This window comes from Perca fluviatilis, chromosome 1, assembly GCF_010015445.1.
Source record: "Perca fluviatilis chromosome 1, GENO_Pfluv_1.0, whole genome shotgun sequence".
Lineage (NCBI taxonomy): Eukaryota > Metazoa > Chordata > Actinopteri > Perciformes > Percidae > Perca > Perca fluviatilis.
The window spans coordinates 13,297,016-13,357,963 of record NC_053112.1 but is presented as its reverse complement, the minus strand read 5'-3'; the positions used below and the strand labels follow the sequence as shown (position 1 = coordinate 13,357,963).

The following is a 60,948-nucleotide window of genomic DNA, read 5'->3' as shown; positions in this document are numbered from 1 at the left end:
ATCTTTAGAATGGGTCATACAAAACTGGTATACAGACTGCCAGGCACTTTAGAAATAGACACATACATAACCAGATGGAAGAAAATGAATAGTGTCAAGATTTCACAATAAACCATCTTTCCTGCTATGGATATTTTTTTGCAGGTGCAGTGCGCCTCGGGGACGCGCACGACCGCGCGCCTCGGCTTCACACGGTCCCTCCCACTTCCCCAGCTTGTTTAAGTGCTCGCCTCCTTTACTTCAATGAGCGCTATTGTTGAAAAGTCTGTGCGCCCCTGAACTCTCGCGGACCTGGGTCTCTCCAACTCTCTGACAGACGGACGGAGCGGAGCGGAGCGGAGCGAGTGCGCTACAGTGATAGCATAGGCTACACCTTTTGGTTTTCGGGTGGACGCTAAACTCTGCTTCCTCACGAGAAAAAGGGTTTGAATAGTTTTTGGGGCTTTGCACAGAGAGACACGCCGACAAAGTGGATAAAAAGTTTGGGAAGAAGCTGCTCGAGCGCATTCCCGCAGACTCTGGATTACTTTACCAAGGTAAGCTTCAACTGTGATTTCTACACAATGAAATGCAGAAGTGCATGTTTGTGCAGAATGCGAATGACTGAATAAAACAATAGCTCCACGTTTCTCAATTGAGATGAATGCGATTTTATGGCATTTTAAAGAGAACCCCTTCTCGTGTGTGAAGTCTTTTAGATGCGGTGCGCATTATCGATTAACAGCGCATAGTTAATCAGTTATCCTGTAAACTGTGACACTCCCGAGAGGTTCTGATAATTGATCCAGCCTCAGCTTCTTTACTCAAGCCGGGCTTCACATGTGAAAGCTTCCCTCGTGGCCCCTGCATTTGTCAGCGTATCCTCGCATTCCTCTCGCCGGCGCGCGGCTCTCTATCTTGGGTCAGGATCTGGCGGCCAGACGCGCTCAGAGGGAAGCACGGACAGGAGACACTGAGAGGAGTGTTTCCTGCAGAGATATGTGGAAACAGGATTAGCTCTTATCGTTGTCGTCGCTTCAGACCGTGATTGGGTCGAATGTTTCGGATTAGAGGATCTTTATCCGCCCCTCCATGGTTCCTCTCACTTCTAGCTGTTTGTTTTCACCTCAGACGAGGAGACTTTAATCTGGAAGATTGGCTGCTGATCCCCCGGAGACACATAGAGACATTCCCATTGGGACATATAGGCTGAGGCTATAGGTTTTACTTTATAATGTTTGCATGTCTTCTCTGCACGTGCCGTTCCGTGTGCATTTAGTGTTTTTATTCTTCTCCATTTTATTCTATTCTATAGCACTCCCAAAAATGTTGCTAATTGATTCATTGCCAAAGTAAATTTTCTGGCAGAAATGTCAACCCTCTTCTGGTTCAGCCTTCTTAAATGTGAGGATGTGTTGTAAATTGAATGTGTTTTTTTTTTTCAATGTCAAACGTGGATTTTAATGTTATCTGACATTTTATATGAATCGAATGAGAAAACAATCATGAAATGAACCTACAATGAAAATACGTTAGTTGCAGCCCCACTATTCTGTTCTACTCCATTACTGACAGCCTATACATATTTCTCTATTGCAGCAGAACTGGATTAAAATTGGCTGAATGATTAGTCGACAGAATGATTACATTTTGATCATTGATGAACTACTTTAGGTTTTAATCAAGAATAAAATGCCAAACATTTGGCACTTCCAGCACATCACGTGTGAGGAATTGTTGCTTTCCTTTGGTTTATATCACTGCAAGTTTAATAATTCAAGGTTTTTGGATTGTAGGTTGGACAAAACAATGAAATAGGACGTCATTTTGGGAAGTTGATATGGGCATTATCACGTATTATCAAAAAGAAGTTACAGCTCCAGCTGTGATATTTGCCTGTGCCCTTGCAGTCCTTGTTTTTGTCTCAGATAAAAAACTTAAGTGATCTTTATTCATGTCTGAACTGCCAAATAAACCTGCACTTTGTGGTATGCATCGGTAACCCATGGGCAATATGTAAATGACAGTTTGTAATGCATGGAGAATCCAATAAATCTAGACAGTGGTATGTCGACCATGAGCTGCTGTCTTTACCTTATACATTGCAACGTGCTGAGTTTGGGTACAAAAAGAGCTTTCCAAATCAATATTGGTCTGTGAGCACGGAGAGCCTGGAGTATGAGTATGGGAAAAGCAAAGAAAGGTGGAGACTGAAGTACGTACGGGAGAGAGGGATAGCAAAGCAAACATTCCTGACTCGGTGTCTGAGCAATTTAATTAAGATTTTTGTGAGATGCTACGGCGAGCACCTCAAGGTGAAGGCTTAACCCCACTTCCCTCCCGTTTCCAGCTTGGACTAATCCCAAGGGTCAGCTAATAAGTGTTTTCGGGTCATGCCACCATGACAACTAAATAGGAGTGAACCCAAAGGAAAGCTCCACAATCAGGGAGTTAATAACCCCATGAAGGAAGTTAAGAGGTACAAGGTGACGAGAATGGAGTCGTGTGTGTGTGTGTGGGGTTGTTATCAGCCACACCAACTTAAAGCCCCTCCTCTTAGTGGGGTTTAAGTGTGCCCTGTGGTGATGTTACATGCGCGCGCACACACACACACACATGCGCGCACACACACACACACACACACACACTCCCTCCAGGTCAGATTTCGGTCACTGTACCACTGGTCGGGTACATTTTTTATAGGGAAATAAAATCAACAACACAACTGGCTGTTCTTATTATCTGACACTTCAAACTGAAGTTCTGCTTTCTGCTTCCATGTTGCAGTTTTTAAAGTTTTTCCTAGCTTTCAGGGACAAACAAACCATTTTTTTTTTTTTTGCGGTTCTCTACACCCACTGTGTTTGACATGTGCAGATGTGACATTTTTACCAGCGCAGAGAGGCTCGTGTCTAGCCTGCACCCTTCTGCTCTCATGTTCTGGTTTCTGTTCGATCTGTTTTCCATCTTGGGTTTTCTGCTGTTAGCCTAATTCTGCTGATTTCTCTTTTATGTGGAACAGAGTGCCACACACTCACTTAAATCACCGATATTGGACGATTCTGCAAAACCCTTGATTACATTCAATGACACTGCCATGTTTGTAGATGTATTTCCTTCTACAATATCTGTGCATGGCAACTATGGTATGGTTAAAGTGATGGTTCGGAGTAATTCACCCTAGGGTCCTTTGCACCATGACCTCGAGCCAAACACCCCCCCAGAAGCTTTTTTCACCTGGGTCTAACATTGGGAGAGTTAGCTAGAGTAGCGTTATCAGCTGAATAGCTTAGTGCAGGGGCTAATGGACCCACGTTTGTATCTCGTAAATTACCCCACTAATAATGCCCGAAATGATACGATGGATTGGAAAGTTTGTAAGTACACCAGAAGTTTATGTAATAACACTTGCCTGCTGGCTTCTGCTCTCTGCTGTTGTTGCTGCTGTAAGACGAGTGCTTAGGGCCGTCTACAAATTACAACACCGAAAAGAGATGCTACAAAAATATTTATTAATTTAATTTTTTTTTTAAAGTAAGTGCTGTAGTATAACTAGCAGGAGACAAGTAATAATTGAGGTAAGTTTGGAGACATTACCTTATTTAATCATTGAATTAATAAATATTTTTGTTGTAACTCTTTTCGGTGTAGTAATTTGTAGACGGCCCTAAACACTCGTCTAACTGCAGGTAGCAGCAGCAGCAGCAGCAACAGAGAGCTGAAGAGAGCAGGCAAGTGTTCATAAACTTCTGGTGTACTTACAAACTTTCCAATCCATCGTTTTATGAGAGCATAACCTATTTGTACTACTGTAGACGTTTGGTATCATTTCGGGCATTATTAGTGGGGTAACTTACGAGATACAAACGTGGGTCCATTAGCCCCTGCGCTAAGCTATTCAGCTGATAACGCTACTCTAGCTAACTCTCCCAATGTTAGACCCAGGTGAAAAAAGCTTCTGGGAGGGTGTTTGGCTCGAGGTCATGGTGCAAAGGACCCTAGGGTGAAATTACTCCGAACCATCACTTTAAGGTTAGGGAAAGTTCATGGATATAAGGTATGGTTATTAGGGAAGGATTGCACTTTGAGAATGCGTTGTTTAAAGCCACTGTGGAGAATTTTTTTAAATGTCTTACTTGGGCGCCGCCAAGTGGTAGTGTCAAGAATGACACTGTAGTAAACGGCAAAGCTTGCCACTAGCTTCGGCTGAGACAGCACAGAGTCTGCACCAATTTTTACTGGGATTGTTTAATTTCTCTATTAACACAAACTTACTGAAAGAGGCTATAACCAAATAAGACCCAGTACACATAGAAACTTTCAACAAAAAGGAATTTCCCCCATTGCTTTGTGCTTTTTTTTCTTTTTTAATATGCAATTTTTCAACCTCCAGTAAGGCTCAGTTGAAAACATTGGCTTTTTATTGCTGGTGTTCTGTTCTGTGTGTAAGTTTTTAAGCACACATCAAACTGCTCATAAAAACAGGTGGAAGAAATCTTGATCTCTCCCTCCTCTTGCCGTCGTGCAGATGTATAGGTGGGGTGGGCCGAGTCGCTTGTCAGCTCATTTGGGAACGTTTAAGGAAGCAGGGACCACGCAGACGGAGCGGACGTCCAGCATCAAGCCTCTGACTCCTGATAAATCACTCCGCTCAGTTCAGTCATTATGCTGCTCTGGGCTAATTTCCCCCTCATGAACATGCTGGAACTCTGCAGCCATGTTGGAACCATTTACAGTAACAAGCTATTTTGATAATGTATCCTGATGATAGGTTGTTTCCCTGGTTGCTCTATTTTTGCTCAAGCATTTGGCAAATGCATTTTTTCCAAATTATTGTGCACTCTAAACCATCTAACCTTGGAAGTGCCTAGAAGTGCAACTAGTATCACTCTCATTCTTGATTACTCTCTTGATGAGTGAAAAAATGCCTATGACAATCCCATCTTTGATATGTGTGTTTTATCTGACCAACAGTCCAACACCCTCAATTTACACTGAAATAAAATCGAGAGAAGCTGAAAATACTCATGTTTGAGAAGTTGGAAGCAGAGTGTTTGCCAGTTGTTCTTGATAAATTACTTCAATGACTAATGAATTGATTATTACTGAATATTGCCTTAATAAGCCCAGTTTAAGTTTCTGGCATGAACGCTCCTCTCTATACATAAACTTGCTGATCATAGTATTAATAAAATGATGGCAGTTAGGATATTGCTAAACTTGGTTTCTGTTTTCAGCGACATAAAAAGGCTCACGTTACATCTTTACAAGGTTCCTTGACACCCGAGGAATTCTAGACTCAAACCTACAACAGGCTGAGACTTAACATGCTCACCAGAGGGGAACCTCTACTTTCCTAAAACTCTTCCCCCGCCTCCACTCCTCCACCCCTAGGGAGGGTTTAGGGGGTTGCTACTCCTTTAATAACCCGCGAAGCGTGTCTCTAAGTATCTCCCCCCCACCCTCATCCTCACAGTATATTTTATAAACACGGTGGGTCAGTAGGAAAGTAAAGAGCGTGACACATCCAAGCTTCTCGTAACATTCCTCTGTGGTACCAGGAGGCACCAGGACAGAAAGATGCAACCCTAACCCTCAGCTGAGATTGAACGATTAACCTTTTAATAAACTGATATTAGCAGCTCCTCCCTCAGTTCGTAACCCATGAAGGGATACTTTGCCGATTTTTAATCAAGCTCTGTGTAATCTTTGTGTGGGCAGTGTGTTTAGATGAATGGTGTTTGGCTTCCCTCCCTGGCGCCAGTGCACGGAGGATCCGACTTTTAACAGGCAGAAACCTCGGACAGACCCTGGCTCTTGGTGGCCGGCCATCTGACGCGACCGGTTGGGAGAGAGGGAGATCATTCTGCATGAAGAATGCTTTTTGCTTTAAGGCCGACACGTTGAACTTATCTTATCAGACCTCGTTTTTTCATTAGTTAGGAAACAATATCTGCCTTTTCTGTGTCCCAAGATCTTAAAATCCAACGCATTTTATCATTAACAACAGCAAATCATCCAGAGAATTCATAATTATTAACAAAGTATTAAACATGCTTTCCTTTTTTCTTTAGAAGCAGAGATTGCATGTACAGAAAGTTTTTATATTCTGACTTGACACCTAATCTGTCCAAAGTCTTTGAGATAACGCATCCCTCCCCCTCCATAGTCCGAGAGCAGCCAAACCACTACCTGAGGGCGAGGGGAGGTGTCGGTGTGTGTGTGGGGGGTGGTGTGGTAGATTAGGGAAACCCCACCTTCAAGCTCCCTTTTTCTGAGCCCCTCTCTCTTTTTTTCCTGAGGGCATGTATTCTGGCTGTACACACACGCACTCTTTCATCCCCATTCAACAGCCCTCATTTTCCTACACACACAGACACACACACAGACACACAGGCTGGAAGTAGACCGTGGCCTGGGGGCTGCAGGGCCTCACAAAGCACTTCAAAGAGCCGAGGTCTGGATCTATGATGTCCTGAACAACTCGAAGGCACAACAGGTGAAGAGAGAAGCCGTTTGACAGGAGGTATCCGACAGTGATGGTTACTATGGACGCGTGCGCAGAAGTCAACGCTTGTGTGTAGCGTGTCGTATGCGTTAGGACGTGTGAAACCGTATTGCACTGCAGTTGCCTCAGGTGTTAAGCTTAGAGGAATGTGTTTTGTGCTTATGTCTGTCTGCATTCAGCTGCACATGAAGTATCATGTCCCCTTTTATCCTCCTTTTGGTGTTCAGTAAACCTTGCTTTTGTGTCTGTGCACGTGTTCGTCATTTGAACCCCTAAAACTGTTTTTGTAGTGCCGTTAATGCAGATAAATGCTTAAAAAAATATGTTAATTTAGATCTAATTTATATATGGTTCATTTTAAAAGTGTTAAATTATTGCATTTCAACCTGCTTCACATAGGCATCTAGCCATGAAGATTTTATGCAGTTTTATGTAAGATAGACTTTGATGAACTCAAATTCAGAGGATACATTTAAACGTTATTATAGGTTGCAGAGTGTTATATTCATTGCTTCATGAGAGAAGGTGTGTAATTGAACCTGATTAATTGTGCTACAGTACAAATTAGGGTGAATACTGAATCACAGCCTTGAGGCGTGGCATCACACTTGCTCCTCATCTAATTCAACCAGGAACATTGTGATTGACTTGACTTGTTTTGCCTTAAGTCAGACGCATAGTGTTTGCGCACAGGTGAACTGTAATTACACTTCTGTGTTGGTAAGTAATAGCCTCAAGTGCATTTTGGGTGCCTGTATTTCCAGTCTTGCCATACTCGCTTATGTTGTAATACGCAATAGGACCATTTTTTTAATTAACGCTGATGCTGTAAAGATCCGAGACATGCACACTCACCAATCCACATACATCTAAAGATACACGCACACATTCACATATGCATGCACACACGATCACAGAGTCCTCATTGGAGGCCTCGCTGCAGCTGGCAGGGGATTAAGAGTTCAGGAGTCAAAGGGGGGACCAGTCAACAGACGGCGACACAGAACTGACGAAGCAGAAGAAACTCAAGAGAGAGAGAGAGAGAGAAATCAGAGTCAAAGTTACAATCAGAAGAAATATGCCCTACCGAGCGAGTATGTTCTGTGGTTCACCGTGTTTCAAAATGCCCCGAAGCCGACTGTCTGACTATGCTTGGACCACCAAAGAAAGAGAGAGCGATCAAACTAGCACGTTTGGGCTTGTGCAAGATCTCTAACTGTTACTCACTTGTTTATCATGATGATCCAACAGTCAGCTTGGCTCTAAATGTCACAGATCCTGTCAGGCTTGTGCAGTGTCTCCACCAGAAAGGTTGTTTAGCCCGGTGGCAAGAGTCTTTTTCTTTTTTTTTTTTTCCACAAGGGCCCGGCTGGGGCCAGTCACAGACTGATGGCAGCATTAATGCAGAGCCCAATAGTTTATGGATAACAGAATTGTAGACCGCATCGCAAAATTGAGAATTTAAAAAGCTATAAGAGAAATTCCATAGGGCCCTACATTAAGTCAATGCTAAATGGAAATTAAAAAACACACGTCTACATCTAAGTTTCCAACCGAGCTGCCCCACTGTAACTTTAGTTTAAAAAATATTAAATATACATTAATAATTCTCAGTGGCTTAGGCCTGGTGGGGGGAAACTTAGGCCCAGTGGGCCACCAGGCTTGCAAAACAATGGGGGAAACCCTGTTGTGTGGTATTTTGAAAGTAGAAGGTTCTTGAGGTGCGATGCAATAAGGGATTGCCAACATCTTCAAACTAAAAAAAGGAAGGATTGGCTGTTTGTCTGTCCATCGATTTCTTTTTTTTTTCGATAACCGTTAATCCGATCGACCTCACACTTGATGTATTGCTGAAGAGCTCTTGAGATCTACGGGGCATATTTATTAGTAATACATTATGTACACACTATGTAGTGTATTAAGAGGGGACCCCTATTAACTGTTACACCACTGAACGGCATGCTGGGTACAGTTCGCTCTCCTTTGCTCGCTGCAACACATTCAAGAACCGATAAAGGAAGAGAGACCGGAGATGTTACATTGTAGCAAACTAACACATTTCAAGAATCGTCAGTGTAACTTCCGGAAGCAACACTTTTGTTCCTGGAAATAGGCTGGTCCCAAATAGCTAGCTGTTAGCAGGATGACGCATATTCTCATTAAAAATACTTAAAAAATAGCTAGACTCAATGAGAAAAAATCCCTGAGTTAACTTGCACATTATATTGTAACATAAAATGATATTTCTAGAGCCTGGCATTAGTTTCCATTGTGTTAACAATGATGGCAAACTTAAAAAAACAAAAAAAATAACAAAAATAAGATCAAAGGGACAGGCTAAATGATCCATATCATACAAAGTACCCAAATGGAACTACTGTGGAAGTGAGAGGGTTTCTATAAATGAAATAGGCTTGTTTGGTGCTTCACTGAAAAAAGACAACGGCAGGGCAGAGCTATGTATTTATTTGTTTGTGGGTGACATTGCAATGTTTGGTTTGCTGTAAAACAGCTACTAAAATATTAAAATATGCAGAAAGCTGAGAATAATTACACCAAGCCAAGAAGATCCACACAAAACTTCAAACGGTTGTGAATGTTCAGTATGAACACTTTAAAGTTGTTTTGAGTTGCAGAAGCACAGATTCACATATGGTATGTTTGCAGGGTGAAGAACCCTCTTTAGCAGAATCTTTTTAGGTATAAGACAATAAAAAAAGCTTTAAGTGTGGTCATGTTCTTAGCATTAGGGTAAAACTGCAAACAACAGAGAAAGTAATCAGGTTAATCTGGTCATTCAAATGTACCACTCCCTCCGGCTTTCAAACCAACCCTGTTTGACTTCTTGCTGTCTTGGAACATCAATCTAAATTGCTTTGCACTTGACTCGGCACTTTACACATCCTCTACCCACTGAACCCAGCCTAGAAAACTTTGGCTGTGGGCGAGCCTGTGGTATTTTTAATTTGGACATCTTGTTGACAGATGAGAACCCAAAGCCACTTCAAAGAGGGGGCAAGTGAATCAAAAGTTATGCTGCAGCAGCTTTTAATGCACACTGGCGGGAAGAAGGGGCAATAATGGTGTTGCGTGTGCAAGAGTTTAAGTGTATGTATATATCCCCCCCCCAAATAAAACCAGCATGCACAAAAGTTAAGAATATAGCAAGAGCCCAGAAGGTATAAAGTGTGACATTTTGGATAATTTTGTGCCTTCAAACTGAAATTATAGCCTACATAGTTGTTGCTAGTTTGTTCAGTTAGCAAGGAGTTAGCAGCAAGTTAGCGTCTGCTTTTCATGTTCGGGTACCCTCAAATTACTCAGTAAATTCTGTGAGATAAATAGCGTTAAGTTAACACACTTTTTCTACTATGCCGTTTTAATGCCACATTGGATGCTACTGTACATTTGTTGCTACATGTTTAGCACTCTATGTCTACCTTCTGCCAACAAGCAGCTAGCTCCACACATGCTGCTGTGTAAATGCAGGGAAAAATAAACAGCTCATGGACAATATAAATCGGATTCTTGGGTTTAATAAGGCCTAAAGTTTTCTTATTGTGATTTTGGATTGCGAAATGTATGACTCAGGTATTGGCTGCCAAATACAATGTTGGGTTGCCATTGACGATCACATACTTAAACGCATTTTATAGGATAATTATTGTGTTTGTGTGCACCAATTCCTAATTTAAGAGAACATTTCAAGTAATTAGAGGGTCAAACAATTAACAATTTCAGGGTCCACTACCAAAAAGTTGGTCTCTGATACCTGCTGGACTCTATATTAAAGTTTTATAGAGGAGACAGTGTTTATTTCTTTGTGTCTGCTTTGTGTAGTGAACCAGTGCATTACTGAGGACCGCTAGCTAAACCAAGACACTCCATAAACACAGACACACCAACACAAGTCCAAGACAAGCAGTCAGCAGGTCAGTCAGCTGCAGAAACGCCGCTCTGTACCTCTGACGAGGCCAAAACACACCAGACTGTTACCCTCATTGGAACAGATGGGACACATTAAACAAACAGTGGTAGCAAAGATTGATGGAGCAATTTCACAGCCTCATAGCAGAAAATGAACTTAATATATCTGTGTTGGGTTTAATTGGGTTGTTGGTCACTTCAGAGACTTCTGGCCTTCGCTAAACTCCCTGGTCATTAAAATTTGATTGCTGCCATTATTCCAGGGATGGAAAGGGTTGTGTATGTGTGCACATTTGTGGGGTTTAAGAGGTTTTCCTCAAAGTGTGTTGCAATTCGTATAGTTAGCCAATTGATGAAGGTGAAAAATTACCAAATGCATCATTACTTTTTACTTTTTTAACATGGGTTTCCCTCATATTATTGCCTCTGCTTCATTTGAGGGAGTCACAAGTTTAGTCTGCAAGCTGAGGGTAACAACACATCAGGGTCGGCACACAGGACAGCTGAGAAAGCAAATAACAGTGGGCATAAGAGTAAAGACTAAGTTCACTCATGTCCCAACAGTTGAAATGAACAAACAAACTGTATTTTCATAATTGGCAGCTTGAAGAACAGCTGAGCCTATATGTTAACCGGTTCTTTGTTTTAATATCTCTGTGGCTCACTACGCTCTTGCACAATGTGTTTTTAGTAAATGTACGCTCTTACCAAACACTCAAAGAGGTAACACCACTAGTTCAGATGATGTGGAAACCGCATGAACTCAGAGAGGCCCACTGTGAAATCTACTTTTATGCGCTAAAACGGTGATGTAATCCTGATCTGAAAATATTAATAGATGCACAATTAATAGATATTAATAGAAAATTTCTTTGCTGTAAAATAGAATGGAAGTGACAGCATGAACTGAGTTTGCTGAAACATGTTATGAACAATTAGCTCATTTTTTTTTTTAACAGTGCAATAACAAAATGTTTTGTCTCAGGGTGATTTTTGCAAAAGGATTTGAGTTTCTTTTGTGGACTGGCCGTGGTCAAGCTGTGATTCAGCATTTCTGTTTATTCATACCTGTATGTTTATTCACAGCTGTTGTGGTCAAATGTGAGGAAATCGGTTCAGATCTATCTGATTTCCATCGCTAGATTTACACTTGTGATTAACATAGCCGAACTGCACACGCTCAGAAATGTACCCCATGTTTGGTTTTCCTGTATTTTGTTCTGCTCAGCCTCATTATGTTCTTTGACTGGTTAAAACTCACATATCTTCCCATGGAACTGAGCAGGCCAGATATTATCTTTAAAAAATTCTGAAAAGAAGCATGGCATTTCTTTCACTGGCCCATTTCAGCTCCTTTTGAAGCCCATTTAAGTTAAAAAGAAATATCCCAAACAATTGAAACTAAATGTTGCTGTGAGGATTAAAAAACAATTTGGGAACATTCTGGTGGTTATTCCAAGTACTCTGTCTATTTCTATGTATTCTAATGAAATTATAAAACCAAAAATGACTCAATTTTATTTTATACCCTGAATGCCAAATTGTTTATAAAGGCAGGCATTATTTATGCTAATATCAGTGCAAATAAGGGTCACGTGTGTGTGTGTGTGTTACACAAGCCATCTGTCCATTCCCTCGCGCCCCCAATTCCCTCTACACCATCGCTACAAGCCTCAGGGTTTTTCTTTCCCCCCCAAGTCGTGTGTCAGCACCCGTTCTCCAGCGGAGCGTGTCGTTCGCCATTGCTTCACATTTCTCTTCCTAAGTGTCCAGTTACGCTGCGCAGAGTGCAGCGACGCCTGCAGAATACTTGCGCACAAGCAAAATGTCCTGTTTGCAATGAACAAGAAGCATTGCATTTTTCACGTTCACCCAATAGCTAGAAGCTACTGGTCAACAGAGTTTAGGGACGAGTTGTGTAGTAGTTTCTTTTTTTTTTTATTCTTGACTTTTTCATCTGTGAGTCATCTGACTTGTGTGGGCACCTTAAACCAACAGACTGACAGTGTTCTGGCATCTTTTATCCATTCCCTCGAAGCCCTTGATGGAGCATTATCTGGAGCTACACCTTTTTTATTACAGCTTTGATTGTTGATTTGTGATTTAGTTGAATAATTAAGCTATCCACTATATTAGCTGTCTATGTAACTGTTGGGATTTCAACTTTTTTACTTTTACTCTTGTGGAAATTATATGTATGTTTACTAGATTATTTACTGTGCTGTGCTTCCTATAAAAAGCTCATCTTGATCTTTCATTCAAGATACTTTGTTTATTACTGACATGAAGCACAGTATAACTTCTTTGACAGCTACTCTATACTTTTGTGAATCCAGTTCCCAGTTTCCTCGTCTAACTCTTGTTCATGGAATCACGTGGTTTCCTGAGTTGTAATCACCGTCCTTGAATTTGTTGTCCAATTCTGTTCCCACAAGTTTCACAATTTGCTTCCAGTGAAAGCCTCGAAGGCAGTCTGCTGTCTCCAACCTTTTAATTGGAAGTTTGTTTAGCAAGTCACTGCATAGCTGTGCACCTACATACATAATAAGGAGTACATCTAATAGTACAAATTCCAGTTACATCCGACAAAGTCAAATCCAGTTCTACTGTTCTCTCATGAACCCACAATTGAGTTAATTCCTTCGTTCACATAAAACAATACATTATCAAAAATAAATCACAAAATCTGGGGGCAGAAAAAAACCCGTCCCACAAAGTAAACAAACAAAAGGAGCAAGACAGAGTGTCAACGTGACCTCTGACCCTATTTGGCTAAATCACTTGTAGGGAAATTTGAGCTGTTTTTTCTACACCAGCCCAGTTGCAACCTAGCACAGGCTACATTACACCCACTATCACTTCACTCAGGACTTTGAATAAGTTGTCTCTTATTTGAGGTGAATGTTCATAACTTTGCAGTTTGTCACAGCTGATAGTAAGCATGTGCAAGAGAGATAGAGACAGCCTGGTTTCTGTCCTGATTAACTGTCTGCTGAGGAGGTGTGTGTGTGTGTGTGTGTGTGTGTCTGTTGCTTTGTGAATGCTGCGTTTCATTTAACTCGGAAGTCGGATATGGGATTGACGGATTGACGCGTTCCATTAAAACAAGTCGGAATGTTTGCGCTAGCCAGGTTAGCCATTGTTAGCAATAACAGTTGATAACAACGTATTATTACGTATATTATTTAGTGCATTCAAACACCGTAGCAACATGTCGACAGATAGAAGTTGGACAGGAGTTTGTGTGTGTGTATGGCTGGTTTAATGAGACACAAATAAGATAGACGTGCTATTAAACTGTATATTACTGCAACTTTTACTACTGTTGATGCACGGAGCAGCCATGTTGGATTTTGAGGTCGGCTTTGCTCAGGGTACTGTGGGGTTCTCCGACTTTCCGAGTTGGAAATCCAACTCCAGTGGGCGTTCAATTTAAATTTCCAGCCTGGAATTCGGAAATTTCGACTTTCCAGTACAAATGGAATGCACCATTAGGTAAACATAAACATTTACATTTTTGATTTTATTTTGTCAGTGATGGTTTGGGATCGTGAAAGTTGTTTTAACAAATGTAGAAAATACTGTACGAAAAAGTGATTTCCTGGCATTGGCATATTGCTCGAATAGCATAGGATGAACTTACAAACTATAAGTATTTCCATATTTTCCGTCTCTTGCAGACACAAAGGGTTCTCAACAGAGTCGCCCTCCCAGGACCCATTTTACGCGTCTGTAGCTGCTTTCCCACTGTGAAAATAATGGCATGAATGAGGTCTGGTCTTGTAAACTTGACGGCCTGGCGTGGCTCTGAACAGCACCACAAAGAGTTAAAAAAAAATCCGATTTTCTGTTCCTGTGTAAAATGCTGCCTTTGTTTCTGGGTCATGAACCAGCCGAGGTCACTGGCTTTAACCAAGCCAAACAAACACAGTTTGCTCTAATTGATTCCTCTTCCAGCAGAGACAAGAATGTGTGTGTGTGTGTGTGGTGTGTGTGTGTGTGTTTACTTTAAAGGGATCTGTCAGGAGTTTAAGTAAATAGATAAGTGACAAAGTAAACATCAAACACACAGACACACACACACACACACACACACACACACACCATCCTACTTCAGGAATAGATTTCTATACACTTTAACAGTTTGTGCCTCGTATTAATTAATTAAAACCAATTTGACCATTTTTTTTTGTGTGTGTGTGTGTGTGTGTGTGTGTGTTTGTGTGTGTGTGTGTGTGTGTGTGTGTTTGTGTGTGTTTACTGGCAGTTCCTATAGAACTCTCTCTTAGCAGTAAATTGTCCACGCTCCATGACCTAACACTGGGTTAATAAGGTGATCCAGCAGCAGGGGATGGTTGGTGGAGGTCTTTAGGTCTGTGTGTGTGTGTGTGTGTGTGTGTGTGTGTGTGTGTGTGTGTGTGTGTGTGTGTGTGTGTGTGTGTGTGTGTGTGTGTGTGTGTGTGTGTGTGTGTGTGTGTGTGTGTGTGTGTGTGTGTGTGTGTGTTGGTGTGTGTGCATGCATCTGGTTAAGGATTTAAGTGGGTGTAGCCGAGCGTTCATGGTGTAAAGGTGTGTTTGCATGAGACAAATATGATCTTGAGACATGTGAGTGTAAATGACTGCACGACTGACTGCATGACTGAGTGTTGTTGATTTCCCAGTGTGAGTCGGCCATGCCTGTAAATTTCCAGCACAAATTACTTAGTAGGTTTTGGTGAAGACATAGGGTCCCATGATGATACCAAGACATGGATTTTGTAGCTTACGGCTGAGGCTGTGGTGAAGTCTGAAAGAAGTTCTGAGCATTTTTCTTTCTGCACAAATTCCAAGTATTGCTTTGGGATTGGTTGTGTAATGTTTTTTTTTAACAGGCTAAGCATATACCTAAAATAAAAGAGAGATATCATTCAAAGCCAGAATCGGGTCTGATGTTTGTGAAAGTACAGATAAGCTGTAATGGTACAGCATCTGTCTAGACTTGTACAAACTGGAGGCCTCTAGCACCCCTATTCGTCCCCCACAGTCCAGCCTAACCTGTACCCTGCCAGAGGCCAGACTTTGGTAACTGACAGCTGGGCTAACAAGCATAAAGGGGCCCCTATTGGGTAAGAGTCCCGCAGCTGATCATCACTCAGTAAACAGGCCTAGAGTTGGGAAGAGGGATGGATGGATGGATGGATGGATGGATGGATGGATGGATGGATGGAGCGAGGCTGTAGATAAATGAACAATGTGGAACAGTACAATGATGGTAGGATGCATCCTGAAAAAAAGTTGGGTGAAGCTTTCTTACATTTTGTCCATGATTGGCATACTTTCTGTACTCTAATTTCAAGAATATAATAAGTCTAAACTCCACTGTAGAGGTTTTACAATCTACTACTGGCAAAGTAACTGGAGGAATTGTAACTTCCCTTCTGGGAGAATTAAACAAATATATTTAGGAGAGTAGGATATTTTATTTGGGAGTGTTGTCTCTATTGTCCGTGTCCCACTGGCACACCTGTGTGAAGATAAGTGCAGGTGACATGCTTATTTCCAGCTGTTGACAGACAGGCTCTGCAGGAAGCCGAAATGAGCTTGTGGCGCCTCATTGCTGGAATTCATACTTGTATCACCTCAGTGGAAAAACCAGTATCACCAAAGTCATCCTAAATCAGGGTGTGTGCCCAACTGTGCCACAAGTAAATACCAAACAAGGTTGGTTAATTCTAATTGGTGTGTTTCTACTCTCTATTCTCTTCTCTTCGTACTTTCTGCTCGCTATATGCAAGTTAGGTTTGCATTAATGTTAGTCTGTGCGCAATGAAAAGTAGGCGACTGACCATTGTTATGTACAAAAGCATGCATCTATTAAATATTTTGTTGGATAGAAAGAGACCAGTTACCTGAGTGTGTAATGAAAAACAAAAGTACTTGAGTGCACAATAAACTGTATAGTTTAGTGATAGTGTTAACTTCGAAAAAAACAGAAGGCCAGTGGCTTAAAAACCCACTGCTTTAATTGGTGACATTTGAATGAATTGTGTTTTAGCATGTAATGAGCATGTACTTGTATGCTTATTGTGTTGCACCTCTGAGGATGCATGTGTACGCTATAAGCATTCGGATGACGGGATACATCTCACGTTGAACTGCAGAGGCTGCTAGTAGTTTGCAGCGGTAACTGGCAGTAAAAGGAAGCAACATGTCAATATAAGAGAAGGAGAAAACCACAAGTCCAGGGGACTGTTGCACAAAGGTAGAATGATGAAATCCAGGATAACTGAAAAAGCGCAGCTTGACTTCATTTATGGGTCTCTCTGGTCGACCTGGCAGCCATGTTCCTTGTTGTGCAATGTGGCGAAGTAAGCTCGCGTTCTTACTTGGTCGGAAGGGACATCTGACCATCCCCCTAAGCCCTAACACTCGATCAAGACGAGGATTCGGACAGCACTAGCTCTCACGTGAACGCGCACAACGAGGGATAAGACAAAGGGTTAGGGATAAGGGGAGGATTCGGATTCAGCCTTAGTGTGATCCGCTCATCGTGACTTAATCGGTTGCACGTTTGCCGAGCCAGGATGAGAAGGTGAAGCTATGTCAAGCCAGGTGTACATAGTTGGGATAAGTGCACGTTCACGGCTTTCTTAAATAGACAACGGCATCGATCACAGATGCTAAAATGGAGAATACGCATTGTGTATTCTTTACACAGAGTGAGCAGCAGCTTCATATGGAATTATGACAACGTGAAACACATTTGTAAAAAAGAAACACGGCCGCTGTAATAAAACAGTGAGAGAAAGCGAGGCAGACGATCACGGACCGACTGAATGCGTAAGTAGCCTAAAAATTTACATTTACTGACCACTGCTCTGAATTGAAACTGCCATACCATTCAAGAAGTTAGGCTAATTGTTTGCACAAATGAGCAGTTGGGCTATTTGCCTTAAAAGTGAGCAGAAGACTAATGTTACGCAGGAAATATACCATGAAGATCAATTACAACCACTAATCGACAATGCTGTGAAGCGTAGCCTACATATCCCTCTCTCTCTCTGTCTCTCTCTCTCGTATTGGCTAAAATATAAATTACCTAAGGAATATATTTACTCCCACTGCTCGCTTTTCAGGCAAAGTGTAAAACAGTTTTTTTGTGGAAATAATTAACTAACTCCTTAAATGGTTTCATTTAAGAGCAGTAGTTTGTAAATGTATATTTTTAGATATATCATTCAGTCGCTTCTGCAACGTTGTTTCTCACTTTTTTGTTTTAGTTTTTTACAGAGGCAGTTTCCTTCTTTATTTATTGTATGCTTTCCTAGTAGGTCTATATGGACATAGAAAAGAAAGACTGAAGAAATTGGAATCTAGAAACTACAGTATAAAGATAATTTAAGTGATACATTTATTGCACACTTTAAACATGACTGTAACACAGTGTATTCATCAGTTATTTCCCCCCCAGCGAAATAAAATTTTTGGCGTAACTAATAACCTTAATTATGGCTCCGTTTCACTTTGGTGCCAGAGCCCTGGCACTGAAATACCAAATTGCAATGTAGTAATTATCAGTGATATAACTTACACCTGTGTCTCATATGCCAAAATGTGAGCTGTGAGAAAGGTCTGTTAATAGCTCAAATTAAAACATTTCAGCTTTCAGATTGCCCAACTAGTTTCTTTTTTGCAGACTATCTATGTGTATTAACAGGTTAAATAGATACAGATACAGATAGAATACAGACATGTATAAAGAGTCAAAGATCTTGTAGAGTCACCCACAATGTCCATTGGCCTTTCTTATATTAAAAATAAACACACACTACACATGACCCTCAATGACATGAAACTAACCCCTACACTTACTGCGTGTCTGAACAAGGACATTACAGGCATGTTGTTCAGTCGTCTCACATGCATCTGTGGAACAGATACACATCTATTTTAATCAATCTGTATGTCTACACAGGCTGTGTAAAGGCTCTCGCAAGTATAGACATCCCCCCTCTCAAGGCTTTAAATTTAAATTGGTCCTTTTAAAAAGATAGAAGTTGAAGAACACACACACACACACACACACACACACACACACACACACACACACACACACACACACACACACACACACACACTCCTCTAATGTCAGGTACTTGTCACTGCAGTTCTGTTTGGAACAACTTCAGCAGGAAATAAAAATCTGTCTGTTGGCGTTTGCCCACAAACTCCTCAAGCTAAACCCAGATACCGTTGTGTAAACCGGCAGGATCTGGTATTGTACTGGGAGAGGGGTTGATCCCCTTACAGTAACGTTTCCCAAACCCAGAGAAGAGAATTGAGGTCTGACACGCAGTAGCAGCACACCTAAATGCCACTTTGCATTTTTCCATCTTAACAGCAGCAGCAGAGCTGTCATATACCTGAGTCAGACTCCACAACACCCTGGCGTCGCTATGGAAGCCACACAGGCCAAACCATCCACTGATCTGGCAAAGGTGACTGTCAATAATGATGATGGATTATAAGTCAGCGATCCCCCCCTCTTTCCTTTTTTTTTTGGTGCAAACGCACCATTTTGTATGATTATCTCTCTAACAACACTGTAACTACTGTGGGTAACCAGGTTAAGGAGTGCCTAATAACTATACTAACTCATAACTAACTATAATATTTTTTATTCATGCCTGCTGAGTGCACCTTTGCTTAAGTTGTGAGGGTTTTATTTTACTACAGCCTAGCTCTGAGGTCAAGCTGCTGCATCAACATGCATTCACATGTATGTAGCATGCTTCAAGCAGGCACTGGATCCCTACCATGACCCTGACCTGTGACTTCCACATGGAGCCTTTGGAAGCTTTGTACTGTACGTGAAGCTACTTCTGGCTTTGACAAATGGCAAGCTGCAATTTATGCCTTTTTTAACGCAACAAAAACTTGAAGCGAGTGGAGACAGAGAGAGCTCCCAGAGTCTTTAGACAACAAGACACAAAGTAAGGAGGACTGGTGGAGGAAAAAGAAAAATCCAGCAGGTATTGAAAGACGTGACTCAAGTCAGATCAAGATTCGTGAGCTGGTGAAAGCCTAAAGAGGGAGTTTTACAGTAGTTTCAAATAACAGGAGATAGCTGTCACACACTGTGTTATTAATTTGTTCCAGAGGTGTGTGTGTGTGTGTGTGTGTGTGAGTGTGTTTTGCCAAAATGAATGGCAATATTAAGAAAGACGTTCGGCACAGAGAAGATGAGCTTTCCAAAAAGAAGGTAACTAAAGTAAGTGTAGTATGTGTTTGATTGTTCTTTCTTTCACACAGTTACATGTAATTGTGTTCAGTGCGACATATTTATGTTCCGCTACTGTGAGTCAAGAGGTGATTTGGCTTTGTCTGTCTCAAAGTTCACAGTCATGTAGAGGGAAGACCACAACAAGTCCTGAACACATCTCCTTCTGCCTTATTTAATCATTTTAAGTAAGAGAATTCATTCATCCCTCTTCATCCCAATATAGACTTAATCACAGCTGTCACTTCCCAGTCTAGACAACAGTTGTCACCACTCAGGTGTTAACTGCTGCGTAGGAGCTGACTAAGTTGCTGGCGATGTCTCACAGTCTCTGTTTACTTGTAGTTCACATCATAAAACTGTAAAGCCGTTTTCACACTAAACGTCTATTTGGATTACTGATCGAGACGTGAAAGCAAAGACCAACAGAAATGTCTTTGTAGGACTTTTCCTCCTGTAGCATCACATGACCTTTTTTCTTCTATATTTTTCCTCAAGTTTTTACTGACTAGAGCCAAACTGCTCGATGGATACAAAGTGTTAAGCAACAATTTTGTATAGATGTTCATGGTTCCCAGACAATATATCCTAATGACTTTAATGACACCTCTAATTATCCTATTCAGTCACCATGAGGTTGACATTTTTGGTTTTAATTGAAAAAATATATCAACAATTATACTGTAGTATTGCTATGAAATATTGTACAGATATTCATTGTCCTCGGAGGAAAAAAAAAGTCTTCCTCTTAATTTTTCATCTAGTGCCGGTACCAGGTCAACATTTCTGTTCGTCCAATACTCTTGTTTGTGACCAAATACTTACAAAATGTTGGTGTTTGTTTGTGCTTAAGCCGCCTCAGATAGCTGCTAGCATGACTGTAGACTCTTACTGGGCAGATTTGCCTAAGTGCACAGGGGATAAAGATCAAGAGTTGTCAAAGCAACTTAGGCTGTGTCATTTAAATAATTAGTTTCCGTTGGTTAATTTGTTTGCTGCATTGTGTTTTTCACAGTGCTGTTTGGTTTCATAACCGTAAGAACCAACCAAGTGATGGAAAGTTTGTTGGATTTGCCCCAAATGAAAATAAGCGTAGACATCTGTGTGTTCAGGATTAATGTTATGTTGTTAAATCCTTACACATGGTTGTTTGTGTATGTCCATTCATCACTTTGCAACACCCGCACAACACATATATGGCCGATTTTGTTTGCTTACACAACAGTTTTGGGGGCTAAGAGTTTTAGAAAGATTGAAGCCGTTAAACAGATTTTACTGGTACTGTAAGCTTTTTCAGGCATTAGGTAACAGGATATTCCACTTTGGGGAGTTTCGGGGGCGTGGGAGTTGAGAGAAGGTTTTTACCACAAACTCAACTCTGCTTTTTTTTTTTTCTCCATGAAAATGAAGTAATCTCCCCGTAGACCAACTTTCTAACACAATTTATGATACCCTCTCTCCCTCTTTGTACCTTCATTCCTAACTGTACTGTCCCTCCTCCTCCCTCCTTCACCTCTTCCACAATCCCCCAAAATCCTTCCTCGCCGATTTTCCTTAAAGTGGAAATCTTTTATTAGTTGATTTTGGCTTCATCTCTAGTGATTAAAAGGTCAGTGCTGTGGCGATTTCACCCAACATGGTTGATCCTTTTGATTTCCTGTAAGTGGTGCTCTTCATGGTGGGTATTGCTTCTCATGCTAACTCAAGTTTGTTTTTTATTCTAATAAAACTGGAAAAGGAAAACCCATCCCTTCCTGTGCACCGAAGCATGTTTAACACAAGTCTTAGTTGAACTTAGAGCTACAGTGGGGAAAAGTGACACCTGTACAAAATAGCTCCCAGATGTCTGCTCCCTTTTGTTGCTCTTTTATCGCGGCCACTGTGTTTTTGTCACCCGTATTTCCAGTTTCCCTTGGTGACTTCTTTAATCTTCGTAATGCTCCGTACTGACACAGAGTGTAAACAAAGGAAGAATACCGAGCCTCCCCCACCTGGCAAGATTTAACCACAGGAGTTGTGCTGCTTTCCTTTGATATCTCAGTACTCACCCCTGACTGGAATGAAAAGGAAAAACAATACAGTGAAATCAAATGACAAAGGCTATGTTTAGTATGTTTGGGTTTGAGTATTTAAATTAAAAAGAAAATAGTAAATTGCAATATTCTGCGATATATTGCAATTTATTACCTTTTTTCCAACTTCAGATTTTTCCCAATTTCAAATTATGTCCCCAAAAGGAAACTTTGTCAATATCTGTTTTTCTTAGAAATGTGGGAACATAGGGACTAATTTTCATTGAAAAAAAAATTCTTAGAAATGTGGGACCATAGGGCTGTGGGACCTCCATTTTCCATTGCAAATTTAGTACCGCCTCATGCGTGAGGCGCGCATGGCTGGTCGTCATAACGCCGCCGCAGGAAACTGCCGTGACCTAACGTGACACACACACAGAACGTCAAAGATGTGTTGTTTTTGACTCTCGGCATGTGCCTGTCGCCACAGCCAGAAGACAAATTTTGTTTCAAAAGAAAACATCGCTGGCTAAACTATTTCAAAAAAGGCGGTTTTGTTCATGACACCCCCGTCTGTCGCTTGCAATGATGACGCAGCGATTAGTGACGATTCTTTCCAACCAATCAGTAGTCTGCAGGTTTTCACGTCACCTTTTGGTATCGCCTCAGCTCGCCTGCAACCTCGACGGAGGGGATACTAAAAAAAGTACCTGCTGGCTAGTACCAGGGACTTTTTTTCATAATGGAAAAACCAAAAAAGGCGAGTAGAGGCCAGGCGAGCGGGTACCATGTAATGGAAATACGCCAAAAGTTGAAACCCAGAAGTCTGGAAACTGTGACTGATGTTTGTCACAGACATTTTGGGTGGTTCACCTTCATTTTTTTCGTCCAAACAAGTTTGGCTAAATTGGGGCTTTGTTTACAACCTGTCTGGTTGTCTGACTTCTTCTTACTGATGATGACTTCCCAGGTCCCAGCAAGTAATTTATAGAGTAAAATGGTTTTAGAAATCATGCCCAAACCTCAAAAAAAATAAAAAGATCAGAGTTGTAAGCAGATGCATTGCTTAATTCTTCTTTAGTAATAGTTAGTCACGCAGCAGTTGTGCTTGAACAGGATTTTGTAGGACTCCATCCACCTCAGTTTGAGAGAATACACTGTCATATCTGGCTTTTGTCATGCACTTTAAGTTTAGCGGAGGCAGGCTTTGTTTACAGCAGATTTAGATGTATGGAGGCAGTTGTCAGCTACCAGCTATTAAGCCACCAAATGTTCTCTCTCTCTCTCTCTCTCTCTCTCTCTCTCTCTCTCTCTCTCTCTCTCTCTCTCTCTCTCTCTCTCTCTCTCTCCCTGTTAGTTTCTCTCTCTCCACCTTTCTCTTATCATGGGGAGGACAAAGGTTTATGTGAGCCTTTCATTCTGTCTCACAGTGAGCGATGGTTGCAGTGTATTGTGGGTAACAGAATCCAGCTGTGTTGTAGACTTGGTGTGTGTGTCTGTGTCTGCTGGTGTGAACACATGCAGGAGTGTGTGTGTATGTGTGTGTGTTTGTTGCTATGCTGCTCTGCAGGTCTTTGGTGCATGTTGACCTTTTTCGTGTCATTTTGACGCCGATGTTTTGCTTTCATCATGCGGCCTTATCTACGTTCAGACAAATGGCCGATGATATACTGTGTGCCATGAAGTCTTAACCGCAGAATAACTCAGAATAACTGTCACATTTAATCATGGATTTATGAAAGAGCAAAGAGAACTGGTTTTGCAACTCCAGGTTAAGTGAACGCAGGAAGATGTTCCCCATGCTTTGACTGCTGTGGTTAATATGGTACATGGCAGATTCTTGGCTTTGTAATGTGGGCAGCCGTTCACTATCAAACAACAGAAGAGGGCCAAGATGATAAAAAAGAGAGGTACTTATGCATAGATTGAGCTGTCAGCTTTTCATTTTTCACTTCATCTCTTCCTGCATCCTTGTTTCCCTCCCACTCTTTCTGTCATTCCGTTTAAAAGTTGAGCAATGTTCAAAAAGTGCATATCAACCAGCTGTGATTGAAGAACATACATGTTTTCCTGCAAGTTCTTTTAAAATATTGCATTAAGGGAATTTCTGCCCTGCCAATTTGGCATTTGATGCTTGGCTTAAGAGCTCTTTATTTGTTTTTCATTGCTGAACTGAACATGGCAGTCAAAACTCACACAACAAGGATGTCACAAGTACAGCATATAAGCTATACTACTACTTCAACTAATACTAATCATAAATTATTATAATTGTAAGAGTCTTGGTCAAAATCCTGCACTGATAAACTCAAATTAAGCACAAGTGTGTTTACATGTTTATAATATAACAGTATTAAGTAACACCAAATCAGGAATAATACAACTCATTAGAACCTAAAAACTACCATTATTAATACCATACATTTACCATAATGCCCTCAGTGAAAGAATCAACCTTCAAAGAACAAGTCCAGAAATTAAAACCCTAATAATGCTATATGTAATCAGTTAGTTAGTTAGGAACCGAATATGGAAACCAATGTCTTTGGACTCACTATCCATCCATCCATCCATCTTCGTCCGCTTATCCGGTGTCGGGTCGCGGGGGGAGCAGCTCCATCAGGGGACCCCAAACTTCCCTTTCCCGAGCAACATTAACCAGCTCCGACTGGGGGATCCCGAGGCGTTCCCAGGCCAGGTTGGAGATATAATCCCTCCACCTAGTCCTGGGTCTTCCCCCGAGGCCTCCTCCCAGCTGGACGTGCCTGGAACACCTCCCTAGGGAGGCGCACAGGGGGCATCCTCACCAGATGCCCGAACCACCTCAACTGGCTCCTTTCGACTCAAAGGAGCAGTGGCTCTACTCCGAGCTCCTCACGGATGACTGAGCTTCTCACCCTATCTCTAAGGGAGACGCCAGCCACCCTCCTGAGGAAACCCATTTCGGCCGCTTGCACCCTGGATCTCGTTCTTTCGGTCATGACCCAGCCTTCATGACCATAGGTGAGGGTAGGAACGAAACTGACCGGTAGATCGAGCTTTGCCTTCTGGCTCAGCTCTCTTTCGCTACAACGGTGCGAGTAGATGGAATGTCATACCGCACCCGCGCGCTCGATTCTCTCCGACCAATCTCCCGGCTCCATTGTCCCCTCACTGTAACAAAACCCCAAGGTACTTGAACTCCTTCACTTGGGGTAAGGACTCATTCCCTACCTGGAGAAGGCATTCCATCGGTTTCCTGCTGAGAACCATGGCCTCCGATTTAGAGGTGCTGATCCTCATCCCAACCGCTTCACACTTGCGCTGCGAACCGATCCAGTGAGTGCTGAAGGTCGCAGGCCGATGATGCCATCAGGACCACATCATCTGCAAAAGCAGCGATGAGATCCCCAGCCCACCGAACCACGAACCCCTCCCCACCCCGACTACGCCTCGATATCCTGTCCATAAATATTACAAACAGGATTGGTGACAAAGCGCCCCCTGGCGGAGGCCAACCCTCACCTGAAACGAAGCCAGACTTACTGCCGAGAACCCGGGCACAGCTCTCACTTTGGTCGTACAGAGATTGGATGGCCCTGAGTAGAGACCCCCTCACCCCATACCTCCGCAGCACCTCCCACAGTATCTCCCCGGGGACCTCGGCCTAGCCTTCTCCAAATCCACAAAACACATGTAGACCGTTTGAGCATACTCCCAGGCCCCTTCCAGGATCCTTGCGAGTGAAGAGCTGGTCCGTTTTCCTACCGGACCAGGACGGAACTGCAGTTTTCCTCCTCAACCTGAGGTTCGACTATCGGCCGAACCCTCCCTTTCCAGCACCTTGGAGTAGACTTTACCAGGGAGGCTGAGAAGTGTGATACCCCTGTAATTGGCACACACCCTCTGGTCCCCCTTTTTTAAAAGGGGAACCACCACCCCAGTCTGCCACTCCTTTGGCACTGTTCCAGACTTCCACGCAATGTTGAAGAGACGCTGTCAACCAGGACAGCCCCTCCACACCCAGAGCCTTGAGCATTTCTGGACGGATCTCATCAATCCCCGGGGCTTTGCCACTGTGGAGTTGTTTGACTACATCAGTGACTTCCCGGCCCGGGAAATCGGACGACAATCCCGTCATCCTCCAGCTCTGCCTCTAACATAGAGGGCGTATTAGTCGGATTCAGGAGTTCCTCAAAATGCTCCTTCCACCGCCCTATTACCTCCTCAGTTGAGGTCAACAGTGTCCCATCCTTACTGTACACAGCTTGGATGGTTCCCCTCCCCTCCTGAGGTGGCGAACAGTTTTCCAGAAGCACTTTGGTGCCGAACCGAAAGTCCTTCTCCATGTCTTCTCCAAACTTCTCCCACACCCGCTGCTTTGCCTCTTTCACGGCAGAGGCTGCAGCCCTTCGGGCCCCTTCGGTACCCTGCAACTGCCTCCGGAGTCCTCTGGGATAACATATCCCGGAAAGACTCCTTCTTCAGTCGGACGGCTTCCCTGACCACCGTGTCCACCACGGTGTTCGGGTGGTCACCCCTTGAGGCACCTAAGACCCTAAGACCACAGCTCCTCGCCGCGTTCAGCAATGGAAACTTTGAACATTGTCCACTCTGGTTCAATGCCCCCAGCCTCCACAGGGATGCCCGAAAGCCCGACGGCGGTGCGAGTTGAAAGTCCGTTGGACAGGGTCCTCCTCTCAGACGTTCCCAATTTACCCGCACTACACGTTTGGGCTTACCAGGTCTGTCCAGAGTCTTCCCCCACCCCCTGACCCAACTCACCACCAGATGGTGATCGGTTGACAGCTCTGCCCCTCTCTTCACCCGAGTGTCCCAAACATACGGCCTCAGATCAGATGAAACGATTATAAAATCGATCATTGACCTTCGGCCTAGGGTGCTCTGGTACCAGGTACACTTATGAGCATCCCTATGTTCGAACATGGTGTTCGTTATAGACAATCCATGACTAGCACAGAAGTCCAACAACAAACAACCACTCTGGTTTAGATCAGGGAGGCCGTTCCTCCCAATCACGCCTCTCCAGGTGTCTCCATCATTGCCCACGTGTGCGTTGAAGTCCCCCAGCAGAACAATGGATTCCCCCACTGGCGCCCCATGCAGGACTCCACTCAAGGTCTCCAAGAAGGCCGAATACTCCGAACTCCTGTTTGGTGCATATGCACAAACAACAGTCAGAGTTTTACCCCCACAACCCGCGGCGTAGGGAGGCGAACCCTCTCGTCCACCGGGATAAACCCCAACGAGCGGGCGCCAGCCGGGGGCTTGTTAGTATCCCCACACCCGCCCGCGCGCACACCCTGAGCAACTCCGGAGAAGAAAAGAGTCCAACCCCTATCCAGGAGTACAGTTCCAGAACCGAGACTGTGCGTAGAGGTAAGCCCCACCAGATCTAACCGGTAGCGCTCCACCTCCCGCACCAGTTCCGGCTCCTTCCCCCACAGAGAGGTGACGTTCCACGTCCCCAGAGCCAGCATCTGCTGCCCGGGTCTGGTCCGTCGAGGCCCCTGACCTTCACTGCCACCCATGTGGCAGCGCACCCGACCCCAGCGGTTCCTCCCACAGGTGGTGGGCCCATGGGCTGGAGAGATGGAGAGGACTCACTATGTATTAAAAAAAAAAACACAAGACAATTTATGTGGACTCATTAGGAACATAGCATTAAATAAACCTAATTTAAATGCTTCCACAAGCAATTTGAATTGCAGAGTATTGTGAATATAAAACAAAACAATGCTCCAATTAAGGTACATTGCCAATGGTCACAGGTGGAACAGGAGCCCCCAGTCCATCAGCTGATCTTTTGATGACATCAACACATAAAGAGACTATCTTTGGCAAGACATGCTGTCATGGAGGTTTGAATCCTTATAATCTGTGGTTGTAGGTGTTTCTACCTTACCACCCACCTGTGTGTTTTCTGAGTTAGATTTACACAAAGGCTGCAACTGACACATGCTGTTAGGATGGTTTACTACAGTGCATGTCTTAACACAGTCCCTTTGGAACAGCAAGACATATACACTGTTTACTTTGGATTTGACATTGCCCATAAATATGTAGAAGAAGTAGACATACTTTACGAATCCCACATGGGGAGATTTCATTTTTTTTATAGGAGAAAATATCCAGAGCTGAAACCTGTAATGTTCACTTTAATGTTTAAGAATTGTCAAAAGCAAAGCCTTCCCATATGCATGATTAGTTATTTTCTGATGCTAAAAGTCTCCTTTTGCGTCATATAACAAGCTGTTACTAAACACGCTTGGTCGGGACTATTGGCGTCCCTTTTGACGCAGTTATGCTAAGGAAAAGGTCCGTGACATGCGGGAGCCGGACGGTTGAGTTTAGGAAAAGGTTGTGGGTGGGCTTACGCTTCCGTGACACGTGGGAATAACGGGACGGTTAAAGAAGAAAGCGACTAGGAAACACACGGGACACGAACCACGGTCTACTGGGTGAAAGCCCTGTGTTTCACCCATCCAACCTCCTTACGCGGAATTTCGGCCTTACATACTACTCGCTAAAACCTGTGTAGCTGCTGCTCTCCCCGGTACGTTACACAAACACGCTGAAGGGCACTTTTTTCGTCGCTTCAGACGCTGACAGCCACTGTCCAAACATCTGTATTTTACGAGTTTGGAGTGAGAATGGGTTGCGTATTCTATTAATTCCTCTCTTCCTATATCATCAAATCATTCACTACGCCAGTGCTCCAGCAGCAGCATCCTTAAAGGAATGACAAGCAGGTCTTCTAATAACTCCTGTTACTGTTCTATAACGGTATAAGTGACTGCACACAATGAAAGATCCGGATTCCTCAGAGCAGAGCGTGTCCTGAAACTCGTCATGCACTTTAAACAAAAACAGTCAAATGCCTTGTCTTAGCCCTTTGTCATCAGTAGAACATGCTGTTAGATTTCAGACAGCTTCAGTGAGTGAGTGCATGTGAATCAAGGTGTGCATTGTTGTTTGACTGATTCTTAGTTAGAATAATGGCGATGATTGACTGGTTTGGTAACTTCAGCAATGTGATGCCACACATTTTTTACGTCATCTTCACTCATCCCTTCACACAGAAGAAGACAAATACTGTCACACTGGCACGAACAATTGACATTTTGTTTTAACATGACCCTTGTCACAAGGGTCATGTTAAATTTAGTTTCGTCTAAACTGTAGTGGAACTTAAAAAAAAGAAAAGACACAGTATCTGTATCTACACGTCAAATATCCTAATCCCTCTACACTAAAAAATGTCTTTTACTTATTGTTACTTTACTTGGATATTTGAGCTTAAGTGTGCAGAATGATGTATGTGCAGAGTTTTAATAGAAGGCTGTTTTTATATGAAACGGTTTCTTTCTTTTTACATTGAATGAAAGTTCAACACGTTTTGCACGTACAAGCAAGATTTATCTAATTAGTGTAGGACTTGCCCATTTCCACCTAAACAGATGTTCCCACCATTTTTAAGTTTTGGCCCAAACTGAAAATAAATCATACTTGGGATCTGTTTTATAAAACTTAAGAGCCTGTCAAAGATCCGACATCACCCTGTGGTTTACAACAAGACAAGGCAGATTGAGAAAGATTATTTCTACATACTCAAAACCCATTGTATTCCACCTCATTCTTTTGCCTTATTGCCACCCATTTGTTAATGGCAATAGTTACTTTCTATAAAACAAAGAAAAACATTAGAAACATGCTGAGAACTTGAATTTACAGACCAACCAATTAAGCGTGGCATTTTGGCTTATTATTTAGTCTGAGTAACAGGTTGGAGGTTTGATCTTTCACAAGTGTGCCAGCCCTAAAGCCCGACCACAAGATTGGCAGCTTCTGGTTTGTATTAGTCCCAATTTTGGTTCTAAATAACAAACAAAAACTTGTGTTTCAATCTTGTGTTTGCCCCTAAAATATCAATGCTCTTTTTGTCAATTGTCACTTTTTTAACCTTTCTGTTTCCCACCCTCTTCCCCCCACTTCCTTTCCTTTACCTCTCATCACCTTGTGCTTAATAAGGACAGATCTTGAGAGAATATTGCAAATTCCTGTCAACTGACGGGCTTTGACCTCATATGTTATGAGTAGAGGGGGATAAATGGAGGAGACAGAGGGCAGAAAGGGAGCGGAGGCATGGGGCCGGAGGTGCGCCCCTGACTTTAATAAAACATCTTAAGTTTCTCCTCAACTTCCACCTCAGGAGTCCTGGAAGGGGCAGGAGTGCAAGAGTTTACGAACACAGACCAGGTCAGAGGGGAGATAAGAAAAAAGGGTGATGCAGAGATATGTACTGCATCCTACTGCAGCCTAATGCACGTGATTAAAAACATGTCCCTGTTCTGCTGGACTTCTAGTTCATTTCTTACCCAATTTCCAAGTGTTCGAAAATGCTGATGAAATTAAACGAGATTGAAAAAAGTATTTTTAGGCTCCAACTGGTCTGGAGTACAACGTCACAGTATCCAGACTTGATGCCATCGTACTATTGAATCATTAATGCCGACCACACAGCAGTGTTTGCAGTTATCTCTATATAATTTGCGTGGACAAACGGCACATCCCATTCTACCTGAGGCTACATCTAAAATAGAAGTTAACTTTAGTTTATCCAGTCCAAACAGAGATGCTTATGGTAGCCCTGTACAAGTGAAGAGGATATTTGTCCTCCTTGACTCCATTGAAACATAAAACGAATATGTACAATACTTGGACGATATTTTATTTCTTCATATAACGTAGGTGCGAAATACATGGACAGTTTACCTTTGGAGTGAGAAAATAGTCACCAGACAAGGAAAGGAAACACAATGCATTATCTACGTAGAAGTCAGGCTAAGAGTAAGTTGGATTGTTTATCTTCTTGCACAGTGAAGTGAATGAAATAATTTATTACCAAGAGAAGGCCTGAGTAGGAGGAGGCCACTAAATCTGGACTACATAGACAGAACTTAAAGTGCTCATATTATGCTTTTTGGCTTGTAACACACATAACGTGTGTTACAAAGTGACGCACGTTTGTGCTCGCCTAGTTGCTAGCGTGGCACGCCCTCATACTCATTTTCTGACTGGCTAGTAGTCCTTACCTAGCTACTGTGCATGTGCGACTCCCAACAAAGATGGAACAGAAGTGAGATGCCTCACTCTGTAGCTAAAACAGAGAGCTCAACACACAGGGTGAAAAGAGGAGCTGCAGCAATGTGCAGTACAACAAAAATATGGTGTTTTTGGAAAATTAAACCATGTAAACCTATTCTGATATAACCTCTAAATACAATTATGAACCTGAATATTTGCATAATATGAGCACTTTAAAAGAAGATGAAGTTGTAAAAGTAGGAGGAGAGGCAGGGAAAGTTTGGAGGTTTGACCCACTTATCTCGTCGTAGAGCTCTGTTTGGACAGTTCAGTTAATAAGACCATGTGCTCTCTTAACTTTCAGTCAAATTTATGTGCCGGCAATTCAAATTGATATTGTTTCCACACTGACTAGCTGTAAGATGGACATTTAGATTTCCATTGCATGTTTAACCATCACCTACACTAACACATGCACACATTCATTTGTCTGATCTAAATTAGATCAGTTTTTGTTAAGTCTCTCACACACACACACACACACACACACACACACACACACACACACACACACACACACACACACACACACACACACACACACACTTGGCGCTGTTGTTTTTAGTAAAATGATTACACAAATATGTCAAAAGATGTGATTGAGTGTCGGTGTGCAACACACTCACAGCATATTTACCTTGGATATGTTTGTTTGTAGTAGCCGCGTGTTGCTGCGAGTGTCGAGCATCATTACTGCAGACTTGGTTTCATGGGCTAAGGACCATGTCATAAACACAGGGAAGAGGCTGAATGGGTTTCTCACTTACCCCAGAAAGTTCACCCTGGGTGGGCTGTGTTAACCCGTCGCCCCAGCCTTTGGGTCCTGATCCCTGGGGTGTCTGCTCCAAAGATGGTAAACAGCTAATTTGTGTGTGTGTGTGTGTGTGTGTGTGTGTGTGTGTGTGTGTGTGTGTGTGTGTGTGTGTGTGTGTGTGTGTGTGTGTGTGTGTGTGTGTGTGTAAGCTAAGGTTTGTTGATTGGTAAAGTGTGCTTGTATCCATTGTATTGTACTATACTGTTTGTCTGTGTGCCCGCATGCTTGAATGTGAGTGTATGGACGCATTTTTGAAAGGGATAAAGACAAAACTCCTCTGGCATTTATTTATGACCAAATGGTGTTAAGGCTTTAGGAATTAGAAAAATACTTCTTACATAACTTATTTATTCCTCAGTAATGATGTCGTTAACAGCCTCTTTCGTTTACAGTATTTTATGTCTGAATTGTTTTTTACTATAAAGCCTCACTTTTTAATTGTGACCTGCTTAGTAAGCGAAGGGTGATTAACATCTCTCTCTCTCTCTCTCTCTCTCTCTTCTTCAGAGTTTTAGGCTGACGTCACCATGCTGCCCTACTTCCTCCTCTTCTTCCTCTCATCTGGTGTGGTGTTATCCTCCGACTGCCCAGCAGACTGTTCCTGCCAGACCCAGGGCTCGATATTCTGCATTCAACGACGCTCCAGCACTGTGCCTCGTGTCCCCACCACCACCCAACATCTATACATCTTCCAGAACGGCATCAACACTTTGTCTCAAGATGACTTCAAAGGCCTGGGGGAGTTGGAGTTGCTAGATCTGAGCCAGAATGAGCTGGCAGAGATTCCAGACAGTGTGTTTGAGATGCTCTCAAAACTGAAGAACTTAGACCTGTCCACCAACCACATTACCCACATTTCCAAAGGCAGTTTTTCTGGGTTGGTCCAGCTGGAGAGGCTGTATCTCCACGCAAACAACATTCAGAGCATACATTTGGAAGCTTTTGAGAGTTTAGAGATGCTACTGGAACTCAAGCTCCAAGGGAACCAGCTCACCTCGCTGCCATCTCTTCATTTCCCCAGGCTTCTGCTTCTAGACCTCAGCTACAACACCATCCCAACTCTGGGACCCTCAGACCTCCAGACTCCCCACCTGGAAGCCCTTAAAGTGGCCTCTCTGGGGCTTACCTCTGTGGATGAAGATCTCATAGCCTCTCTGGGGAACCTCCATGAGCTTGACATCTCCACAAACCAGTTAACTGAGGTACCCCAGGCCCTAAAGCAGGACTCCCTCAAGGGGCTGATCAAGCTCAGCCTGGCTGCCAACCCATTGGGCGAGCTCAAGGTGGAGGACTTCCAGAAACTAAGTGGACTTCAAGAACTGGATCTCAGTGGTCTTAATATTCAAGTATTTTCACAGAGTTTTTTCCAGAACTTCCCTAGGTTATTGCACCTGACAGCAGCTGAGAACCCATTTAATTGCATGTGTCCATTAGCTTGGTTCCATGTATGGCTAAAAGAGAAGGCTGTGAATCTTGGGAGGCCTGAGGAAACCAGATGTCACTTCCCTTTAGTTAATGCTGGGAAGATGCTTTCAGAACTGGAGCACAAAGATTTTGGGTGTCCACCCACCACAACAGTGCTGATTGGCTCCCCAATTGGAAGTACTCCTGTTACCCTGACGCCCACCACATCTCCAGAAACCATTCATACCAACGCCATTCCTCCTCCTCCTCCACCCAGTGAGACAACCGTCTCCTCAAAAACAGACAGCCCTCTTTCACCAGAACCTCCAGTCTCCCCAAGCTCCACCAGCGGGGAGCTAGGGGAGCACATCTGCCCACCGAACATCTGCCTCAATGGGGGCACTTGTAATTTTGACCCATTAGGTCAACTCAGCTGTATGTGTCTGTCGGGAACCTCTGGCCTCTACTGTGAAAATGTGGATGAGGTTCCTGAGCCACCGAAACCGTCAGCAGCAGAGGTTTTGATAGTTACCCATGAGACGCCCACTGAACTTGATGCTATCAGCTCACGGCAGGTCACATCCACATCTATTCTTCTTGACCTGCACCGTTTCATCGAGACACGGCCACATATCCGTGGCATCAGGTTGACCTACCGTAACCTCTCCGGGCCTGACCGCCGCCCCATTATCCTGAGTGTACCGGCATCCTACCCTGAGTACACTTTGCGTGGTTTGAAACCCAACTGTACCTACTCAGTCTGTGCCACTCCCCTGGGTGAAAGAATCAACGCAAGGGCCAACAGCTCTGTGGAAACAGGGTCGTGTACAGAGGCTCGCACTGAAGGGGTTCAAGTGTCATCCCCAGAGTCCAGGGTGGAGACACAGAGCCCGCTGACATACACGCTCATCCTTGCCCTAGCTGCACTGGCCCTGGTGCTGGGGTTGGCTGTCGTGGCGGGGACAATTATCTGTGTCCGAAAAAGAAGACAGGCAAAGGCAGGAAAGGAGCTGGAGCTGGGCCCAGCAGATTCTGATCCCATGGAACTGGAGGGGATCAAGGCCTGCCTGGAGAATGGGGGAAATGGTACACTACCCCACAAACAGCCTGAGATTGACCGCTGTCACACTCCTCAGCTGCCTTCATCCTTGCAACAAAATGAGGGTTTGGACTATGAAGTATCCTTGATGCAAGGACACTGCCCATCAAATAACAATCTAACATCCTTAAAGCCATCTTATTTCTAAGATGCAATAAAATACTAACACTTTCTTGAGAGAGTGGGCTTGCCCATCAGGACTTGAGAGATCCTGCTATGGCTTACTTAGTGGTTAAAAATCACATTTTCATTCCAATTTCAGATATCAACAATTTGAGAAGTGGCGCTTACTATCCTTTGTTGTCCAAATGATAACACTACGGACTGGATCATCTATTTTAGAGATACTGAATGATGAATTTAAGATTACAGCATATTGGAAATGTGCTAAACCACAGTGGGGCTATGATCAGGATGTGGTTTAAAGTCATCTAGCAGAGTTTGATGGTGGTGAAACCTAACCAAGTGATATAAACTAAGTGCAATCGACTAAAAGGGTCCTAGTAGCAAACTAAATACGGAAGTGCCTTTTTGCATTGACGCAACTGTCACCAGTGGCTCATTTAAAATAAAAATAAAAATCTTTGTTTATATAAAATAAACTATACGAATGAGCTGTAATCCTGCTGCTGGATTTGGGAGATACAGTTTGGAGAAAAGTGCCCCAGTGTTTGGGCTATAGAAATGGAGGAAGTGACCATGGTTTAAATAAAAAACAGCGATGCAGATGTGTGATGCCTGGACCACACGCCCCGGTACAAAATGGGTTTTTCGACCAACCACTCCACGGGGATTATGAATCTAACTTGCACTGAAAAGAAATATTTTTTTTCCTTTCCAGTGTCCCAGTCACAAACTGCCACAAGACTGATGATGGTCACATAAAGGAATGCAATAACACAAAAACTTTGAGAAAATACAAAGCTAGTAATAGGTTGATGACCATAAAAGCTGTCTAAACTTATATTGCTGTTCTCTAATTCTCTAATCTGAAACAAAACTTTTAAGTTTCTTCACATGTGGAGTTGGATTCTTCAGTGTCAACAGATTTACCATAATTCTCTCCACACATCCTGAAGCTTTTGGCTTCGTAGGAGATGAATTTGCTGTGAAAGATAAATGGACTGAATAAAGAGCCATTGAGAATGGACTTTGCCTGCATTGTTCTGTGCCGTGATGGGAAGGCTGTTTTGGCGAACTTATATCATGATATTTTGTTTTGGTCATGTTTTTTGTATTTTAATCATGTTTTTGCTGTTGATGTCCCTTAAGTATTGCTATGGTTGCTAGATGAAACATGAATTGTTCTCCCTTGAAAACGCCTGCTTATGTCATCAGGAATTCTATCCTTTTTTATTTTTAGCTGACATGTAGCTAAAACCTTATAGAGCTACTTGCAGTGTGTGCAAAGTAAATGCTAGCTTAGGTTCTTGAGCTAAAATGACTAAACACAAGCAACAATAATCAAATATCTAATGAAGCTTCAATTTAAAGATTTAATTAAAACGGTCATCTTTACATCAGTCACAGAATGCTTTTGTATGAGGTTCGCCAAAATGCGTCTGAGGAACTCACCAAGTGAATGTAACTATAAAGTGTATTAAGTGTCAGACACTTTATTTTCTCTGCCAGTTCTGCCAATGCTACATAAAGGACAAGCCACAGACTGTTTTTGAAAGCCAAAGCTGTCAAAATTGTGTTCAAAGGCCTATTGCCGCAGAGCCCACTGATTTAAAGCAGCACACGCGTGCAGAGAAAAGAAAAGCAAGTTCAAAGAGCTTGAAGGAAATTTGCTGTGAGTGTCAGTGAGTTTTAGGCACTAGTTTCCTCTTGGCGCTGCTGACTGAACCGTTTCTGAGATATGGTCTAGACCGTGTCCCCCTAAAGCTGTTCTCACACACCCTCTTACTGGCTCTCTGTGCCTCCACTCTAACCATCCAGTGTGATTTGGTCAACAAGGATTATAGGCGTGTGTGTGTGTGTTTGGTGACTGTTTTGCTTGTTTACCACCAACCAGACTGTGAAATGCACAGGCTAAGTGCACCGTTCTGATGTATTTGTTCTGTATTTCCTCTCTGGGCCTGGGAATGGCATAAGCTTTTAGTATTACTTTTTGTATATGTATCTTCCACTTTCATGAGACAGAATCTTAAATGGCAAAGTATAACAGGTCTGTGTGTGTGTGTGTGTGTGTGTGTGTGTGTGTGTGTGTGTGTGTGTGTGTGTGTGTGTGTGTGTGTGTGTGTGTGTGTGTGTGTGTGTGTGTGTGTGTGTGTGTGTGTGTGTGTCTTTTCAGCTTCCACAGTACCTTGTCTGCTTTATAATTGAGTCCATGCACTACACCCCAGCTCTGTCCAAAATCAACATTCTTTGGCTTCTCTGCTATCTTCATTCTGTCAATATTCCAGTATAAACACAGACACAGATGCTCATATATCTGCTCTCCCCCGATATATCAACTGGAAGACTCTTTGTATTGCTTGGGACAGGGAATGTTTGAAATATATTCAACATGTTTGTTACAGAACTTTCCCTTTTTATTTAGGGAAGCTTATCTTTTTTTTTTTTTTTTTTTTTATAGTTTTATGTTTGTCAATTATGTCAGTTATGTGTTTGTGTATGCCAGAAAAGCAATGCTGAGAAAAAGAACAGTATTAAAAAGATGTAATGTTAAATCTGCCCACGATTTTGTGTCTTGGTGTTGGCTTCCCGAATCAAGTCACTTGTATGGTTTTATAATGATGCAGTAACATACACATTCATGTGTGTTCCTCGTCCTTGTGGATTTGAGGAATTTTGGCCCATTTGAGGCTCAGTTCTGGATGTTGTCATAGAGCAAAGTTAAATACAAAAACAGAGAAAGGATTTCCAGTAACAACAGAAGCTGATTACACACAGCCCGTATCTGTCAATACCTTATTACACTCATACATTCCCACTAACCTCAACCACAACATAATTACTTTGTGACGTTATGATGGTTTGTGGATTGAGGTCATTTTCTGTATTTTCTTTAATATTTTCGCTAATAGCCAAGAACAGATGCCAGTGGAAAATATTACAAAATAACACACAATTTCCAAATAACAGACGTTACATGGCTCTGCTGCTTTTTGCTATTGGCTATTTTCTTGTTGACTCAACATTTTGACATCAGTAAACTGCAATGAAAACAGTGCAATAGGATAAAAGTCCACAAAATGCAACTTTTTAGGGTAGAAAATTGTGTTCATTTATCTTCTGGGCATTTGGTAAATCTTTACTACCAAGTGAAGGTTTAGATTATTCATTCAGATATAAACTGAAGCATTGTGTCACTAACACAGACTGTATAAAATATGGACCTAGTCTCCGTGACGTCACCTATAGGTTTCAGAATCCAAAAAGAGGCAAACAAGTGGAGCGTGGATGGAGCTGAGGAGAATAGCGCGGACACGCGCTTCACACCGCGAGCGGGCACACGCACCACTCGGCGGAAAAGGGAGAGAAAGAAAAAAGAGACTGCGCTGCATGCACACAGCTCCTTTATCTTTCGTAAAAAATTTGTCATTTATACATGTTTTAACATAATTTACTCATGACTAACGGAGGCTATAGGCCACTTGGAAGTTGGAACAAAGAAATAGGCTAAGTCCTCCAGAGACCAGCCTCCGTTTCACCTCCTCAGGATCCATTTTCACGCTAATCGAAACGCATCAACCGCTCATTTACCATGCAACCCGAAGCGCAAGCCCGAGTCCGGCCCGAGCCCGTGTAAAATAATAGAAATTAAGACCGAACCCGACCGAACCCGTCGGGTCCCGTCGGGTCCCGTCGGGTTCGGGCAAAGATCTTCAGATCTCTGCAGGGTAAATCCAGACAGATAGCTAGCTTTTAAACGTACACGTTCCACCAAAACAGGTTCCTTCCGAGCCTATTTTGCAGTGGCACCGCAGCTTTTCTCCGGTGCTTACCACCGCCCAAGACAATTGTGATTGGTTTAAAGTAGGGCTGTCAGTTTAACGCATTATTAACGATACTGCAAACTCATTTTAACACCGTCAATTTTTTTATCGCGAGATTAACGTTCTTTCGGATCTAGCTAGACCGGAAGCAAAATTACGAATCCCACTATGGCCACGCCAAGACCCGCCCTACGAAGCAGCTCGATTGGTTGCGGTTAGGCATTTCACCTCGAATGGTTAAGGTTAGGATAGCCGATTGGTCAGGGGATAGGACCTGAACAAATGGGGTTACGTTACCTTGGACGCCTGGCCAACAGTAGTGATTGAAGGGCGGGTATTTCACAGACCGGAAACAAAACAGACACACGCCGCGGCCGCACACACTTGTTTGGGCTTGTGAGCCGCGTAGCTAGTAGGCACGTCACGGCGATTATCTTCGGAGCGAGTAGTGACTCTAGAGTCATAGTGAGAGAACCAAAGAGTCTCCCCTGTTCTTTCTGACCACGGTGGGAAACCTGGAGCAGGAAAAGTTACCCCTCTCCTTGAGTTTATGGAGAAGGACAACCAAGAAATGAGTCGGGGGAAACTGTCTATGGGGAAATGCAACGCTACCAAACTACGCCCACGGCAGTCGCTATGATGACCAGCCACGCTCGCCTCAGGCGTGAGGCAGTACTATCTGCAATGGAAAATGGAGGTAACAGTGTTACATTGTGTGACAGATTATTAGCTCCAAGTGTGAATGTTAGTGTGAAATTGAATACTACGTATATATATGCCAATGTTGTTTTACATGGTTTTACCTTGTTGTTTACCTTCCCAGGGACTACAGGTGGAAATTAGCAATTGTTGCTATAACCTGGCCCAAGACGTATTCTCTTGTTTAACAAGTTTAATGTTTATTTGTGCATTGTCGCTGTTTCAAATAAATCAATTTCCATTCCATTTCCATTTCAATAAAAAAATAATTTGCACAAAGCAAGCCAATCCACTTTTCCATGTTGATAGGAGCATTAAAATGAGAAAATATAATGGGACAAAAAGAAGTCAAGGGACATTTAAAATAGATAAAAATGTGCGATTAATTGCGATAAATCGTGAGTTAACTATGACATTAATGCGATTAATCGCGATTAAATATTTTAGTCGTTTGACAGCACTAGTTTAAAGAAATGCCAATAAACCAGAGCACGTTTTCCTCCCATCCCCAAATGCTATGTGGAGTAGCCAGACTCTCCTCCAGTGCGCTTTGGAGGAGGGTCTCGCAAAGTGAGACTAATGGGAACTGACTTACTTTTGGAGCCAGCCGCAAGTGGCCACTCGCTGAACTGCAGTTTTTGGCACTGCTGCGTTAACTACATCTTTCAACCGTGGAGGTTGCCGCTTGGTCACTTATCAGTATCCATGGAAAACAACGATAGTGACTTCACTGTTCAGGTATGTCGCCTCTTACTAATAGTAATGGAGCTGTTAATTTGCAAATGTTTCGACAACGTGGTATGTTCACATAGGATGAAGTACATGTAAAGCTGTGCTCGAGCATAGTAAAACTGCTTATGAGAGTGGTATGTATTGAGACTATTGTTTCACAAGGTAAAGCACAATGGGAATGAAGGGACAATGGTACGATGGCAGCAGCAATAATACAAAAAAAACAGTGCAGAACAATTTCACTTTGAACGCATGTGTTTCAAATTTTAAGAGTACATTTTGTATACCCAACTGCCAAAATATCAATATTAGTGTAGTATTTTTATATGGTAGACTATTTGAAAACCTTTAAAAAAAGGAAAAGCTTATTCTATGAAGCCTTCTCAGATATATCTAGATTTAAAAAGTGTCTATCTGATTGAAGACAGCTAGTCTTCAATGGGATAGACACAGAATAAATTCATTCAGAGGACGTGAATTAAACTCTATGCTGAGGTCTGAATCAGTCAATTTGCCAATTCAGCATGCCCAGTAAACCAGTAGACAGAAAAAAAAATCTAATTATATATTCACGAAACAGATTATACCCTTTCAGTTTCTAATGAAAAGGAGATTAAAATTAAGAGGATTCTTTTAAAGAGCTGCAGCCACTGTGGCTCAGAGGGCATGTTTTTAGATTATTATTGTGAATTCCTCAGAAAATTACTAGGGGGGTTAACATTTTTGTTTGTTATTTTGTGTGTTTGCTAAAACAAGAACCACTTTTGAAGGGTGTGGCCTCGAATGTCATAACTGTGGCAGTAAAGAAAGAAAGATTTCTTTTTGTAGGATTCAGCAAAACAGTTTGTAGTGTACACAAAAGTCAAATAAAAACTAATACAATGTCTCTATAGTGCAGAGGGATATAAAAGGGAACTGAAATTGAGCCACCTGTGTCTCAGTCGACTCCTTGGATGAGCTTATTGGTGAAAGAAATGAGAGAGAATTTCTTTCCTTTCATTATTTACTGTCACACAAACCTTGAGCAAAACACTGAATCACAACCTGCCTCTCAGGGTTGGTCGTGGCACTCATCCCATCATGAAGAATTTGTATAAATTAGCCTTATCTCTTCTGAAATTTTGTAATACTACAGACAAATTTCAGATTTTAACTTTAGAGCTAGGATGCTTGAAAAAACTGCCCGGACCAAACATTTGACCAATGACACTGGACTTACAAAATATGAGAGCCAAAGTAAGCAGCCAGACTTGATGGATGTCAGCCCCTTTTATTAGGAAAAAAACTTTTCTATCATTGGCATCTGGCAAACAAACTACAATAGGTCTTAATGATGGAAAACTTAGACAACTTTGATTGTGTTAAGGCAAGTTACTAGCTAGCCCTATATTTACTATATATAGTAAATACACAAAATCACAGTAATTTTGTATTACATCCACCCAACATTGACTTTTTTTTTCCCATCTGATGATCAGTTGTCTAATTTCTAGCTCGGGATCAGGGCTAAATAGAAATTGTTCCGAAATAACATTTTCCCTACCCAGCACTGTATTTGATAAAAGCATCAATACGTTTAAGTGCAGTTTAGGCTTGAAACTATAAATTCAACAAGTGCTGTTTCTCTCAAATAGTTTCACTGTGTAGTTTTTGATAATGCAACGTATAGCAGTGTACAGTACACTTCTTCAAATACACAACCCTTATGAAGACCTAGAGTAGCAACACGCCCACAATCCAAGATTTCCATTTAAAACTGCATGTGCCTGGACTTCTGGGTGGTCAAAGGTTGCGTTTACTTTCTTAAATCTGTGATTTTGACTGGATTGAACCAACAAACCGGGTCAATATAGACAGTCTATACATACACAACATACACTGGGACCACAAAGAGTCCCTAAATTAAAACAAACCCCAACTTCACAGCCCATCACCAACATTAGCTCCAAAATGTGCTTCTCGTTTAAAGACCTTCTGTTGTGGACTGCTGCAGGGTGCCGAGAGAAAAGAAAGAGGCCGAGAGAGAAAAAAGAAAGCAGGGGAGTTGGGGGTAGGCTTGATTTATTTGAGCAATCTGGTTGTAATGAAAGCAGTCAGGGCTTGCTGGGGGTGGATAGATGGAGTTTGCAGAGAAAAGAGTGGGGAGGAAAGAGTAAATGGAGTGAAATCCAACTGCAGACAGATTGTTGGACTTGATAATGGTTTAAACGGGCCCTCCAAGCCTCTTAACCCCCCGGCTCAGTGTGTGTGTATGTGTGCATACATACTTCTGTCTAAACACTATACCTAACTTACCATATTACAACCAGGAATTCCATATGCAATCCATTTGTGCTGCACTATATCTTCCTATCAATGCTGACATACCTGTGTAACATATAAAGGCCAATGAGAGACTGAGGGAGAATGTTTACCACAGCTGCTAGCACACTAAAAGCATGGTTTATGTCTTTTGGACATTGATGCATTTTGAAGAGCAAATTCTGGCACATAGAGTTTGAGTGCCTCGGTTAAAAGGGAATCGCATACTTCATAGTGTTTAAAATCATTTATGAATGCACTAAAGCTTTTGGCACTTATTCATAACACAGATCTATGGTCCTTTTTCCGGAATGCATTTCTAATTTTTAAAAGGGATTCTGAACTGAAGTTTTATGTCCCGGAGTCTCATCTTGGATCCAGTCCTCCAAATCACACAACTAAATATGTTGTTTGTCTGTGCGACACATAGAAGCGTTTTATGATCCGACACCCCTATCAACAAAGAATAATTTGTCAGTGCCTTCCAAAACCATTGTATGCTACTGCTATGGTCAAGGCTTGGTTAGGTATAGGGAAACATGGTGATGGTTATAATAAGTGCTTTGTTAATGTTAGGGAAACAGTGAGTACGTTTACACGCAAACCAATATTCCACTATTATTCTGAAGATGACAATATTCCGAATTTGATACAGTTCATGTGAACAGCATATTCCGTTTGGATATTCCGAATAAGGCCTTTTTCTGAATTTAGCATTTTCTGATTAAGACATGGGATATGCTGGTATTGTTCTGGTTTTAGAGGCATTCTTTGGACATGTATACATCGCATTCGGAATATGGGTCTCAATCGGGGTTTTTACAGCAGTTTACGGCTTTCGTCAGCTTTGTACGTTGCCATATTTGTTGTACACAAACCAACAAGGCTGCGCTAGAGATTCATGCCCAAAAGAAAAGAAGGAAAAGAGAAACACACCTACTTTGAAAACATTATGAAAGACTTGGATATCAACCGTTTTTTGGATATGCGCACACATGGCAACGCTGACCTTTTCACGAAGCCTGTTGAAGGAATGAAAGAGGGACGCTGTGTTCGCACGGTCCAACAAGTCCGCCACTGGTGGAAAACTTTGAAAATTTTTTTTTTTGCATGGCTACATGTAAATGGGAATATTAGTAGAATATTCACTTTAGCCATGTAAACATCTTAGTTGGAATATCATCTTTTTTGGAATAAGGGCAAAAACCGGAATACTATGTACATGTAAACGTAGTCATTGTGGAAGTTTAGTGGAACTTACTTTTGAGACTGAAGAGGAACAGACTGAACACTGATGGTCACATGTGTTTACATCACTGCTTTTAGACAACATTAATCACTTAAAGAGCTAAACTGAATCAAGACACAATGCAGGTTCACTTTGTAGTTATCTCCAAAATGGCTTCCCACACTGTGTGGGTTGAGAGCTCATGTTCCTCATTCTCATGAGAAAAACACAGTGGATGAAGCTGTGGATGGCTCTTTTCCTCCCTCAAATGCAGTACAATGTTTAATTGAATTAGATTTAATTGCCATTCATTTGCCTGTGGACCAAAGGTCTCCTCTTACCCAGGGCCCTTAATGACTTCCATGTTCTCTGGGGCAGAATTTTAAGTTCAATGAAAAAGTCTTTACACGGAGCAACAAAGGACCACCCGAGATCTCGTCGATGGTTGAAATTGTTGGCTAAAAACCTTTTCCAAAAATGTGGTCTGGAATTCTTCTCATCGTGTGATCTACTCTTACTAATTACAGAAATTAAATTTTATAGTGAATAACCAAAAAATTAGACAGAAGAGAAAGAAATTTGAATGTTTCTGTGGCTAAATAATCATCTTCTTGTCCATCAGGCTGCCATTTTACTGTAAAGTCCCTCTAAGAAAAACACTTACAAACACTCCTTCTTTCCCACTGCCATAAACATCCTAAATAAAAAGTAATGACCCACACAAACACTATCACTGTCACTTTGCACAATTACATTGTATTATTGTTTTTATCCTGTGTAAATTACTTTTATAAGCTATTGTATGTTTGACAGAGAATAACGTTTTCTGAATCTGAAAAAAACAATGAGACCTTGTTTTTTTAACAATTAGAAACTTCCTAAAAGTTTGCAGGATGAGAAGAAGAAGAAGCAACAGAACAAGGGGATGGAGAAGTGAAAAATAAGTGCAGTCAGCAGAGGTAACCTGCAGGTAGACGAGTAGAGGAGTCGTGTTGTTGCAGTGAACTCGGGGGCCTTGGAGCAGCAGCTGAGGGTTTATTGGGCTCCAGTATTTTTGCGGCACAACAATAGGCCTTCAGGGCCAGGCAGGGTCATGTTGTGATAGGAGATGACATGACTGCACAGAGCAGGGATTAACCAGGGGCTTGCACCTTTTCTAGTCCTTCACTACAAAGTATAACAGACAAGACCAATACTACACCAGGCCGGGGCATACGTGCCTGTAAGCCATATGCTGCAAACATGCATGCAATGTGCAAGAGGCATAAATCATGCATGAGCACGCTCATGCAGGCACACATGTCTGAAAAACAGATGCAGAGAGTAATTGTAGCGTTGATATGTTAAATCTATTATTTCTTGCACATGAACATATCCGTTATGCTGATTTTAAGGTTTTACAATTAAATTGGTCTTTGGTGCATTTAGAACATTTGGTCAAATAAAACTCTTTTAAACCCTTAACTCATTATTTTCAACATTAAGTGGAAAACACCCTTTAGTGGCAGTTTTTTTTAACTCACATAAGATACATGCACAACCCCCCCCCACCCCCAAGCTACAAGCTTAACAGAGTTACCTTTCAACCCTGTATTGATAGTTATATAATATAATTATTATGAATCATATTTCTGTATATCTGTGTATTTGTATCAGTTCTGCCTGAGGAGTCCGCCTGTATAAAGGAAGTTTTTCCTCGCACCACTTTCGCACTAAATGCTTGCTCTTGGGGGATTGTTGGATCTCTGTAAATTATAGTGTGGTCTAGGCCTACTTCATCTGTAAAGTGTCCTGAGATGACTTCTGTTATGATTTGACACTATAAATAAAATGTAATTGAATTTCTTTAAATGTCTTCATTCCTTTATTGTTTGTGACTCAGTATCAAACTGCTGCACTCAGAACTTCTCTTGATGTCCTTTCAGGCTGTCCAGCTCAGCTTTATTGTATAAAGCTGCTCTCTAAACGCTTCACTGCTGCAGGGCTTGTTCCCCTTGACCTTCCACCTCTGGCAGGAATAGGCCATGGCCCGCCTCTTTATGCCCACTTATAGCCTAAAGAAAGGGTGTGTTTGAAGTGTTATGTGCTATGTGCTATTTTCAGTAACTCATCCCATCCCCCTGTCAGCTTTAACTACTTTGCTTTCTATCATTCTCCTTCTTGCGTCTCCCTCTCTCTGCTGCTTCTAATTATCTCTCCCACTCGTCATTTCACTCGGCGTGGTCTTATTTCATTTTATGATACATTCTTCAAATCTTGCTCACTCTCATGGGCAGAGTGACACAAAAGTTAAATCAAAAAGGATACATTTCAGTTTCATACCCATCTCTCCCTCCCATTTATGTATGCCCTCCCTCGTTCTGTTTCTTCCTCCTTCAGGAAATGTCTGGTGAGCCTCTGGGCCTTCCCCCCTCCCCTCATCAAATTGATACCAATTAAGTTATTGAATAACAAAGGGCCCTGTTTTATTGGTGTTTGTCAGGCCAGATGTGAAGCAGGTTTTGACATGCGCTGGCAGGAAGGAAAAGGGGAAGGGGGGAGAATTTGAGAGGAGAGGAAGGGGGAGCAAGCGTTTGCGGACAAAACCAGGCTTGTTTATTTTCTGTTTGACATGGGATTGCTTTGTGTGTGCTTCACTAGTTGTTTACTATAGCTAAACTATCTGCTCAAAATGAACTGGTTACACGTAAATGATTCCATAATGATGTTAAAGTATATTAGAGTGTCTTGGGGAGATTTTTTTAGGATGCACTAAAAGCAATAAACCTTAACACTGGGCTGAGTCATTCATTCTGTTTCACCAAAAATGAAGCTGGTAGTTGAAGACTGAACTTAAGATTTAAACCCTCATTTGCATGTTATTGTTCTAAAACTTTGATTTAACTTAGAATAATCATTTCTGATGGTAAATGTGGTAAACCAGAGAGGAAAAGTGAAAGATTTCTGGCAGACACAACCAAGTTGAGCTTTAAAGAACTTGAGAAGAATTGGCTTTGAGTTTGAATTCTCATTTCTTCTCCATCATTTCTGCTGATCCACACAAATCCTCTACTTGAAAAGTTAACCATTAACTGTCAAAAGAAGAGGACGCAGATGAGAGAGGTCTTTTCTGTCATTACAGCCGCTGGTAAATCTTGTGTTAGATTACTGGCAAAAAAATCCAGCTGTGGAGCGGAGGAGTGGGACTCATTTTGATCTCCCTTTAAACAAAATCTTTTACAGTAAGTTTAGGTTTTGGTTTACTTATTTTAAATCTAGTTTTACTAAATCCGGTTAGGGTAATCACTGCTGTATTTATTAAATTCAATCACAATGCAAAACAACTTTTGCAGCATTTACATTTAACTCTTAAATTTCATCAGATTTTCTTCAGATATGTTACTATGCTTAGCTTTCTTGCCCATTGTGTCAATTAGCATTCCAGCTAGCCTGGCTCTGTCCAACGGTAACAAAGTCCACCTACCAGCACCACTAAAGCTCACAAATTAACACGTTATTTCTTATTTGTTCCTGCCTTTAATTTCATATTTATTAGACAAATATGAGACTGGTATGAATCTTCTTATGCAACTATGGGCAAGAAAACGTGTTTCCCAAAATGTGAAACTTTCCTTTGAATTTCCTTTAACAGCACTACATAGATTGGCGATAGAGAATGAGAGTGCAGGCCAGTCTTATATGTGAGCACTTTGTTCTCAGGGGCGGGGCTAGAAGGGGGGGCACGGTGTGGCACAGGTCCCCCCTGAAATATGATATGGCCCAACCTGAGCCCCTGCCCAACCCCTCCCACAATCTGACTATTGTGATTTCTATTGAATCAGAGTACTGTAACTTGGCTGCCTGTTCTGCCAATTTCTCAGCCCTTCATCACATGACCAATTAATGTTTCCATGATGATCAAAATCTGATACCATGGAATACGCACTGGAACAGTTTCTTAAATAAGTGGCAGACTGAGCCTATAGAAAATGTGTATTGTATTCGTTAATACAATTTGTCTAAAATGAAAACAAGTGAAATTAATAATGAATGTCATTTTTTATTTAGCAGAATTACATTGTGTTGTTCCATCTTATCCAATAGTTCCTTCTTAGCAGATTTTCTATGCTTTATTCTGATGTATTCTGGTCCACGCCCTCCGACACCCTCTGATCTAGATCTATGTATTTTTCATCTATGGATGTATGTAATGTTTGGTGGGGTGGGGGGAATGTTATAAGTGTTTTTATTCTGTATTACGTGTGCTGTGATTTACGGTAATTCTGTCATGGGCACACTGAGGCAAATTCCTAACAACTAAGTTGTATGGAAATAAAGTTTTAAATCTTGAATCTTAAATGCCATCCGGTGTGCAGACTTTAGTTTTAGCGAAAGCAGGAAATGAAAGATTTCATATTGGGTGGAGTATGTCTCGTGTCTCCAATATTTCATAAAAACCAAATATTGTTCTCTGCACTTTATGGGCATACTGTGCTCTTTTACTCTTCCTCATTAAATTTTAAATAGTTTTTCATTTCTCTGCTGAGGAAAACTAACTCTTTCCTGCAGTAAATCCACCCATGTTATCCTGTGTGTTGGAAAGCAGCCAAATTCAGGATGTCTGAACTATCATGAGAGAGGTGTTGAGACAACATTTAGCGAGTAGCACCAAGATTAAATTACAATTCCCTTTTTTTATTTTACATCTGCACTTTTGTCATGTGAGGCTACTTTGAGCCTGTTGACTGACAAACAGCAGTTCATTTCCTTTCACATAAATCCCCCCACAAGCCTCAAAACAAATGAGTGACCTCCACTCTCAGTTATGAGTTTTTCCTCCTCAAACAAAAGACATTGTGTCTGTCTCTATTGAAGCGGCCGAGTGTGATGAAATATTTAATCTCGTCAGACTCCGTGTAGAGCAGACTTGGTTAGCAGGTGCAGGCCGGCGAGCGCACAATGATTTCACCTCGGAGACCAGACAGACAAGGTCAACTATGCTCCCATTGTGAGAGAAACACACACAACATACAGGAATGCTCACACACTGAATACGTATATTCTTCTCTGTTACTACGTTCTCATTTATGTTACCATATGGGAGTCAAGCAACATGAATGCCAAGTTGAATCTGTGGGTTTCCATTTGCTGCTTCTGTATATGTTCATTTTTCAATTGTCAGTTTAAGCGCCATTTTTTCACTGATGAACTGATAAACCATTTAAAAGAGGAGGACTTACCTAGGAGGACATCTTCAACCCTATTCCCTAAACAAATTATGATTATATACAACTAAATAGTTTTGCCTGTTTGGAAAAACCTTAAAGCTATAGTGCGTAGTTTCTGTCGCCCCCATGAGGAATTCGAAGTAATGACAACACCACTGTTGTTGTATCCACATGATACAAACCTTCCGTAATGACGCACGTGCACGCATCCAACACTAAGAAAGCGGAATCTGACAATAAAGTGTACTCTTATTTTATCTTATCTAATTGGTCACTACCAAAATCAATACATTCATCTGAAAACAAAAAGGTATTTGGCTTTTTAAATGACATTTCATTGTGATGGGCCTCAGGTTTTACATTAGTAGGAGGCTGTAAATCCAGAAAGTGAATACACCAATACACCAACAAAAAAACCCACAAAGATGATTACAATGATAACATCTTTTGAGGTGGTAACCTCATTGAGATGTTCTAATTCAATAAATCATAATCAGTCGGCGATACAAACTCTGAACTTCACTGTGCCAAACAACACACACACACACACACACACACACACACACACACACACACACACACACACACACACACACACACACACACACACACACACACACACACACACTCACGCACACACACACACACACACACACACACACCACTCTCCCTCCTAACGGAGAATAGGATTGTGTGGGAGCACCAGTGAGCTTTGTGAAAACTGAAAAGCTCACAGGTGGGAGATTGAATATTAGAACTCAGCGGCAGGCCGTGTGGAACCCCTCTGAGAGGAGATATGAGAGAGTGTCGTGCTGAAAAGCAACCAGGCCTCATGATGTGTTGCTGAGATCTGTGTGGGGTGACGGCTTGTCTGGGAGAATTCGGCGAGGAAATGTTTGAACAGAACACAGAGCAACCAAACAGATGTGTGTTAGAGAAGAGGAGTGTGTGAGCAGAGGAGTGTGTTTGTGGGTAAATGTGTTTAAATATTTAAAATATGTATCCCTTTATGGCGACATGAACTGGTCCATTTGGTTTTATATGAGACATTGTTCTTGTTCAATGTGGGTTAGAACACTGTATGAAACTCCACAACTGTCTAGATGTCACTGCGTTTTTAAATAACCATTGTACTAATTATAGTTTAACCTCATCTAAAGTCACATGTGGGTTTGTGTTTGGCCTTGCATGAATTTCCTTGCCCTGCCCAAGCTGCAGCATCCTGTCAGCCTCATGTAAACATGTTTAACGTCTAAAAGAAAACCCTCCACTGATCGTCAGCCTGTCATTTCCAATAAGCCAAACCTGCGATAGTGGAAGAAACCGAAGCAGTCAAACCGGACAAACAGAAGTGTGTTCCAACAAACAGAGGCTAAAACCAGAACTACGCTAACAAACTGATCTTAAGGCCTATGGCAAAGCTTTGTGGAAATCTCACGCTTCTTCTTCTTATTGGAAGTTGAGCTGTTTGGCAGCGATTTCAACACTTTCAGCACTGGAGCAATCCCGGGAGTGGAGCGTCAAGGATATAGACTAATTTACATCATACTATTAATAGGTGGTCATGTTATCTCAATTATGCCCGCATTGTGACCAGATCTCAATATGCTCATTAATTAAGTGGGACTTATGGTCCCAGGTCAAAGGAAGTGGATGTTATAGATGGGCGCCAAATTCGTTTTTGCGAGAGAAGACTTGCTGGCTACTGCTACAACTTTTTTTCTTTGCCTGTGATTGTTTTTGCCAACCTATTTTAATATTATGATATAATTACTTAAGTTAGCTTTTCACTAGTCTCGCATAGCCAGACCTATCTCTACAGCGCCGCGTAGGAGGTTCTGGCTAGACAACACAACATTCCTGGATAGAAGAAAAACTAGCTCTGGTTTATTGGCATTTCTTTAAACCAAACGAAAGAAAGAGGAAAATAAGGGACATCCGGTGGAACTTCCAGCGGCATCGTAACTATCCCGTAAATGAACCGTCGTCGATATAGACTAGCTTTTCACTATCTTGGGATACTGTTATGATTATTCTTCATTTATAGCTTGACAAGTGTTAGCCATTCAAACTGATCAGCTAACTAACATGTACTCTACAACAGCTATACCCAGCATAGTTTAAATTCACCTATGAGGTTGATACATTAACTGAGTAATGTTCCCGTGGCTAAAAACTCTTATCTGGTTTTCTCATCTCGTTTTCTCTCCTCTGACATACACGAGCAGAGGGAGTGCTGATTGACTGGCGGAATGAAGAACGTGCACGCGCTCTGGCAACGTTCCCTTGCAGGACCTCATACCGTTTAATCAAAACCATGCCCAGCACTTGCCCCCAACTTTCCACCGCAGCTCCTCCAGTATTCTTTCCCAGAAATTAAAGTAGTCCTTTTTTTTCTCCTTGTTGATCTTTTCTTTTTTTATACAGCGGAAAGTTTACACAAAGGCGAGCCTTATCCCTGGAGCCTGTCTCTCTCTCTCTCTCTCTCCTTTCCAAATACCTGCAGGATGAAATCAAACTCCCTTTTCAAAATCGCATTATAAGTCTTCCTCTCTCTCGTTCTTTTTCTCTCTCTCCCTTTCCGCTGAGCTTGTCAGATCAGTCCAGCTTTCCAAGTCTCCAGGAGAGGATCAGCCATCATTCTGTGGGCGTCAGACGTCTTAATTAATGCAAGGGGGTTTCATGAGAGAAGGCTGCAGTCATGAAGGCTTTTGCCAGAGAAAATACAGGAAGCTGGAATAGGTAGGATACTGTTTAGATGGATGGATGATGCGTTCTTAGCGGATGACGCATGAAGCTCAACCAAACTCTCTGTCAACCGTCTTCTCTAAGCCATATGGTCAAAGGTGGTAATGGCTATGATAAAGGTGATAAGAGACACAGAAAATACAGTTGAGTGAACACATTGTTAAAGTAACTTGCAGTGGAAAAACCATAAAATAAATACTAAATGAAGAGTGTATTTCTTTGAGTATGTCATTGAGTCATGTTTGTCTCCATTTATTGTACATTTGGAAGTGGTCAGTTTGTTTTACGTTAAACAAATTAAGCAAATTGATAAAATGATTCTGACGGTGCTTATTTCAGTTGTTTAGGACATGCATGGGTTTCTGTTTGTGTGACTTGTTATGACTTGTTAAAAGCTGAACTCACTGAAACTTGACTTAAAATAAAAATGCGCGTGCACATGTTTCATGCCAATATCCCACAGAAACTGGTTTCATGTTAAATGTTAAGCTTCATGGGGGGAAATTATTACCCAACACTTCCTCTTCCTTAGAGGTCAAATGTCAGGATCAGCTGCTCTGAAGAAACTAGAGGAGATAAAGAAAACCTATATATTTTATTTATTTATTTTCCATAAAAATGCTTGTTTGCTTTTATTCTGAGAGTTTCATGTATGTGAGTTAAATGACTTGCTAAACATTTCGGGGAATATGCTTGTTTGTTTGCCCTGAGTAGAAGAGTAGATCGATACTACTCTCTGTCTGTTCGGTAACTAGTGACTTTAAGCAGCGGCGGTTGAAGGGATGGCTAAGGCGTTCGAGAAACATTCCAAAGGGTTCCTGTCGTAACTGTGTAGTAGGAAAGCAGGATTGGTTTGCCGTACGCACTACTACGGCAACCCATTGGAATGTTTCTGGAATGCTGTACCCGTCCCTTCAACCGTTGCTGTTAAAGTCCCTACTATTTAGTTGGAGACTGTTGCCCGTTAGCTTAGCTTAGCTTAAATACTAGAAACAGGGGGAAACAGCTAGTATAGCTCTGTCCGAAGGTAACAAAATCTGTCTACCATCACCTCCATAGCTCAATAACTAACTGGATTTCTTCTTGTTCGATAAAATAAAAGTGTAAAAACAACAATACACTGTTTTACAGGACATTTTATGTTGGACAGTATTTGGGCTGGGACCAGTTGCCAGGCAACCAGTGGAGACTCCATGGAAATGATTGCTCCTTTGCCGAAGTCACAGGCAAAGGTATGATCTCAGGAGATATAACCTGTTAATGAGTTTGCTTTAAGGCTCTGACACACCAACCCGACGGCCGACCGTCGGCAGAAAAGGCAGTCGGACTGATCAGTCGGCTCCCGTCTCGCCGAGTTGGTCAAAACAGTGCCTCGGGACACACCGAAGCGATGCCGACTTGAGCGAGACGTAATATGTCTCTGTAACAGCAGATGGCGCTAATCTTTATTGTCGCCCAAAAAATGAAAAACGGAAATGACAGAACATCTCTCTAGTAAACACAGAGCACGCTGTCGTCAGTCATTGTTTTCATCAGAGAGTGTTGATAGTCAAGAAGGATCGTTGTTGTCATTACTTGCTGAACGGAAGAAAATATGATGGCTAGTAATAAGAAGATACTGGCGTTGTCAGCTCCCGAACTCTCCGGTTTTCTCGTGCACTGATTCGCTAGTGCACCAATCAGATTGGTCATCGAGTCCGACTGCCCACTGGTCGATTCAACAAGTCAAATCGACCAAAATGAATGCGACGGCTCCTCCGACTGACGACGGCACGGAACACACCGAACAGACTCAAGTCCCGACCTCGCCAGACTGTCCGACGGGCGATTAGCGGGCTGGTGTGTCAGCGCCTTTAGAGGACAGACAGGCTACAGTAGGTGTTTCCAGTCTTCGTGCCAAGCTAACCGGCTACTGGCTCTGTTACATATTAACTGTACAGACATGAGAGTTGTATCAATCTTCTCTGATGAAAGCCAATAAGCGCATTTTCCAAAATGTTGAAATATTCTTTAAAAGTCGGCCATGCGGTTGTCTGAAGACAATTAGAGAAAATGGAAAATAAAAAAACCAGACTACTGTACCATCTAACGGAAAAGACCACAAAATGTGAACAGTGCTATCCAAAATGTGTGCTGGATACAACCAATACTAAACAGGGAAGCAAAGACACCCACAAATTGAATTTTACGCCTGGTACGCTTTTCATATGTAGTCTCACGCCAAAAGGACTGATGTATACAGTATAGTGTATTAAATTAATTTATTATTCAGTTAGTGCTTTGGACAGATGTAGGAGATCAAAACAGGGGCATCTGAAAAGGTGTAAATGTGTATAAACAGTGTAAAAATGAGCAGAAGCAGTTAAAACATTCCTTGGATTAATAAAATAAAAAGAGGGAGTCCACCGAACAGTGTTATGGAGCGGTTTTCCACTGAGCGTTCCTGCTGTAAATCTAAGGTGTAAATGCTGATGGATTTACTGCAGCGCTGCCCAGTGATCCAAGGCTCTTGTCATAATTTGTTCATCTGACTGAAGGTTTTAGTCAGAGATGACGAAACCATGCCTGAGTCTGTAGCCTATTACTGTTAACCCATAATCTAAAACTCGTATTTCTGTTTCCTTCATGTTCATACCCATACGTTTTTAATGGCTTCCTTCGGCTGGGCCTTTTTCCCTGTTGGATTTTTATTTTATTTTTCCCCGCAATTTTTCCCTCCTAAACCCCATGGCAACCATTCAGGTTTTGGAGGGCTTCCTGAAATTCTTGTTAAGTGTATCGAAAAGAGGCTGTAAGAAGGAGGAATGAGCTCATGTGTGTATGTGTGCAGTTTTACTGTATTCATAAACAACTCTCTTCGAGGCTCACCACTGTTAGAGCCTGAGGGCATCATCGGTCTGTGATTTAAACAGAGAGAAGAGAGGAACGTCACAAATACACAAATGAGAAAAAGCTGCAGAAAAGACAAGACAGAATCAATAATTATAGGATTTCTCTTTTTCCAGTGTTATTTATGGATCTACTGTGAGATTTCCACAACCCATGCTGAGCAAGTTACTCTGAAAATGGAGTTAATTACTCACCATTTATTGCAAGTAATCACATTACTTTACTGCTTATTCAACCGTAGACGTAAAATATAGGGTACAGTACTTTTTGTTAGCAAATTCAGAACGGTTCCTTAGTTAAACTGGAAACAAGATGTTACACCATACTTGCTGAATTCATCCAAAGTTTACCAAGAATCCAAATGTGAACTGATTTGAACATCTGAATATCAGGTTTCTGCAAAGCCTCACCTTTCACTTCCCACTCTTAGCAGCATGAACACAGAGCAGTGCATTTAACTTGAGAAGAAACGTGAGGGCCGTTTTACTAAATGTGCAACATGCAAGTTGCCATTTGCAACACAAGAGTTTGTTGCTCATTTTAACACGTCAAAGCACACTAATCAAAACAAATGCCACACTACGAAACATCTGAGCATGTGCTGTAGAGTCCCACTCCCAACGGACTCGCAAATGCATCTGCAATTACCGAGCCTGAGACAAATTGTTTTTATGAACCATGCTCCAGATATTTTCTGTGTACTGATGTTCATACAAATCAAGCAGGAGAGTTCCATGCCAATCCCAGATTTGAAAGTGCAATACATACCCTTCATCTAACTTTTTTCAAGGACCTAGACTTTACAGTAATTTACAGAATCCTGGACACCCCCAAATAAAGGTTCCAACTGGTAACAGTTAACTTAACATTTTACTTCCTCTTTTAAAATGTATTTGCATCTACTATGATACTAAAATAAGCATTTAACACTGAACCAATTAACAAAGAGATTAGAAATTAATGATGAAACCGTTAAAAGGTGCAATTTCCACTACTTGTTCAGACCTGGAAAAAAGACAGAAGACAATCACAGTGGAAAGGGGTGGGGAGATGTTGAGTAGGGAGATCTAGAGACAAATGAACTGTTTGTGTGTGTGTGTGTGTGTGTGTGTGTGTGTGTGTGCGTGTGTGTGCGTGTGTGTGAGTGTGTGTGAGTGTGTGTGTGTGTGTGTCGCACTGATTACAGAGGTATGGATCAATTTCAATCTGAGTCAGGTCCCAGTCAACCCTGTGAAGGCAAACAGCCAGGTCAATATTCCACATGACCCTGACAATCTGAATCAGGCAGGCAGCGTGACGAACAGCCGCCCCTCACCACCAACAGCACCTCGGTCCCGTCTCTGACAGTACCCCCACACGGGGCCACCCACCTCAAAAGACTGAACCCCCATTTCCCACCACCTTTCCCACAGGAGCCAATGTGTGTAGACTATAAAGCTTGTGTTTATGTGTGCTGGCATGTATGGGTTCTCTAGGTGGACACAACAGTAATAAAAGTAATAAAAGAGTGCTGCAGGGACGATGTATTTTTCTAAAACTACCCAGTTAGCATCGCCCTGCATTTTTATTATTGTAAAAAGAATAAGTTCTGTGGCTAACAGCAGTTCATGATACTTCCATGTTTTGTTCAGCAAGATCATCTTGAAAACCACTTTTATGATTTTAGAAGTCTAAATACAATCGCCAGGAGTAAAAAGCCAATGTTAGGCTATAAAGGAACTATTACCACAGTTGCATGACTTCAATGTCACCACTACTAGCTTTTGCCTGTTGGGCGTGATGCCATTTGACAACCTGTGTAGTCTTATTTAGCAACTTGTTAGCAACTGCCTTTTCGAAGAAGCTTCAAAATTCATGAGTGGGGTATTTATGGACATATTTTATGTCGTAGAACGAAACGTGAAAATCAATTAAGCTTGTGTTAATAGTTTGACTCAATTCTGCACTCTATATGGACCCCTCTCATGTCTATGCATAAAGAATGGAACTAGTGCTAAGAAGAGATTATTTTAGCTTAGCATAAAGACTGGAAGCAGGGGGCAACAGCTAGTCTGGCTGTGTCCAAAGTAATAAAAATATGCCTACTAGCATCTCTAAAGCTTACACAGAGTATCAAAGTAATATATGAGTATACATGTGAAGGTGGGACTGTAAAGCCCGCAGGAGCAAGGACAGAAAAAAATAAAGTTTACATTTTATTGGTTGCTGTTAATGACGAACACTCCCACTGCTGTCAGTTCTGTCATGCCTCATCTGCAACTCAGAATGTTACTTTACTGCAGTGAGACTGTAACATGCTCCCCTTCCCACACACAGGAGGTCACATGTCTCTCTCCCTCAAACACACACATCAAAATCCCTTCCATCACAAATTTTGCTCGGTTAATTACACTCACTATGCATATATCAGCGTGCTGCCAAAAGATCTCATTTTATTGGCACCGAAAGAATTTTTCTTTAAAGCCACGCCTTCTGTTTGAGTAGTGTTTACTCTGTAAACTAACCAGAAAAGCCTGTCTTACTGTATCGTGCACCACACACAAACGTGAACAAAGCTTAACACATTTAAAAAAGTTAACAACGATCACAGTTTAACCACGAGCCCAGTCATTCTGGTGCAACCTTCATGAGCTGAACAAGATTCCCTTTATAAATAAATCTGGTTTCTTCTTATGCGAGGGCGAGCATTTGGAGCTAGTTTTACATCACACAAATCAATGGGCTGCATGGTTTCAGATGGGTTCAAGTAAAGTCTGTGTTGTTTGTTTCAGCCTCAGGCCATTCTGAACAATACACAGTCCTGTAATTTATTTTCTTTGGTTGATCTTTAAAGTGCTCATATTATGCTCATTTTCAGGTTCATAATTGTATTTAGAGGTTGTCCCAGGATAGGTTTACATCGTTTAATTTTCAAAAAACACTATATTTTTGTTGTATTGCACATTGCTGCAGATCCTCTTTTCACCCTGTGTGTTGAGCTACAGATTGAGGCATCGTGCTCCTGTTCCATCTTTGTTGGGAGTCGCACATGTGCAGTATCTAGATAAGGACTACTAGCCAGTCAGCAGCAGAGTATGAGGGTGTGCCATGCTAGCAGCTAGGCGAGCATTATGACATGTGTTACAAAGTGACGCACGTTTGTCTCTGAAGTAAAGGCTGAACTACAATAGAGCTGTTTGGAGCAGTTTGTGAACAGTGTTTTCTGTTGGAGTCCCTTTGGGGTGGACTTTGGGCTTTTCACTTTGTAAACTTATAACCTGCACAAAAAAGATATATGACACAATACAGGAAAGGGAAAAAAGCCAAAAAGCATAATATGAGCACTTTAATGGCAAGCATGAATTGACATTGACAACGTAGAACTACTTCACTACTGTACTTAAGTACTAAAAGGCTGTATCTGTACTCTACTGGAGTATTATTTTTTTCTCCTACTTCCACTTTTACTTGAGTACATATTTTCGATGAGTTTAATACTTTTACTCCGATACATTTTTTATGTGCTGCATCTTTACTCGTTACTAGGGCTGCACGATATTTTGTTACATCGTCTACATCACCATGTGCGCATGCGCGATAGTCACATCGCAGGATGTTGTGATGTTGACGCTTCAACTTTTTTGTTGCTTGATAGAAAAGTAAACTTTCACCATTCTCAATTTACATGATTGTTACCGGCCGAGCCCTCCCCTTTAAGATAGGGGCGTTTCATGTGGGCGAAGTGTGTAAGTGACGGAACGTTAGTCCTCCGGGGTTTGTTATAGGAAGTGAGGCTCTCCGTGTGTAGAAAAGTACGGTAAGAGTCAGCTGCCGCTGACACAATGATGCACATTTCCATGGGTATCGAAGCTACAGTAGTGTTTTATGTTTGCTGCAAAGACTAACTAAATCACCTGATTAATGCAACGTTATCACAACATCTCCCGGCCATTTTTCACCATGGAAAGCTGCTACCAGCCAGGTTAAAGCTAATATAATTAGCCTAAAGAAAAACTCCCAACTAACGTTACGGTTCAGAGCCGCGACGCTGGAAACACTAATCTACAACAGCAGTCTGTGTCTGATATAACGTAATTTACCCTGACTGAAGTGTTCTTTGATACACAGTTTGTTGCTAGTGCGTGATCTGCAAACCACCAATCACAATCTGTTGATCAATTTATCAAACAACCAAAGCAGGCCCCGCTAGTCGACCACAAACTAAAATTTAGAGGAAGCAATATGCATGCATTATTAATATCATTCACTTTAGCCTGGATTGATAGTATTATATGAATAGGCTACAATGGTGTCATGTCAGTCAACCAGTGTATTTAACTACCTAATGTCCCTCTCCAAAATCACTTCAGAAGAGTAGTCACAGCGCTTACTTGCTTTGGTGTTTGCAAAGAATTAAAGTTCATCAAAGAATTTTTTTTCATTTTTATTTTCTATGTAGATGCACTCCCCTACAAAATCACCTCAGTAGTCAAGAATGAGTTATTATTTTTTATTAGTCATCTTTTTTCCTATCGCAATATATATCGCAGGGGAAAAAAATGATCTGTGTGTGTTTTAGTCACACTAGTGGCTCTAGGGATGGTAATGTCAGTCGGTCAGTCAACCACTTTGTTCCAGACTAAACTTTCTGCCCAACTATTGGATGGATTAAATTACATTTTCCACAGAAATCCTTGATCCCCAGAGGATGAGTCCTACAGACTTTGGTGGTCCACTGACTTTTGCTTTAGCAATGCCATGAGGTAGACATTTATGAATTTGACTGAAATACCTAAACAGCTATTGGATGGATTACCCTGACATTTGATACAGACATCCATGGCCCCCTCAAGGTGAATTTTAATAATCTTTGGTGACCCTATGATTTTCCAGCGCCATCGTCTTTGTCCAATGCTTTGGTTTATGACCATCAGCCTCAGCTGTACTTTGTATGAAACATGCTAAACCAAAGTTGTAATCATTGTAAATATATACCTTTTAAACATCAGCATGTTAGCGTTGTCAGCGTTCTCATTGTAGCATGTTAGCATGCTGACGTTAGCAGTTAGCATTGAGCTTTAACCGCCACTGTGCCTATAGCATGGCTGTAGACTTCTAGTCTTGTTTGGTAGGACAGCAGTGTACACTAGCATAAAAAGATGAGAAATACTACAGGAGGCACAGCAATACTACATTAGCATCACAGATAGAAAGCAGAGTGTCTCTGTTATTGTCTAAAAGATTGCATACATTCAACCACACCCAAGTGTCACTGATGGGTCTTTAAATGTTTGGAGTCAGGTCTGGGAGTGAAGGGCCAGGAGGCCCATTAAGTTTGCTGTGATTGTGTTTATGCAGATAAACTGCAAGATAATCACAGTGGAGAGGAATTTCCTGTGAGTCATATGTTCCATTAAAACTGATGAATGATCCTCTTCTTTGGATCTGTCTTTTTAGTCTCTTCTTCATCTAACTCTGCATCTTAACTGAAACAAGATTACTACTTAGTACTGCAGCCTCCACTACATTATGTGGTGCAGCAGTGGAAAAACAAATAGAAACAAAATTCTCTACTTTCTTTTTTTTTAACTGCCTGGAGCTTGCACAAGGCATACATTTCAACACTTCATTCTTCAAACTAAAAGTGAGACCCTCTCTCAATGAAAACCTCGCAGGGTAATCATTTCAGACTTATTTCTTGCCAAGTCAGCATGCAGCCTTGATTAAGTACACGTTAAATTATTTTTTTTCTCTTTCTGGTGGAGTCATTCCTAAAAACAAATGGCTGTCTGTGTCACTTCTCTAAAGCTTTGAGGAAACACGCTGTGGTGGAAACAATCATCCTAAGTCTCACAGACACTGCACTGAACTAATGTTGCAGAAAACATACACATTTGCAAATTGTGAATTTCTCTTTCTTGTTTCAATTGAATCTAAAACGCTTCAAAACCACTTTATGTAATTTATTACAAATGCTATGACAGTGGTTTCATATACTTTTAGCATATTTGTTTGATTTGTAGGTTTTATGGCTTTAATTTAAGGAGAAGAGATGTGGCAGAGAGAAGCACACACACAGCTCTGCTTCTTTACTTGTGAGAACCCCTAACCAGAACCTCAAACATTACAAACAAATGCCTATACCATACCTCCAAACCTCACACTAATTCAACCAAAACCTACATCTAAGCCTAACCCTTAAACCAAGTCTTTAACCCTTAAACAACCATTTTGAAGAGAACAGGACAGGTTAAAATGTTTTTAAAACTTTTCAAAACTTCTCCTATTTTTAGTGTGTAAAACTAAAATTGGTTCTAATAAAGTTCTAATAATGTAGTCTAATACAGTACGGCAGCTACACAGTACATCAAGTCCAACCTTCACAAAGCTTATAATGAGAGGTGTTGATGCAACTTCATGGTTATTGTTTGCTGGAGTTTGTGTTGCTGTTCAATTATATTGTGTTATATAGAGTGGTGTTGCAAATATTTTGTACACGCCATTTATTTAAATGAGGGTAGACTAAATATTACACTATTACACTAATATTCTCAGTTGGTAAAATACATTTTCCAATATTAAATGTAAGGACAACGCATGATAATGTCTTTTAAGGTAGTATATGGCAAAACTCTGAATATCATGTCTCTTTACTAAGCTTTACTAAGCTTTAGTGCGTAACTTCTTGATATTAATGAACGTCCGTTACATTTCAAGCCATTGCCAAATGAGTTGCTACAAATCTAATTAAGACTATCAGCTCCACACAACTCTCTCTGGATTTCTCAGTATGGCCGTGTTCAGAAGATTGTGTCGTCCGGCGACTTTAGTGCACAGAAGCTCAAGGGAAGATAATGACCTCTTCTGAAGAGTGCATCATGTTATTTTAATCCTCCGTGTCCTCCTTGGCTACTACCAACTGTGTAGAGGAGGGATGGGGGGAGGGGGGGGCACGTGAGCGATCATGGAAGCAGGGGCGGATCTACAGGCAAGGGGCAGCCGCCCCCACTGTAGTGGCCTTGCCCCCAGCTGCCCCCTAACTTTGGCATTCAAAAACTTTGCTTGTAAAAAC

At 41.8% G+C, this 60,948-nt stretch overlaps 1 protein-coding gene across 1 annotated transcript; it reads left to right on the top strand.

The window, feature by feature from the left end:
• Positions 1–261: 261 nt before the first annotated feature.
• On the top strand, positions 262–35,299 carry LOC120567325 (vasorin-like). Its single transcript, XM_039814278.1, has 2 exons — positions 262–536; positions 32,154–35,299. Exon 2 carries the CDS (start codon positions 32,174–32,176, stop codon positions 34,295–34,297), a length of 2,124 nt encoding a protein of 707 aa, XP_039670212.1. The 5' UTR covers positions 262–536; positions 32,154–32,173; the 3' UTR covers positions 34,298–35,299.
• Positions 35,300–60,948: the final 25,649 nt, after the last annotated feature.

What these genes read in the sequence shown, in the direction of transcription:
- LOC120567325 (XM_039814278.1), top strand. Translation starts at nt 32,174, where the DNA reads ATGCTGCCCTACTTCCTCCTCTTCTTCCTCTCATCTGGTGTGGTGTTA.